The sequence below is a fragment of the Equus caballus genome, chromosome 8 (assembly GCF_041296265.1).
Source record: "Equus caballus isolate H_3958 breed thoroughbred chromosome 8, TB-T2T, whole genome shotgun sequence".
NCBI classification, from domain to species: Eukaryota; Metazoa; Chordata; class Mammalia; order Perissodactyla; family Equidae; genus Equus; species Equus caballus.
In genome coordinates, this window is record NC_091691.1 from 97,290,690 (window position 1) to 97,347,043 (window position 56,354).

Below are 56,354 nucleotides of genomic sequence, written 5' to 3' on the forward strand. Positions count from 1 at the left end.
CCGTGTTGGCATGTCAGATCTGCCAGCTCTCAAGTTTGTTACCGAGACCCCGCTTTGTGCCAGACTGCATCCAAAGTAGCATTGTTCCCTTTAGGACTGTGTCTGGGCCAATTCTCAAAAGTAGTTATAGTACATATTGCTTTTTTAGAAGTTGTAATAATAATCATAAACATAATCCTAAATAGCTAAACTTTTCAGTGTGTTTTCTAGGGGCTAGACATTGTTCTTGACACTAGAGAAAGTGTTCTTTCAGTAGTAGACTGAAAAGATGAGAGAAAAACTGCCTTTCAAGAGTTAAAAAGAAAAAGGGCCGGTCCCATGGCTGAGTGGTTAAGTTCACACGCTCCACTTTGGTGGCCCAGGGTTTTGCCGGTTCAGATCCTGAGAGTGGACATGGCACCGCTCATCAGGCCATGCTGAGGTGGCGTCCCACATGCTACAATTGGAAGGACCCATAACTAAAATATACAACTATGTACTGGGGGGATTTGGGGAGAAAAGTAGGGGAAGAAAAAGAAGAAGATTGGCAACAGTTGTTAGCTCAGGTGCCAATCTGAAAAAAGGGTTAAAACACTAACAAGTAGAGATGCTTTCTATGCCTATCAACGAAAGCCTCTCCCAGCTCTGCTCTAGCCAGCCCCATAAAGGGCCACATCCAGCAGACCCCCAGGCCCCCAGACTTTCTGCTCTGTTCCTGCTCTCCGGGGAGCCCCCCTTGGCAGCGTGGGCCAGAAGGGGGCTGACTTAAATGTTAATGTGGATTAAAATGCATATACTTTAGAGGGAAACGTTTGCATCTGTGCATTAATCTCCTGCCAAGATCCCAGACTCTTTCACCTACTTTATCTCATTCAGTTCCCTGAAGAACATTTATACCACATTTTGCAGGTGAGAAAAACGAGGCAGAAGGTAATTGCCTCATCTAAAGTTACACAACTAGCTAACCTGAGAACCAAAACCTTAACCAGAAGAGCTTCTGGCTCCAAGTTCAGGAGCCTTCCATAAGCACCCAGCTGACTTAAATTCAAATGCCAGGTCAGGTTGTGTGTCCTGACACACAGCTATAAAATAAAGTTGGGACTAAAGAGGGAAAATAATTAAAGTGAAAAAGTTCAAACCTCCTGTGAAAATCTACCCATTTGGTAGATTTGGAACCACATAAAAATGAAGACTGGGGTGTTTCTTATGGTGCTTTTCCCCAGAAAGTTCTCTAAATGTGTTTTTATTTCATTGTTATCCAGCAGTGTGCTGACCAGTCACCTTGCATTTGCCAAGGCAGTTGGAATTCCCAGTAAGTGTATTCCTTTCCATAAAATGACTCTGTGAATGCTTTGATTGTGTACTTTTCGTGTTAATACATTTTAAAAATCAGAACTGATCATTTGTCCTGACTCTTGCTTGAGAACTACAGTGTGCAGCATTCTGCTCCCCTCAGGTCTGTATTAGGGGAAAATAAAGGCAAAGAAACCCAGGGTGGGGGTCTAGCCAGCCCAAATGCCCCAACCGAGGTTCTTAACCACAGCTACGTGCCGGGAGCATCTCCCTGACCCCTGCCCACGGCCCTGGCTGAAATGGCTTTTTGTAGCTCTAACAAGCTCAATGCATCCAGAGCAATGGCTGTTCCAGGAGCGCAGCTTCCCAGGAAGCACAGACACCCGGACCTGTGCAGGGTCAGAGCCTTCCCACCCGCAGCGGTGTGGACGATAACTGGGAGTCGCACGCCGTCTTCCTGGGGAAACACAGGATGCGGGGCCAACGAGGTGATGGGGAGAACACCCCTGCAGGCAAACCCTGCCTCTGCACTCAGATTTCCTGGGAGCAGCCGGCTGTTTTCTTCACGGCCAGTGACATTTACAGCAAGCAAGTCGCTGCCGCCTCTGCTCAGGAGGCACATCGTCGGCTGCTCTGGGTTCACTGGGAGTCGGTGACTCTGGCGGCTCCAGCCTTGCTGCGTTCACCCCTGGGGGCCCTCTGCCATGCGCACCTGCACTGCTGAGCCCACAGCTCTTGGGCGCGGAAGCCTCCTAGTCGGCTCAGGCGGCTATAACCTAATACCAGACAGGGTGGCTTACGAACCATAGACACTTCCTTCTCACAGTTCTGGAGGCTAAAGGTCAAGGTCAAGGTGCCACCCAGTTTGGTTCCTGGGGAGGGCTTTCCTCTTAGTTTGCACGGAGGGACACAAGAGACAGGAGAGAGGGGGCGGGGCACTGGCCCTCTGTGTCTGTTCTTATCAGGCACTAATCCCACGATTTAGGCCCCACCTTCCCGACCTAACCACCTCTCAAAGGCCCCACCTCCTAAGACCATCAGCCTGGGGGTTACAATTTTGACCAGGAGTTCTGGGGGGACACAAACATGCAGCCTCTAACAGGAGCTCTCGACCGGCTTCCAGACCTGTGATGAGCATCAGAAGCCCCCGTGGAACTTTACAAAGAGCCACACACCTGGGCCCTGTGGTTCTGCCTCTGCTGGACGCGGGTGGGTCCAGGACCCCAGCTGAGCAGCCCTGTGTCAGGATTCACCCTCGTGACATGGCCCCAGGTGGGACGGGGCTGGGGACTGCCGTCACAGCGTTAGATCACTAGGCAAAGTGGGAAGGAGCCTATGCTGAGAAGGAGTTTGGGGGCAGTGGGGAGGGGAAGAGAAGCCGCAGAGATGATCCCCTGGCCACACAGCCAGCCTGGGGCTTGAAGCCGCCCACGTCACACAGCCAAAGAGCCCTCGCGGGCCCCAGACTTCCACGCACTGCCCCATCTAATCCTCACCAGGACCCCTGAGAGAAGGAATTACAAGCATAGATGCTTTTACAGATGGGGAAACCAAGGCACGGAAGGGTTAAGTGACGTGCCCCCTGTGACAAAACCAATAAATGGTGTTAGCGAGATGGAACTTCAGACGTCTGATCTCAGATTCGGGCCTGGAGCCCCCGGACCAGGGGAAGCACAGCGGACGCTGGTGGCTTTGGGAAAGGCTGAGCCTGGCGCACCTTGAGGAAGAGCACAGAGAAGGCGGGGTGTGTTTCTGAAGCCTGGAGACTCCTCCCAAAGACAGGAGGAAAAACTAGACCTCCCACCACAGCGGTGGCCCACCAGGAAACTCCGAGTGGGCCCGGCAGACGCGTTTGCTCTGCTCTTAACGTGCTTCCGTAGGATTGCCCATGAGGCTCAGCCTCAGCAATTTCTACAAGGAATGAGACACACTACACTGCAAAAGCACAAGGAGCAGGATTGAGGCCATGTTGGGTACCAGAGGCTTCAACACAGGTTTCAGAACCCAAAATGTAGGACAAATTGCACATGTTACGAGCCAGATGGCACTTGTTTACCAACTGCAGAGCGGCAGCACAGTAACCATCATGGTTTATATGGCCATTGGTTTCAGAAATTTCCAGCTAAACTCCCCCACCCACAGCTGCTCAAAGAACAGTTTCCAAATCAAGTTTTAAAAATAGCTGCTCTTCCAATAACTTAACATCCTGGGCCTCCATTCTGAGCATCCCCAGATGGCTGGGCAGGCTGGTGCTTAGCATGGGGCAGCACCCATGGGAGGCAAGCCTAGAGGACTTCTTGGAGGAGGTGCATCTGTAAACTACTTACTACTCATTTCCTATGAAGAGGTGAGAATGGAGAGTTTAGAAACATTTGCAGCCATGTGACATTGCCGGGACGTCCAACTCCTGGCTGACCAGTTCCAGTATCCCATGGCCATTAGCACGCGGCCTGAGCCGCCTAAAATTTCTGTGTAGTTGACGTTTGTCAACTGTAATCCAAAACGGCAGAAATCTGGAATTGTCTCCTCAAAACATAATTTTAACTATAATTTATCACGATCGATTGTGAAGATTGACTTCTGATGAGGGATTGGAGAGGAATGAAGCATGGCTTGCTTCAACTTGGACAAAACTTAAAGACCAGCCTGCGCTTGCTGAGTCGACTTCACAGGCTCCTCCCGGATCCCCGTCCACACGTCTCTGCGGTGTTTGTCTAGCACGAGTGTTCTTACAACGAAACACACAAATCATTTAGGTAGACACGTCTCCCTACGGGGAGGGTGGGTACTCAATCAGACAAGGAAGAAATAATCTCACTTGTCACATTAAAAATGTCAAATACTGAATCAACAGTGTTCATTTATTGTATTATATGAAAGTATTATTTTGTAAGGGTTTGAAAATTTCAAAAAAACAAAGACTGAACTTTACCACAGATAGTTTGAGAGACATGGCCCTAAAGGGAACTCTCCTGGCAGGATGGGAAAGTGGCGAGTGTGTGTGTGTGCATGTGTGTGCGTGTGACGGGGTGGTCAAACACAAGGGCAGAGGGATAAAACCGCTCCTTTTCAGCAATAGAAACACTCCTGCGTTGGGTAATCACATACTGCATAGTCCCTATGATAAACAAAAACATTTGTTTCCATTCTGGTGGAAACAAAAATAGACCTCTTCCCTTTCCGGAGCCAGCTCTGCGACAGGCCAGGCAGCACAGGGCCAACATCACGGAGGGCTGCAATCTCGGGGTCGACCCGCGGGGGTCCGATATGCCCTCACAATGCAAAAGCCAACTGTTCTGGAGGTACAAGCCGCAAAGGCCCTGCCGCCCGCCCCCTCCACCCTCCCTTGCCCCCTGTCTCACCCCGGTCTTTGGAAACCTGACCGGAGGGTCCTGAGCTTCAGTGAGACCCTCGCCACGGCAGAAAACGACAGGGCCTCCGCCAGTAAACAGAAGCCAACTCTCTTTTCTTTTAGAATCTAGAAGTCCAGGACCAGCCCCGTGGCCGAGTGGTTAAGTTTGAGCGCTCCACCTTTGGCAGCCCAGGGTTTCTCTGGTTCGGATCCTGGGCGAGGACATGGCACTGCTCATCAGGCCACGTTGAGGTGGCGTCCCACATGCCACAACTAGGAGGACCCACAACTAAAAGTATACAACCATGTACTGGGGGGGTTGGGGGAGAAAAAAAGTGGGGCAGGGGGAGAAGAAACAGCAATAGCTTGCCAATGACATTCTGGTCATGTCCTGGATATGTCATTTGTTTCTTCAGTTTAAAAAAAAAAAAAGAATCCAGAAGTCTGAGGCCAGCGCACCGAACTTTAGTTTTAATTTACTTCTACCACAAGAGTGACTGACGTGGATTTTTTTTCTTCCTGCCAAAGAACACAAATGCAAAGTGAGTGGTTCATATATATGATTAGAGGGGCCCCTTTGGGAAACTCAGAGTCATGTGGAAAAATGCCAGCGGTGATGCGTGAAGGGGTGGGAAGAGCAGGCCGCTGTGGGCCTTCAAACGACAGTGCTCAGGGGTCACAGAATTGAGATCATTCCGTCCCTCACCATGCTCCCTCAGCGTGAGCCAAGGGCAGACCCCCTGCGAGGCCTGGAGAAATGCAGCCAAACGAACTTAAGAAGGCAGCTCCCCTTGTCTGGATCAGAACGGGGTTGGGCAAGAAAAGAGAAATTGCTTGGAATTTGTCGATTTGTGATTTTTTAAAACTTCAGACTAACTTGTCTTCTCCGATCTGTAAACTATCAACGTCATGTCCTCAGCCTCTCTCGGCATCCTTCTTTCTCTCCCCTTGAGTGTGATTCTGAAAAGGTGGCCGTGGTGATCCCGTGAGCACTCACTGTGTCCCGGAGGTGGAGCAGAGGTGACTTGCCTCCAAGGGGATGCCTGGTGGGTGCGGTTTCACCTGCCTGTCCGGGGCCACGAGAAGGTCATTTCCTTCAGGATTCGTCCCTTGCAGAAAGGCTTCCTCGGGAACTCCACTGATACGCCAATCTGCCCAAGTGACTGGGTCTTCACTCAGTGACAGAGGCACCAGCCTCCGATCCTGCCTGTATCACTGCCGACCTTGGCGCTTGCTCGACTGTGAATCCTTCAGTGGCAAGACGACCCGGCGGTGCCAAACCGACAATTTCCCGCTGGAAGGAAGATGTGCCATGGTAAGTGGTGACATGCGCCTAGAGCACAATCCATCCAATCAACGGGTTCCTCAAAATGAAAAACCCTACGAGCTGTCCTTACAGGTGCTCTCGGGTAAAAATTATACTCCCGAAAGATGCAACTTTCCTTTTTTCTTGTATTCAACTCCAAAAGAAAGGGAACTCCTCTTGGCTGGCTAGGCCAGGCTGGAAAATCCACCTTCCCCCACCCCGAGCCCATGCACGCCTCACACACTCGCTCGCTCACACCCACAGGCTCACTTAGGCATGCATGCTCACACACGCACAACTCTCAGTCTTGCATACAGTCTCTTGTGTGCACACTCAGTCATGGGCACACACTCAATCACACGTGTGAGCAGACACACTCACTCATGTGCACACACTCACATGCACGTTCTTTAACGTGGTAACGATTTGCAGGGAGAACAACTGGAACTTTCTTATCTGACAGGCGAGCACACACGCTTTCTTCAGAGAGTAACTGCATGTTGGGATTTGTGCTGTTTACTGACGGAGGGTCCCCAAAAGTAAAACGCTCTGTACCCCCTCCCTCGTGTCATTTTAAAAGGGGTGACAGGTCAGAGGCCACGATGGTATCTTCAAACCAGAACAAATCACACCGGAAGGGGAGAGAGGGAGGCTCGCCATCAAGGATCCCACACTCAGGAGACCCTAAGTCTCAGTGATCGGTCCTGAGCACCGTGAACACATCTCTGCTGTAAAACGCTGAGGGGGAAATTGATCCAGGTCGCTTCTCCCTGCCAGCATTTGGGAGGCCAGGAGCAGCTACTTCCCCGCCTCCTGCAGTTCCCTCAGTGAGGCCTGGAGGAGGCGCTGAAGCTTCCAGAACACCTTGGGGGCCGCTCTCTGGGGGTCCCCAGCCGGGCCCCCCGGGTCTGCGCATTCCCGCACCGCCTCCCGCAGCTGCCGCTGAAGCTGGAAGGAAATGGCAGAGCTCTTGAGGGTCGAGGAAAACCAATGGCGGAATATTTTGTCACAGACGACCTGAGGGGAAGGAAGGTGAGTGGTTAGTGCAGGGCAGCAGGTCATCCTGGAAAGCTTCCGGAGCAACAGGGTCTTACACAGACCCTCGTGCTTCTCCCACCGCCCTGGGTTCCTGCAGGGGGGAACCACAGAGCTCCTTTGGTTCTAAAAGGCGCCTTCCCTTCTGGGACCTAAACTGCTCAGCGCCATGAAGAAACCGCCTCAGAGAGGAGAAGGCCACCTCCGTATGAGGTAGAAAATTCCATTTCTAGCCTCAGAGCATATGGGGAAAGTGCTGGGTGACATTTCAGAAAGGACTGAAGACGTTTCTGAAGAGAAAAGGGAGCAGAAAGTCACAGGCAGCCGCGGCTGCATAAGGAGTGGGCCCCTGGGCAGGCCTGAGGGCAGCCAGCCTGGCTCTGCCACCACACTGCTGAGGCCGGGCTTTCCTACCCATCCGCTGGTCACAGTGACAGTGACAGCCGCCTGACAGGGGTGTCCTGAGGGTCAAAGGATGCTGTGGTGAGAAGCAGTATGCAAACGTGACAGCACTTTGGGGTCAGGAGAAAGGGATATTGGAAGGGAAAGGCTCTGTTAAGGAGCCTTTGAAATGTTGTATTTTAGGAGCAGAAGTAAAAATTAAGCCACGATCTCACAGCCTTTAATTCTAATAAGGTATGAAATTCACTAATGGTGAAAATCTCCTTAAACGCTCAGTTTAAACATGTTGTTTGTTTTATATCTTTCATAGTTTCCCCCCTGTTGAGAGAATTGTACTGGGAGCTGCATAATTAAAGAGCTTCATTTTTCTGCATCCCACTTTATATTAGACTCATTTAGCAAACGCCTCCGTTCTCAGAGCCACTGTTTCATAGAGGACACATAACTTTAATTTCCATTTCCCAGTCCCCGCAAAGGCGAGGATTCTTTTGAAAAACAAATTCTCTTATTTCATTTTTGAATTGATAATGTATTTTCACGTGCAAAAATTTAAAATATCCGGAAAGACAGACGGTAATCTTAGTCTCTACCCAACTCCTGACAGGCAGACACTCAGCTCCCAGCTCTGAGAGGCAACCACTTCCTTGCATATCTTTCTAGGGAGAGTCTACCCGCACAAGAGCCTACGTGCACATTTCCTTTTCCTTTTACGTTACACAAATGGCAGCGTATCACACACACTGGTCCAGGGCTGCTGTTCCCTTTTAACCAAACATCAGGCAGAGCCTTCCACACCAGTTGGTACAAGGATACTCCATTTGTTTTCATGACTGCACCTCAAAGGCGTGAAGGTATCATAAGTCATTTAACTAGTTTCCTACTGATGGAAATTTAGGTTCTTTACTAACTTTTGCTATTATGAACAATGCTACAATAAATATTTTGCATATGGGGCTGGCCCCATGGCCAAGTGGTTAAGTTCTCGTGCTCTGCTTTGGGGTCCCGGGGCTCACCCATTTGGATCCTGGATGTGGACCCACACACCACTCATCAAGCCATGCTGTGGTGGCATCCCACACAGGAGAACTAGAGTGACCGACAACTAGGATATACAACTATGTACTGGGGCTTTGGGGAGAAAAAAAGAAAGAAAGAGGAAGATTGGCAACAGATGTTAGCTCAGGGCCAATCTTCCTCACCAAAAATAATAATAATAATTAATTAACAAATAAATATTTACATATATGTCATTTTTATTTTGCACGTGTGACTAAATTTCCAGAAATGGAAGTTCTGGGCCAACAGGTTTGCGTCTTTTTTGTTTTGATAGATATTGCCAAATTCACCCCATAAAAGTGGTACTGAGTTACACCTTCCTGGCAACGTTCAACAAGAATGTTTATTTCCCCCATGCCCTCACCAACTTGAGTTCTCTTTCATTTTTGCCAACCGATGGGTAAAAATGGTTTAATTTCCATTTTTCTTCTCATCAGTCAGGTTGAAAGCTATTTGTGCTTCTTTTTCAGTGAATGGTCAAGTTCACATCCTTTGCCCATATTACTATCAGATTGTCAGCCTTTTGCATATTAATTTGTAGATGCTCTTTATATCTTAAGGATGTTAGCCCCTTGCTTAGGTTGGTTTCCTGGGGAGCAGACTCTAAGATGGTGGTTTGCATGCAGGATTTATTGAGGGAGGTTCTGGAGGCCCACACCTCCGTGGAACTTCAGGAGAAGGCAAGCTTCTGGTGCTGGGATGGCCTACAGAGCTGTTCCTCATCGAGGCCAGTGGGCTGGGCTTTGCATATCCCCCACTCCCACTGACCAATCACTAGATGCTGCCCCTGGGATGAGGGGTAACCATGGTGAAGAAGCTCTGGTGGGCCCAGGACAATCCTGGGGGACCCTCTCTGAGCCTCAGCCTCTGGAGGTAAGGGCCCCCTCTGTCCTCTACTCTCCTGGTCTGTAAGAGCAACTGCAAATATTTTGCCAATTTTCTCATTTAACTTTTTAAAATTTTCTCGTATTTTTGGTAATTTTGTTTTAGCCATGTGGATTTTTTTTAAGGTAATTAAATTTGTCATTTGTTCCTCTTATGGCCTCTGAGCTTCATTCCATACTTAGAAAGACCTTTCTCACTCTGGGATAGTTTAGATTCTCCCAGGTTTTTTCTGGTACATTAAGGGTTTCATTTTTCACGTATTTGAGCCACCTGGAATTTAGTTTGATGTAAGGAGTGAAACAGGAGTTAATTTGATCATTTGTGCCTGGCTACCCAGTTTACAAGCACCATCCACTATATAACCCAGCTTTCCCCTCACTGGTCTGAATGCAACTCTGTCACATACTAAATGTCCATATGTCATTAGATCTATTTCTGAAATTTTAAAAATTCTATTCCTTTGATCTGTCAGTTAGTTTATGAAGGCAGGGACTTTTTTTGAGTAGAATTTTAAGTTAGAAAAGTAATATATAACCACTGTAGAAAATTTACAAAATATAGAAAAGATGAAGAAAATAAAAATTATCTGTAATCCTATCACCCATAAATAATTGCTTTGGACATTTTGTCGTCTATCTTTCCAATTACACACTCTTTAACAAAAATGGAATCATATGGTGAATACTGATTTGAAACCTGCATTTTTTCACTAAATGAATGTTTCATATTTTCTCATATCCTTAAAGAAAGTATAATTTCATTTCTAGGGCTTTATTCAAAGGCAATAATCAAAATATGCACAAATGAAATTGCTCAGCTAAACAGCGTGAATATTTCTGAGTCACACTCCAGAGAAACGCAGAAATTTACAATCACGGTAACAATATGGACTCATCTACTTCCCTGAGGCCTCATCTGTTAATTAATAGCATTTTAACAACTATTCCCAATAGTCAAAAATGAAAAATTATTATCATTGGGTTTTAATTTGCATGTCTTTTAATAGTAAGATTAAATAATTTTCCAGGTTCTTCGGTCACTGGATTTCATCTCTTGTGTATTCGTTATACATTCTTCTCTTGCCAATTTTGTGTGAGTGGCCCCCTGGCCTCTTAACGGATCTGTAAGAGCCCTTTATATATTGAGGATAGTAACCTCAGTCTCTCATTATGCTGCAAAGGGCAGGTGTTAGTGCTTCCCCCTTGTGGGATGAGGTCACAAGGTGAGCGATGCTCTAGTGAAAAAATCACCTTGTTCCCACAGCTGAAAAAGAATGATTTTATTGCAGACCCACCGAGGGTGGGATTTCCCTAACTCTAGACTCAGTCTGAAAGCCTGGACCCAGGATCCATTCCTATTTGTCGCTGATCTCCTGGACTCGTGACACATGTTTCCTTCTCCCTCTGTTAACCACCCACTGGCCCCACCCCTCCCTGCCTCAGCTGTAGTATCTGTGCAGCCTCTCTAGTTTGGCCAGTTTCTCAGGACTGCTTTGCACTCCTTTCAGTCTTATCCTTGATGGATAGGCCTCTGGGTGCTCATTCTTTGTGTGCGTGTGTGTGTGTAGACGCGGAGACTAGACCCAGAGAGAACAGCTATCCACGCCCCCATAGCTGGGGGGAAGCCCAAGAATGGGCTTTGCTGGGATCTCCAGCCATTAGACCCCGTAGGGTCACTTGGCCAACAACCTCATGGGGTTGACAACGAAGAACAAATGCCCACCCCATCTGCACCATCCCTGACCTTACTGAGCCCATGGAGCCCAGGTGACACAGAAGGGGTGACCTTCAGGTACATTAACAGGACGCTACAGGGCTAGCAGGCAGAGGCAGCCAGAGGGAACATGGTCCGCCCCAGCCCGTGCAGCCGCTGTTACTCACCTGCAGGTTGCTGTTGACTCGCTGTGCTCCGCACTTGTTGACTCGCAAATCACACTTTGAAAAACAGTCAAAGAAATTGCAGTCTTCATCTCCTGTGCAATTCTGCTCAAGAATTTCCCTCATTTTAGGTTCAAAAAACGCCATGTCCACATCAATAGCCACCACCTGTAGCCAAAACAGCAGAGGGTTATCCAAAGGACACCCTGGGTGCTTAGCACAGAGGGAGCCTGTGCAGACCCTGGGTTCCCATGTTGGGGTGCAGGAGGTACAGACTGCGGGCACCCCAGAGCTCTGCCAGCAGGAGAAGGAGTTCAGGCCATGTGGGGAGCTGCTTGTTTCATCTACACAAGCAACTGGCATAAATTCTATCGCAAGAGTTTAACTGAAAAAAGGACCTTTGCTGTCACTAGTGAAAGCCTAGGATTTGGGACTATAACTAGAAGTGTTACTTTTCATTTTAAACCTTTTCTCGGCTTTAAAAGTAGAATCTCTGAAATGTCTTAAAAATGAATTAATTCCCCCTCCATTGCTTTACCACTGTGGTCTTTTGACCTTCAAGAGTCAGGAATATAAAAGCTGTGAGATACAGAGAATCTACCCCCATGACTATAGGCAACGAAAGGAAACGACACTCAAGGGGCAGGTGTGTGGGCGTGATGGTGAGGATGAGGTGGATGGCACCTAAGTTATCTGTTTATAGCATGTCTGTTTCCTGAGTCAACTAACTTCCAACCCACTGGTTAGATTGAAACGTGGGGGCAAATGGCAGCGTCCAAGTTCTCAAATTAGGGTTGAGAACATGGGGACCCTGATCCAACAGCATCAGATACTAAATCCCATCGTCAGCATGAGAATACGATGACCCCAGGGAATCGCAGATTTATCTTCGTGGCTTCAAACCAACTAAGCTTCAAAACCAGAAAAAGAATAACATCTAAATTATGCAGATATTCCTCCACCACCTGAATAAAAAAAAAAAAAAAGAGGAGCTCAAACCTGAGAAAACCTGGAGTCTGCCCAAATCAAGCAGTTGTAGCTTCGAGCTATTAAAAAGCTACTAGAAGTCTTGATGAATCTGGTGGCGTCGGAGGCATTACACAAGCCTTCACAGGTCAGTCTCAAAATATCAGCCCTCCCTTCTCCCTTTGGTAGCATCTCAAAAGAGGGTTCGTTTGTCCGTGTCCATTTCCTCCTCAGTTCTATGCGATGTTGGGAGGCACGTTCCTGGGTTTGGGTTTTTGTTTTTCATTCAGGATTGACGCCGGAAGGCAGTAAATTTTCTTGGGGATTAGTCAGGACAACAGAGGAGGGAAAATAATTTATTTCAGAAAATAAAGAAAGGGGAAATTTTCCCGATTTTAAGAGCTTTGCCTAATTACTAATTCAGGCAGAGCAAACAGAAATTATCCTTTTAATCAATTTTTCCTAACTCATTCTTTAGCCATAAGCAATAGCTCATTTCATTATTTACACTGGTTAATGCAGTAAAAATGTGTGAAGCTATGCTAATGAATCTATTGTCTTTACAATTTATTATTGGGGCCACAAGACCCGTCTGGTCTTTCTATAGTTTCTGGCAATCTCCCCAGCTTCCCCTAGGCCCACAGATGGAATTGCAGCTCCTTGCAACTTCTCTCTCCCATTTCTGATGGTTCCCTTCTCATTTCCCAGGGAAAGCGAGATTTATCTTTTAATTTTTCATGTATGGCGCAGAATGGCTGCAGCTATTGTAAGCCTGACTTTCTGCACCTGAAATAAGAACAGTAACAACACAGACAGAAATCCCGCATGAGGCTTCTTAAATAGTATCAGCAGAATCGTAACATTCTTCTTGTGTGAAATTACCTAACTTGCATCGTCTTCTTCAAATTTCATCCTGGCATCAGACTACAAAGGATGGATGAGCATTATTTCATTCTCCACTGAAAAGTGTGGCTCTAGAGTAGGAAACACGGCATCTATCTGGAAGGAGTACTACTGGCAATAGTTTGGGAGCACGAAGTAATGATGTTTCCTAGTGGTTCGTTTGCAACCACTGGATAAATTGTCAAGACCTGCAGTGGGGACCTGGAGAAAGCGAATGGCTTTGCATCATCAATTCTTCCATGTCATCTGAGGGACACCACCTGCTTCCACCCAGGCAACACCACCACAGGGGCGAAAGAGAGGACCCACCTGCTGGTCCCTTAGCTCCCTAGGGCTCAAACTTGACCACGAATCAGAATCACCTGGAGGCTTGTTCCTAAAACAGTAGGTCTGTAGGTCTGGGGTGGAATCGGAGAATTCGAATTTCTAACAAGGCCTCAGGTGATGCTGATACTGCTGGTTTTCACTTAAGAGTTGCAAACTCATAAACTTCTTGAACCTCAGTGTCTGTAAGGAAGGCTTAGCCAAGAGGAATTCTCCGTCCTCCCTTCCGACTCTCACCCGAGTAAGTGCTCAGGCAGAGGTAAGGCCTGTGTGCTCTGGCGCCGGTCCACAGGACAGAGTTTGGGTCTAGGTCAAAGAGTGTGGTCATGATTTCATTGAACAAATATTTCGTGCCTATCGTGCGAAAGATGCTGGAAAGCACAGCTCAGATAGACCACACAAGCGAGGAACATCCCACACTGCCCACTCCCCAGGGAAGACCCACCAGCCCCACCTCCCCCGTAAAGCCTTTCTTTCCCGGGAGCCCAGCCCATAACTCCCTCAACTTTGGTGGCACCTGTTGAGTTCCCTCATTGACACTTCCTAATGTTTGCTGGATGGAAAAACAAGTGATCCAACGATGAGAAGAGCTGGCCCCGAAACTGCCCAAAGCCAGCAGTTGTGTGTGGACGCTCCACACCTCCTCTCCCAAGGCCTCAGGGTGGCTGCATCCCTGGGACTTCTCTGAGGAGCATAACAATGGGCCCTCATGTCCATTACATAATCTTCCTGCTCATGAAGCTGGGAAGCCTGGCTCAGGAGCTCAGCTCTAAGAAGGAAGCTGGATTAATCTGGGATGTCCCTCCCCTTCACAACTCGTCTAGAGGGGTCTCCTGGAGCTCAGGGTCTTGCAGACAGGGATGAGCTCCTCCAGAGCCCACTGCCCAGTGTGCAGATCCTCCTAGAACTTCCCAGAACCTGCTGGAACCTCTCAGCTCTTTCCCTTCCACACTTCAAGCCACCCCTGGCTTATCAGCCCCTCTGGGGCAGCCAGGGCCAGGGCATTAGGACAAAGTTTAGGCAAGATGCTACCACACCCTTCACAGTGACAAAAACTTGATTGGAAAAGGGATTTATACTGTTGGCAAATTTAGTTTTCTAGATTTCAGGCTGTTTTAAGAAGGCATTCCTGTGCCACCCGCCATGGAAGCCCATGGCTGGCAGTAGTAGTACCTTCTTTTTGTCCCTTTATGTTTTTAACCCAGATGAAGAGCATTGTTCCACCATGAGCTGGCCCCTACAATGACCAGCCCCCTGAGGTGGCCGGAGTTAAGCTGGCCTGACCATTCACCTGCTAGCATTTGCAGTGTAACAGCAAACTCCTTGCGGCAGGAGGAGTGACCCCAGACAATGACACAGTCACACCTGCGGCACCCCAGATCATTGCGGCATTAATCTGACACTGGGGTCTAGCGTAGCTGGGAGGGAGCGGAAGGAGGTTATCTTATAATAAAACACAGGAGCCCCTCCTGCTGCTGCCTCTCCACCTCATGTAGCTCTTGTACACCTGCACTGCCCAGAGAGGGAGGGAATATTCACCTGCCCTCTACAGAGCAGTGCAGAGGCAGATATTTCCACCTGGCAGGATTTTCCCTTGCAGATGGCACCAAAACTCCAGTGGACGTTCCAGAAGTCTTACCCACAGAAGGGAAAGTAACAAGAACCTCTCCAGGAAGAAAGTACTAGAAAGAGTTGCACATTATCATAAAGCATGGGCAGTTTGAAAACAGCGTCCCCCACCTGGGACATTGTACAAATGCCCCCCAAAGGCCATCGCTCCTCATCACCCCCCTGGCTCGTCATCTCCTGAAGATTGTTTCTGTGCTCAGCAAACGCCTGCTTCCAAATAAGCTCTAAGAGGCTTCAGAGCAACCAGAACAGCCCTGAGTGAGGACACATCTCCCCTTGCTGGCCTTCTACCTCAGGCCCTAGAGGCTGTCCCTTACAGCGCCCACTCCTGTAGGGCATAAGGTGCACTTGTTCTGCAAGTTCTCCCATTAAAACCCCGAAAGGAGGTGCTGCGGCAGGTCGGGGTTGTCCAGGCTAGACGGTTGCATAACGTTACAATGTTTTCCTGGGATTCCAGAAATCCTCTCATCTACAACCACCTAGACCCAAAAGTTCTGTCCTCCCCGGCAGAAATACAGCCCCCCAGAGCCACTCACCGTGAAGTCACTCCTGATGGCAAAGTTTTCGGGCTTGACGTCGCAGAGGTGGAGGCGGTGGGAGAAGTCGTTGTCAAAATGGCTCACCATGTCCAAGAAGCTGAGCGCCATGTCGCTGATGGCCTTGGCCTGGCCCCGGCCACCCGGGGAGCCACCCGCGGCCCCGTCAAGCGGGAAGAGGGCCCTGTGGCGGGGGCTGCCGGCCGCCAGGTACTCCACGGCGTAGAAGTGGCCGCAGGAGCCCAGCACGGGCAGGGCGTGCCGGCTGAGGTCCCGCAGCAGGCTCAGGAGGACGAACTCCTCCTGCTGCAGCAGGGCCCACAGGCTGGCGAGCTGGCGGCGCCAGCGCGGGCCACGGCCCCGCGGCCACAGCGCGCCCAGGCGGCTGCGGGACAGCTCCAGGCCCAGGGCGCTCCTGACCTCCCCGGCCACCAGCAGGAGCAGCTCGGCCTCCAGGACGTCCTGGCCGCCCTCCTCGGCCGGGCCCTCCAGCAGGCTGAGCGGCGGGAAGCTGGCGAAGGCCTCCTCTTTGGACTTGAGGATGACGGGCCGGCCGCGCCAGTCGGCCTGCAGCACCTTCTTGCCCCTCTCGTAGTACAGGCAGCGCCGGTACCGCAGGCGGCCCGCCGCGCACAGGTCCTCGCAGAGGTCCCCCGCCAGCGCGCCGCCCTCGTAGTCCTGGCACTGGAAGGAAGGGGACAGTGGGTCACAACCCGCAAGGGGTGGAGGACAGGGATGGAGCTGGTCCCTGCACTCAGGACGCTTCTAATCAGCTGTTGAGAGAAACCTCATGAATGTGACCCCCACAGGCTTTCAGGTCAGTGAGTAACGCAGTGAAAGACTTAAAGGAGAGTCTCAGATTTATGATGTTACTCCAGCGGGCCCAGGGCCAGGTCTGCAGAATCAGGACATCCGGAGGCCAGCAGGTCTGCCGCCAGCCGCTGTGTGATGCTGGGAAGAGGCTTTCTGCCACCTCAGCTTCAGTGTCTTCAACTGGCAGTGAAAGGGCAGGGCCAGGCCAGCAGTTCTCAACTCCGGCCACTCCTTAGGGTCATCAGAGAGTTTTAACCCCATCCAAGAACAGCTGAGTGGGACCTCGGGAGGTGGGGCCGTGGCGACCACAGTAAGGACCCTTCCTGCAGCAACGTTCGCTGAGCCCGCTGCTTTCCCGCTGCTATAAGGCCAGCAGCCTCTGGGAGGATTAGGGGGTTCCCAGAAGCCCCTGCAGGGAACAGGGTTTGATACAGGCCTGGGGGCTGGTAGCATCAGTGGGACTAGAGGCGGAGGGCCCCAGGGACGCCTGTCAGAACAAAGGACCCGCACAGATAGATTCTGGGAGTGTAGGGGCATCTGGTGCCTGGCGGAGGTGAGGAACCCTCACGTGGGGGCGTTTCTCCTATATTTCAGGGGCTCTTGGAACGGGTGCCACATGAGGGGACCCAGTGACCCCACCACCACACTACAAACATCTCTAAGAAGATGGTCCAGCCAGACCCTGCCCGAAGGACCTGCTAGAGGGGGTCATAGGGAGGCTGGTGTGGAACAGGGGGAAATTGAGGATTCTTATTCTTTCTCTTTCATTTTTTAGGAAACCTAAACCTCTAGACTCAGCGTATTTTCTAACTCCACCTGTTTCCCCCACAGATGAATCTTCCCCCCACATCAGCAGATGCAGGCCTCTCTTCCTTCCTAGAACTCCTGCAGCACATGAGACAAGAGCATCACCCTAGCTCCGTAAGGTAATGAGACACATGGAAAACCACAACGTGTTTTTTCACTCTACTTCGTTTATTACAAAGTGCCTTGAGTGGCCAGCTGGGGCAATGCTCAGGGCACTGTGTGCAGAGAAGAAAGGATTGTACTGAGAGCCAGAAGGCTAGGATCTGGCCCTGGCTGTGCTGTGACATCCTGAGCAGGCCACCTGACCCCTCTGAGTCACAAAATTCCTCCCCTGTGTCACACCTAATTGGCCTCCTTTGCACAGTTTTTGGACAGGCTGAGTGAGAAAAGTGTGTGGAAGCCATTGACTTTACTCAAGTGCAAGGCATCGTGAGTGCCCTTGCATAACCCAGGCGTGTAACTCTATGCTGTTCAGAGACTGGTTGTTTCATGCTGGTCAGCTTCATTAAGCCCAAGTACATTATAAGCAGCTCCTTAAAGTCAGACTATGTACCTCCAATGCCTGGACATATGAATAATTCCAAAATCCACAAAACTCTGAAAACTGCAAGTTTTTCATGACTTATTTGGCCTCGTGTGGAGTCAAACCCAACTGAAAGGATGTGAGGCTATTTATAGTCGGAATGTATTCAACTTGGTGTAAATTTGCATACATTTTGCTGCAAAATTATTAATTTGTTTGATAGTGGTGCTGCCTCATACGAAAAATATAAGGCATATGCTCCATATTATCTAACACCCAAAAAACTGCGAATTCTAAAACACGCCTGGCCCCAAAGTGCTAGATAAGCAATTGTGGGTCTTTATAGATACTGGAGGCTAATTGTTGAAATTCTATTACCAAAGTGCTTATTGGAAAGATATACTTCCAGTTCTTAAAACAAGTATCCTGGATTTTCAGGGCCATTTCGGGCAGTAGCTGGACAACACCCCCAAAAACCCAAGCCATCTGACCTGACCCCTCGGGCCTCCTGCTGAGGGGTCTCCTAAAAGCCCCTTCTCCTTTGGGGGCTTTCGATCTCAGTATATTGTATTAGGGGGAGGGGTCACGCTGGCCAAGCACAAAGGCACAAGCGATGAGACCTGTAGATAAAGTCAAGAACTGGATCCTGGGGCTTGGGAATGCCACCCTGTCTGCTGGGGCTGGCTTTTTTTTGGAAAAATACAGCCATAATGAAGCTATATTAAACACGCACAAACTGTTCTAAATACACTTCATCGTACAATTTAACTTAGCAAAATTTTGGTAAAATGCCATCATTTTACTTTTAATCCTGGGACCTCTTTCCAAGGTTGGGAGTCATGAAATGAACGTCCAAAGGATCAGGACCCTGTAAGTCGCTCTCTCTTTGCCTAGAACTGCTTCCATATTGTTGCTCGTAAGAAAGTAGCAGCTGATTCGAGCTCCTTTGAGACCTTTCAGGATAATCTTGGAGGTAAAGGGGGGATGAAGGGGTTAAGTGGCTGATACAACCAGGAGTAAAGAGACGTGAATGATAGAAATAATATGGGGTGTTCGTTTTATGTGTTGCCTTTTTTCCTACTTTATCTGGTATTTACATAGCCTCACACCTCTATAATAAAACTCATAAGAAAGTGCAACAATTTTTTCTTGATTTCCTTATAAAGCCCAAAATCCTTCTAAGTATGATGTCCAAAATGGTTTGATTCAATTCCATAAACATTTTTAGAGTGTTGTTACATTTGTAATTTAATCAAAAGTGCTTTTGTATGAAGTATAGAACAGAACTGAAACACAGAGACAAGCAGGTGATAGGACCTCACCGAACGGGAGGAGGCAGACCCCAAGCTGAGAGCTGCAGAGCCCAGCCCTGAGGAGAGAAAGGGAATGGCACCCGAGAGGCGAGGCCAGGAGAGCAGTGCAGAAGGCAAGACAGGAGCCGTGGGCCCGGGCCTGTCCGCTGCACGGAGCGGGGGCAGAGAGGGCACCAACTGTGACTGCCCAGGGCCTTTACTCTCCTCATCTGGAACTGCAGCTGAAATGGCCGCTGGCCAGGAGTGACACCTGCGGGCCAAGAAGCCCACTCCATTCCACCAGGATGGAGAATGGCCATGGGCAAGGCCTTGCTTCAGCCACACCCACACCGGGCCATCATCAAATTAACAATGTCACTTTCTGAACTTAACTCAGCTGTGTGTGAGCTGAGCCACAATCCAACTACAGGTACCAGGAGTTCACAGAAACGGCTGCCTTGGAAATGACAGCAGGGTGTGACATGGGCAAGACAGGAACACAGCCAGGCTTGGCCTCGGGGAAGACTGGGTCTGCCTCTGGGCTCTGCCCCTCACTAGCTGTGTGGCTTGTTTCCAAGTCTGTAACACTGGATGAGGATATCGTGTCACAGGAGACCTGTGAAGGTCAACCAAGGTCACAGGTGAGGAGGACCTGCGTGTCTCAGTGAACGCTCCTTCCCCCCACCCTCTTTAGCCCTGGTCATCAGGAGGCGGGAGGTGAGGGGAGCTTCTTCCCTCTTCCTGGAGAGATGCGTCTGAGCTCAATTTTGAAAGACAAATTGCAGGTCTGCCTAGCAGACAAGAAGGGAGAAGGCAATTCTGTCGCAGAGAATAACCTGCGCAAAGACCCAGAGTTGCAAAGTAGCGCGGTGTGTTCAGAGAACCAGACACGGTTCAGGGGAGTGGAGACCAACTGAGGGCTAGCAGCAGGGTGAGACGGCTGGGGGTATCCTATGGAAAATGCCATTTCCTGGGTCTCCACCTGAAAAAAGTGCTCCCTACCCTCAAGGGTCAAGTCAGCCTTCCCCTGGGGCAGCCCCGCCTGCTGGTGGGGATCCTTGTCTCCCTCCTGCGCCCTCAACTCTCACTAAACAATCCACGTGAGTCACCTATGCATTCCCCTCCCGGTGGCTCCCACAATAGTATTTTCTACAAAACTGTGTCATTGAAATCTATATGAGATTTGCCTCTGCAAATTTGAAAGGCAGTTCCAAGCAGGAGTTCCAAGACATTTTGAACAATGGTATAATCATCAAATTTGGCATATAACCTATTGATTTTGGAGGGAGGGCTACATTAATTTTGGCTGTTTTTCTGGAGATCAGCACCCGGAGGTATAAGAGTGCCTCCACTTGCTGGCAGCCTGCGGGATGCAGTGTTTCACACCGGAAAAAGCAGGGAGTGGAGCCAGCCGCCCAGAACCCCGGCCGGGCCTGCCAGCTGCCACAGGGGAGTCAGGTTTATGACCTCATGTTCAGTGCCCCCATTACCTCGCCTGTCACAGGAGACAGTTTACATTAAGCTATATTTAGTGCGCTAAAAAAGACGTACAAGTGTAGTTCTTACAGACCTGCTCTTTGTTATCATCCTTTATGATGAAGTATTTTTGGCATTTGGGTCCATCTCTTCTTATGTAGAAGGTAAATCCATCCACTGTGGCTATTCTGGTCACCAGTGTGAGATGGGTCTGCAGGGTCTTTTTAGTAATCTAAAGTCTTTTAGTTGATCTTTTTGGTTAGTAGTCTGTGCCTACTAAACATAGAGAAACACTTAATCTAGCGTTTAAAAAAAATGAAGTTAAAGTACAAATTACCAGTTTACAAGCTAATTAAAAACTGTCGTCATGTTAGACACAATAGTGAAACTATTTTATTAGGTGCATGTCCCATTAAAATAGCTATTTTTTTAGCTCCATAAAAGCGATTTATTTACTTTAACTCTGTTTTTAAAATCAGACTTTAGCAGACTTTTCTCTGAATATGGGGAGGACCTACCTGCCAGCTTGAAGACAGGTACATTTCTGTACCCAAATGTATGTGCACACAAAATCTACAGGTATCAGGTTTTAAAATAAACTGAAAAAAACACACGTTAATCAAGTCTCATTGTAGTTAACTGGCATTTTTTAATCAATTACCGTCACAGCCGCCTCATGTTTCTTATAGATTGTGTACCCACGTGGAAACACACATTGTCAGCCTCCCCAGTTCTCGTAGGAAGCCTTCTTAGAGGTTACTTAGAATCTCTCCAGTTTGTCTCATGGTTCTCAGGCAAAAACAAAACCTGTCCACTCTAGTCTGGGAAACTGTTGACGGGGTCTCAGGGGTCATGCCTAAGGGCTGGGTTTTCCTTTGTGTGTTCGTTTTCGTTTTTAAGGAGCATTAAGCTCCTATGCAGTTAGCAACATTCATATCACACGATGGAATGCCTCTCCCGAGCAGTTACCCTGTGTCCTGTGGAATCTCAGAGCGATTAGCCAGCCCACCATGCAGGCCCTCTTGACCCCTGGATGGCTTAGAAGATACACATTCCAAACACAGCGGAAGCACTCAGGAACAGAGAGTCATTCACTGCTGTAAAATCTTTCTGGGTATGTGCCCTGGATGCTGTGGTCCCATTAAGGCCTTGGGTTTCTACCACAGCAAAGAAAGATAAGCCTGCCCTATTAAAAATGAATCCCTAATGTAGGCAACTGAATTAAATCTCATCAAGACCTAACTAGTCAAAAGGGAATTAAGGCTTCTGAACAACAGGGTCTGTGGGAATGTTTTTGAGATGCTTTGAACACGATACACTATGGTAGGGTTAAGTAGAATGAGTTGTTACTTACGGTTTTCAACATTGAAAAAACCACTTACTGTCAGGGTCTCAACTATCAGAGCGCACAGGGTCACATCCTGACCCCACAACACACTAACTGTGTGAATCGGGGCAAGTTACTTGACTTCTCTGGGGCTCCCTTTTGTCATCTGCAAATTGGGGCGAGTAAAAGCACACACCTCATAGAGGTCGTTGAGGGGATTAAGCGAAATGACAGGTGTAAACTCGGGAGCACTGTGCCTTCCCACAGTGAGCATCAACAGGCGCCCAGAGCGCACATCTCTGCCACTGCGTGAAGTGCTCTGCCTGCAGAACAGACGCCAGGCTTATAAATTATGAAGCGCAGAGTCACCTCGTCAGGCTGGCACAGCCTCCTGACACAGTTCCCTGGAAAAGTAAGGCTCCAGAAACCTCATAGAGAAGCCGAGCAGGGCGTTCGGATGTCTTGATTACGGGATGTCCTGAAAAGCCACAGCAAAACCCTAAGCTCAAAGACCCAGGGCTTGACTCTTTGCAACAATTCCAGTTGGCTCCTCCAGGGTCGCGGAGTGTGGCGGCCTCCCTCAGGAGGTGGGGTGGAGCCTGGGCGGACCAGCAGGCCTGACTCCCAGCTCCTAACCTGCTCCCCAGCTTTCTCCACAGGCTCCCCCACAGGCCAGCGATGCCACCTGCCGTGCTGGGGGGTCTGGGAACACACGCAGGCGTTCACCACCCCTTGGTAGGCTCTGCCAGGGAGAAAGAGGGCTCCCTTTGGCTCAGCTGCAGTCCTCCTTCTGTGCTCTGGCGTTGAGACTGAAAGCTAATGAGAGTCTGGAGGCCAGTCAGAAAAATAACAGCCCGTTTTATTATTAAGGATAAAAGCCAGGCAGAATGAATTGAAAGTGTTTGGGGAGCCGAGAGACAGAGGCGCAATTGAGCCAGTGTCCTGGGAGGCCACAATGCCGGCCTCTGGTGGAAGCCAGGGCCCAGCAGAGTCTGGGTTGCCGAGACTGGGGTCGTGTTCAAAGCTCGTTCTAGCTGAGAGCGTCCTGGGAGAAAGTGAGCCGGGGGTCTGCGTGGGACTCACATCAACACATCCAGAATGGAGAGGGTAGCAGGGGTGACAAGGCCAGTCCTGAGCACATGTGAGAAATGATGGCCCCCAACAGAGCGTCCGAATGATGCTCCTCAAAAATCAGCTCATTAGTTCAGTGAGACCACGTCAGAGAACTTTAGGGAGACAGACAGACGTGGTATTTCAAACCGTCCTCCTGGCAGTGGGAAAGGCTGAGAGCCATACTGTCGCTTCAGCCTCACGTCAGACTGAAACCAACCCCACAGGGCTGCCAAGGAGATTTACTGGTAGGGCCTCTAATCAGAATTGGTTTTAATTTATGAGGCGGAATGCTGGGAAAGTTGTGATTGGCAATTACTTAAATTATATTAGGCTATTTGATTTCCATTAGGCCTTTTCCCACTTAACCAAAGATAAATAAATGAAAAGTGGCATTGGTTTTTCATTTTAATCTAAAAGATTATTACGTTATTTTTTTAAACAGGTATTTTATCCTGGCCATTCTATTAATTTTTGTTCACTGTAATTAGTCAGTCAGCCCCTGCAAAACAGAGGGGAAAAAATCTTTATAAGTGAAAGGAATTTTTAGACGGGTTACTGAGAAAATCAGCGAGCTCTTGCAACTTAATGAAAACTTGGCAGAACTTCATAGTAACCGTGGGTAGATGATAGATAGATAGATAGATAAATGATTGAGCAGTAGTAAGGAGGGGATCAAGGATGTGTGTCTCACCTGCATTATGATCAATTCATGATGTCACAAGTCAGACAATTAAGGAATATGATTTTGTTTTAGCTTGTATGCTTCACTCATTATTTCTTTAATTTTTCCAATCTCACTCTTTTTTCAAAAAAATCATTTACTTTAAAACTTGTAGGGGCTGCCCCATGGCAAGTGGTTAAGCTGGCGTGCTCTGCTTCGGCAGCCCAGGGTTCAGATCCTGGGCGCAGACATGGCACCACTGGTTAGGCCATGTTGAGGTGGCATCCCACATGACGCAACTAGAAGGACCCACAACTAGAATATACAACTATGTACGGGGGTGGGGGTTGGGGAGAAAAAAGCAGGAAAAGGAAAAGAAAAAAAGATTGGCAACAGTTGTTAGCTCAGCTGCCAATCTTTAGAAAAAAAAAAAACTTGTATGCTATCACGTTTTGAAAACATACAATCTCAAAAGGCCCACCCACACGTAAGCAGTTAGAATGAAAACTTCCCATAGGTTCCTTGAAGATTTCTTAGAAAATAGATCACTTTTCACAACAAATGCTTAGATGGTCCCTGTTTTAGGAAGTGAATAATCAGTCCATGTTACAGTAGTTGCCGCTATCTTCCCTGTCGTCTTGGCTTTCCTTTGGGGCATTCCTGCCTTTATTCAAGTCTCCTGATGCACATAATTTCCCGAACCAACCCGAGAGACTAAGGAGCAGCCTCGTTTGGAATCAACTAATGAGCATCTGGGCCCAGGGCGCGCAGCAGCCCGCAAGCCCAGGCGTTTCTCTCCCTACCTGCCCGGCCCAGCTAGGAGCACTCAGGCCCTCCCCTGTTGGGACACTGCTGTCATCACGCCAGGACAGGGGTCCTCCGAGGTCCGAGCCGCCTCCGCGGCGAACTCCGCTCCCCTGAGCGCGCTCTGCCTTGGGTCCCGCAGACCGCGCCCGCGGGGAGAGCCGCAGTTTGGGGGCGCAGAGAAGCAGGGGCCCGACTAGCCCTCTGCATCGGGCTCAGCGAGGTGTAGTCCAGGCTGGAATCACAGAACCGCGACCCGAGAGGCAAAGGCATGGCCCCCGCCAGCCCGGAGACCCGCGCCCGCCCGCGCCCTGGCCAGCGCCCCAAGCCCCGCCGCCGGACACGAGACGCGGGCACCGAGGGGCTGCCCGGCTACTCGGAGCAGACCTGCAAAGTTTCTTTAGGAGCGCGGGCTCAGGGGGTGGTGGGAGGGCAGTCGGGCAGGAAGACTGTCTTGGGACAAAGGACCAATTTTGGAGAAGCGGGGAGAGACACTCCTGCGCGCCCTCAGGGAACTCCCGGGCAAAGTCCGCATTCGCGAGACTGGGTCTTGCGCGTCGGGCATTCCACGCAGCACCTCAGGACCCCTCCCCCCGTGGGAGCCACGTCCGCGCCCGAGTCCCAAGCTCCCCGGGCCCGCGGAGGGTTTCCCATCCCATGTGCCCCGGGGCGCGCGGCGCGGGGCGGTGCGGCGGCGGGACCTACCAACGCAGCCAGGATGCGCCGGCTCTTCTCGTCTGTGCAGCGCTCGGAGAGGACGCCTGGGTGCGCGCGGAGCAGCAGCGCGGCCGCCAGCACCCAGCCCGCGGTCCAGGCGGCGCAGGCCAGCAACGCACCCCGCCCGCACCTCCCGCACCGCCCGCGCCACCGGGTCCTGCCCCGCGCGCCCGCCGCCCGCGCCATGGCCAGCCCGGCAGTACCCCGATCCGCCGCCGCGCCCCGCGCTCGCCTCGCGGCTCCGCGCTCTGCCCGGCTCGGCGGGGGAGGGGCAGCGCGAGGGGAGCGCAGGCTCGGCGCGGGATCGCTGGCGCCCGGCGGGTCCTGGGGGTGGAGGGTGTCGGCGGCCGCATCCGGCGCGCCAGCCCCAGCACCCGGGGAAGGGGGTGTGGGCTCGCCGCTCCCGGGTACCCCCGCTGGACGCCCTGCTCCCCACGCCGCACCCGCCACCTTTTCCACTTTTTCTTCTTTTGCACCTTTTTCCCAAGAAGACCAGCTCCCCTCTTAAACAATCCGCGTAGATTCAAACTCCCCCGGGTTTAGACTGGCTCCTCTGCCAACACATCTTTAATTGAGACAGGATCTCACCCCTTCTCTGGGCGGCGCTCAGTGCCCCGCACTCGATCTTTTCACAGAACGCCCCCCTCCATTAGACCTCTGGTTACTCTCGGCGCAGCTCCGGCCCCCCCACCCCACATTTACCTCTCTACCAGACGCCCTCCCTCCTCTGGGTCTGCCCGGACCTGAGTTTCCTCCGGGCCCTCCCCAGGGTGAGATCCCGAGCGTGCGTGGAGTCGGGGATCCGGAACAGTCTGCGGGCGTCGTGGCGACCCCTGGCCGCCGTTCCCAGGAAGCCTCCTGAATCCACCTGGTCTTTGGCTCCCAGGTTGGCAAAAACTCCAGGGCGTCCTTTTCAGGGGTAAAAAACGCCGCACTCTTTAAACATTTCCGCTTACGCCTGGCCAGGAGAAAGCGCTCGCTAGATGTGTCTCAATCTGTGTTTATGTGTATTTGTACCATCATCTGGGGGAGCACGCTTCAATGTTCAAATCGCAGCCCTCATAAAAAACGGGCGGGCGCCTGGGCCCACAGTGCTGTCCTGGTTCTTGCCAACTCTCCCCTCCCCACCCTGGCTGCTCCTCCGCTCCCTAAAAGCCTTTCTGCCTTGGAGAGTCCTCGGTGGGTGGTACGCCAGGAGGGGAACTGTCACAGCTGAACGCCTCTGAAAGCTCCCCGCCCTGGTGGCTCATGCATTCACTCTGCAAAAGCTTATTCAACTGCTGTTTCGTGCCAGCCGATCGGGGCTTGCGCTCCCGCCTGCGCTGCGCCTGAATTTCACACATGCGTCCCGAGAGTAGGGATAACAGGAGATGCCCCCGCCCTGATAATGGCTCGGTAGTTATCCCTCAGGAGCTAGCGTTTTAACCTTGTCTCTTCTGCAACTCGCCGGTTAACGGTCCATGGCTCAGTGGTAGAAGTCTCCAGGGATTATAAAACACCCGATTAACAAATGGCCACCCCTAGGGAGCCCTTTGGGTGCACCGCAGATATCCCCTAATGCAATAAGGATTGGGACCCTCGGGACCTGGGGTCACTCAGCCGACAGCAATAACGCCTGTTGGAGTTCCTTCTGTCTCACCAGCTCCCCCCCTCACCCGACCCCCCAGGGCACGCCAGCCAGAAGCACTACTGGGAATGTTTCCCAGGCTGGCTGTATCAAAACTTGGTCGTCTCATTACAAAATAGTTGTGAAGCACAGAGACATCCTAGGACGCTGCTGTAAAATCTTGACTTGGTGCAAAGTTGATTCCCTTTCCCCAGAATTTTTTGGGGTGTGGGGGAGTGTGGTCGTCCGCAGGATAGGCAGGAATAGGAAGGAGAATGAGATAAAAGAAGTGTGAACATAGTCGTGTAAAACCTAGGGATAAAAACTGCAGGGGGAAAGCAGAACTTAAAATCAAAATGAACAACACTAGGATTTGCAAAGTAGCTTTTACTTTTGTAAGTTTTAAAAATATGTTGATAATCACACTTCTTTTGGCATTTTATAAAGAAAAGTATACAGAAGAAAAAATATTATAATCCCACAGTAAAGAGGTCCTTTAAACATTCAGCATTGCTTTAATACAGAAGTTATAGTACTCTCTGGAGCCAAAACGAAATCCTTAGACTGCAGGGCTGCCATCCCATGGTGTGGCTGGCACGGCAGCACAAAGCCCTGGAGAGGTGATGGGGCTGAAGTCCACCAGCTCTCCACCCACCAAGCCCTTTTCCATCAGGGGGAACGCCTTTTGAAATTATCTGTCCACAGGGGCCTTTTCTGGGTGTTCACATGAAGGTGCCTTACAGGCCAGCTGGATGGCTAAAGATACTCCTCTAGAGCAGCAAAAAAATAACAAATAAATAATTACATTAACAACAAAATGTGAAGCTTTGGCTTGACGACCAAGAAGAAATGAGTTTGGTCTCATCTCCCAGGGATCCTGCTTGCTGCACATTGCTGCCACCAGCACAATTCTGCGATTCTGCTGTGTAATTCCGAATGACTGGCAGCCTTCATGGGGCCTCGCAGGGAGCCCGCAGGTCAGGAGCAAGGGAATGGGCAGAGCTGGGGGAGTGGCGTGGCCCTGTGCCAGCTTCGCGTCCTGATTTGAACAGGTATGACTCCTTAAAAGAATTGTATGAAATCCAGTAACTCTTTTCTCTCCTTCTTTTCCCAAACTATGAAAATTGAAGTCGTAATATTAGAAATGGCTGAGTACAGTGATCCCTCCAATCATACTTAATTTACACAGAAGTTCACCAGGAAGTTTTCCTTTGTCTTGAAGGAGACGGAAATTTAGCTCTGTATAACCACATGGCGCAGAAATCCTGGCAGCAGATGAAAGGCACCGGTGTTCTAGAGTCCAGGACCAGTGCCCCATGCCAGGGCTCAGGCACCCCCCACATCAGAGCAGAGGGAACGTCGATGTAATCAAGTTTGTATGTTTCATTAAGCACTCAGACCAGACTGTGCCTCTTCATTTATTTTTTCCATCAGACTAGAGGCTGTGTGAGGGCAAGGACCGTGTCTTATTTTCTGTTGTAATCCCAGCATCTAATCTGGCACCTACTACGAAGGGCGTCCTTAAATATCTGCTGAAGAAATGGGTGGAATACATATTTCTAGCACATCGTCTAAAAGATCAGAAAACTTTGAGCACCCTGTGGAATTTTTCTTGAGAAAGTGCTTTTATAAGATAAATATTTCTTTCTGATTTCCTGAGGCAAATTGAACAATCCGGACACATCGCAGGGTTAAGAATACGTTTGAACATATCCTTTGGGTTCTGAACTCATCTATTGGCAGTTGAACTTGTCACTGAGAACAGAATATGAATATTTTGCTTATAGGCCTTTATTGGAATAAAAAGTAAAATTCTATAGTTTTTATTCTGACTATACCGGACAACTAGGGTTATTAGTGCTCAATTCTGCTACATTTTTACATACATAGAGCTTATAAAAATATTTTTCTTCCTAAAAGGACTTTAACAACAATAAATATACCTATGTTCGTGTCGTTCTTGATATATTCCTGTACATTATCCCAGCGACCTGGCAGGGCAGATTGAACGAATGTCACCAGCTAATACTTCACGGCCAAGGGCATGGCCTTTTTATATACTCTGTTAGTGGGAGTGACAGGGTGAGAGGCCCACTCGCCTGCTTCTAGGTTTGATATTCTAATTCTTATTTCGACGTTGGAATTGCTCGCTCTATAAGTGAGACTGTAAAATGTTTAACCGTGTCACAACCATTTACTGAAGTATCCTGCCCCATGCCAAGAAAGTTTCAAACATTCGTCAGCTTTACCAGCCATTTGCAAAAGTTATCATCAGAACAAGATTTTAACTCACGCTTAGCTTTGTTACAATCTCTCTTGCCCATCCGGCGGTGGCCACCACATTTGTGCAATGGCGAAAGTCCAGAAAAGGGGAGGCTGCCTTTCAGAAGCGGGCAGGTTTCCGATCACCTGTGGGGTTATGGGTGAGGGAGGGCAAGCCTGAAGAAAACAAGTGGTAGCCAAACTCCCCTCCCCACTCAAAAAAAGTCACTGCTCAAACACATGCCACCTTTCTGAAGAAAGGTCAACTACACCATCATTTGGGGTTACTTTATCCAGATCCTTCTCTTACTTTTCTCTTACGTGAGATTAGCCCTATTTTCTTTTTTTTTTTTTGAGGAAGGTTAGCCCTGAGCTAACTGCTGCCAATCCTCCTCTTTTTGCTGAGGAAGCCTGGCCCTGAGCTAACATCCATGACCATCTTCCTCTACTTTATACGTGGGACGCCTACCACAGCACGGCGTGCCAAGCGGTGCCATGTCTGCACCCGGAATCCGAACCGGTGAACCCCGGGCCGCCGAAGCAGAACGTGTGAACTTAACCACTGTGCCACCGGGCCGGCCCCAGCCCTATTTTTAAATGAGAGTTTTGTTTGGAGTGGAAGGAGAAGTTATTTCACAGTTTGGTTCTAGGCTGGGTGGGGGATCCGGGTATGGGTCTCTCTGGGAGTCCTTTACAATCAGAGACCGGAGTTCCAAGAGGTGAGGAGACAGGAGCTTAGAATGGTGAAAGGAAGCGTGGCTTCTAGCAAAATTTTACTGAGAGTCCCAAAATCATCTAGTTTATAAAGCTCAATAACTGTTTTACCCTGATTCAGGAGAATTAAGGATTCTTGAAGGACACAGGCAAAGATGTAGTGTCAGGATACTCTTTACAACACAGTTTATAACAGCAACAAGTTGGAATTAACCTAAATGTGTGTAATAGGGATTGGTTCAATAAACTTCAGTCATCCACACATGGAAAAATGTATACTGTCACCAAAAATTGTGACATGAAGTCTACGTTGATAGGAATGGGATCATAGGAGAAGTTGTCATTATTCTTTGCCCTGCACCCTTCCCTTCTCATGGCACACCCCATGTTTCCTTGGGGAATCACATCCTTTCATGCTCAGTCCCTGTGGCTTGTCCCCATCAGCAGTGGGGGTGGGCTTGTGAGACAGCCTGTTGAGGAGAGTGTCAATTTTCCCAGCCGTGGGGCTGGTTAGGGGCCAACCAAGCTCCAGGGGGCCAATGGGACAACGAGAGCCAAAGGGACTCAGTTCTCAGCCTGTGTTGGAACAACTGAGAAAGAGAAGACTTCTTTGCCCTGCGGCTGCCAGGGTATGCAGATGTGGTGCCAGGGGCCACAACAGGGAGAGTCTGCTGGAGAGTAAGACCAGCCTCCAGGAGGGAGGGGGATGGACAGCGGGATTCCTGAGGACTTCATTGGAGAGCTGACTTTTCAGTTACCCAATGGATAAATTCCCTGTGTGGCTAAGGCAGTTTGGGCTGGCTTTCTGTCATTTACAGTGGAAAGAGTCTTGACCAGTTCTGACATTCATGATATGGCAATGGGTGAAAAAGCAGGTTTCAAAACATAATATTCCACCTTAGTTTTTTTAAGTGTATCATATATTTATGTATATACACAAAAAATTCTCGAAAGAGACATCAAAATGTTTATAGCGTTAACCTGTAGGTGGAGGAATGACAGGCAATTTTTATTTTATTCTTAAGACAAGCATGAATTATTTGTGTAATGAAAAACCATTGTTATTTACAGAGATGAATTACTGGAAGAGAAGCAGACATCAGAGCTCTGGCATCGGTAGCTTCTGGTCTCAAGAGCTGCTGTGACACCGGATGTCCGAGAGATGCAGCCCTTGGCCATGCTGAACCACTTCGAACGTGCTCTTGCCTCGTCTTCTGTGGTCTCCCAGCCTCGTTCATTTTTCGTAATAATACTTAACATGGTAGGAGTTCATTCATTCTATAAAGATGTAGAGATGAATGAAGCAGGGTCTCAGCCCTCCTTTAGTGGGAACAGATACTCTACAATTTGGAATTCTCTGTAGAAGGATATGCTGTATCTCCTTTCCTCTCTGTTCTCTCCTGTGACCCCTGCCCCCCGAGGGACCCTGCAAAAAGACAGGTCTGCAGCTGCTGCTGCCAAACCTGTGCTGGTCCCAGGACCACCTGCTAGGTCTTGCACGCCAAACGTACACAGGGATCCCAAATGGACTCCAGTGGGGGACATTATAGTGGAAGGGTTGTGGGCCAAGCCATAGGATTATATAATTTTTCCTCCCTTTCATCTTTGTCATCTTCTAAGGGCCAGAGAAAGCCTCTCGTCATCTGCCCAGAAACTCGGGACAATGGCTCTTGCCTCTCACAACTCTTGCATGGCAAACGAACACAATTTCCTCCTTTCTAAGGACAAGTGGCCTCCTTGATCAGAGATCCTCCACACTGTGGGTTCTCAGATTGCTGGGTTATAGTCATCATCATTATTTTTTAAACAGATTTATTGAAGTATAACTTACATACCCTAAAATTTTCTCTGTTTTAAGTACATAATTCAGTGATGTTTAGTAAATTTACAGAGTTGTGCAACCATTACCACCATCCAGTTTGGGAACATTTCTATCACCCCATAAAGATCTCTCTTGTCCATTTGCATTCACTTCCTGTTCCTACGCTCAGCCCCAGGCAGCCACTAATCTGTCTCTATAGATTTGCTCTTTTCTGGACATTTCATATAAATAGAATCATATAATAGGTGTTTTTTGCACCTAGCTACTTTCACTTAATATTTTTGAGGTTCATCTAAGTTGTAAATGTATCAATACTTCATTCCTCTTGTATTATTGGACAGTAATCCATTGTATAGATATGTGACGTATTGTTTATCTATTCAGTTGATGGACATTTGAGTTGTTTCCACTTTTTGGCTATTGTGAATAATGCTGTTATGAATATTTATGCACATGTCTTTATGTGGACATATGTTTTTATTTTTCTTGAATTCCTAGGAACAGAATTGCTGGGTCTTACAGTAAATTTATGTTTAGCTTAAGAAACCGCCAAACTGTTTTCCAAAGTGGTTGGACCATTTTACATTCTCAATAGCAATGTACAAGGATTCCAATTTCTCTACATCCTCTCCAACACTCGTTGTATTGCTTATAGCCATTGCAGTGGATGTAAAGTGGCATTTCGTTGTGATTTTAAAGTGCATTTCCCTAATGAAGAGCCACCATTTTTATTTTCAATGGCTCCACAAGTCATGTAATCCTTCTTTTGTTGTCTTGAGATCAGGTCCTTTTATGGTGGAACCACATTTTAGGACCGTTAGTCCAGGTTCTGTCCCCTTTGTGGCACTGCTTGGTTTGAGAAAGTGAAGGAGCTTGCGTGAGAAATAAGGAAACCATGGCTTGTCATGGATCTGTCAGTGGAGCTGAAACTCAAGAAAGTAGAGCGCCTGTTTCCTTTGTGGGTACTATGGAAACTCAGCTCACAGAACACACACGAGCAGTGTTTTCCTTTGATCTTAGAACACCAGCGATATTGGTTAAGGGCTATGATTGAAATCCTGCAGGCACTCAACATTATTTCCCATACTGTTTTGGATGTAATACATCTAGAACCACCCACTGCAGTCTTTGCTGTGCTGTTCTGCTGATGCCTTTGTTGTTTCTTGAAGTTTGCCAGAAATCTTCGCACAAAATGAATCACTGTGTTCCTCACAGGGCTTGCCTCGGACTTATAAGCGTCTGAGGTTTCCTAACCACCCACAGTTGTACCACATTGTTTGAGACAAACTTTAGGAAATGTCTAGCCTTTTTTGGCCTCCCTTCTCATATTTTCATTTCCACTCAAGACACAGCTGCTTGTTGGGATTTCCCTCCAGTGCAGGAGGAGAGATGGGAGTAACCACGCTGATGCTAATCCTTCTCGCTCTCACCCTGAATCCTTTTTCCAGCCCACACTTTACACACAGTGCTGTCTTCATGTGAGCACATGTGAAAGATCCATACCACACCCATACTATTCACGTGAAAGCACCTCACAGGGAAAAAACGCATCATGCCACTTGGCCTTGAGATGCCTACACAAGGGTCTTTAGGAAAGGACGACTTCCCAGAATTTGTTATTTCCTTTTTGGCAAATAACATGCAACGCTGCACAGTAAAGCATGCCTGAAATGGTCCGCAGCTGTAACTGCTCACCTAACACCGAACTGGGTCCAATGAAGTGGATCTTTTTCACCAGCAAATCAAAGGCCCTCAGCTCGCTGATGGGTCTAAGCTGTTAGCATCGGAAAAGACTAAATGCCTTGGCTGCAACTACTTTGCCATATAAACATCCTGAAGATACTAATCATTCTGGAATTAGATTCTACTTACCAAGGAATTAGGTGGTTATTAAATGTCAGCGTATGAGAAGCCATAGTGTCAAATCACCCCCACACTCCCTCAGCCCTGTTAATCTTGGCTCTCCAAACATTGTTGAGAGACAGCAGTGGCTTTGTTAATGACGAGATTGTATTATTACATAGAAGAGGTTGTGCCACCTCAACCCTGCTTCCCAGAATGCGCGTCTTGACCTTCTTTAGCCTCAGATGTCTTTCACCTTTTCTGCTCAAATACACTCCTTCTGAGAGCCCTTACACCCACCAATGACGTCATCATTCACCTAGCAACCTCCTAGGCCAGAAACCCAGGATGATCCTTGGTCCTACCCCTCTCTCACACCCAACACTGGACTTTATTAACTAGACTTTATTTTCCAGTTTTAGGTTCACAGCAAAATTGAGCAGAAAGTACAGAGATTCCCCCAGCTCCTACATGTACACAGTCTCCCCACTATCAACATCCCCCACAAAGTGGTACATTAGTTATAATTGATAAACCTACATTGACATGTCGTTATCACCCAGAGTTCACAGTTTATATTAGGACCCACTCTTGGTGTTGTACATTCTATGGGTTTGGAAAAATTTATAATGACATCTGTCCACCAGTATAGGATCATACAAAGCCGTTCCAATGCCTTAAAAACCCTCTGCGCTCCACTTATTCTTCCCTCGCTCTCTCTCACCCCTGGCGACCACTGCTCTTTTATGTCTCCGTAGTTTCGCTTTTTCCAGAACGTCATGTAGTTGGAATCATATAGTATGCAGCGTTTTCAGATTGGCTTCTTTCACTTAATAATTTGCATTTAAGCTTCCTCCATGTCTTCTCATGGTTTGATACTCGTGTTTTTTTGGTTTGATAGCTCATTTCTTTTTTGTCGATAGCTCATTCCTTTTTTGCACTGAACACTACTCCACTGTCTGGCTGAACCACAGTTTATTTATCCACTCACCTACTGAAGGACATCTTAGCGGCTTCTAAGTGTTGGCAATCGTGAATGAAGCTGCTATAAACCTCCATGTGAGGATTTTTGTGTGGACATAACTCCTTTGGGTAAGTACCAAGGAGCACTACTGCCGGGTCACATGGTAAGAGTATGTTTAGTTTTGCAAGAAACTGCCAGCTGTCTGGCAACGTGGCTGTACCATCTTGCCTTCCCATCAGCAATGGACGAGAGTTCTTGTTGCTCCACATTCTTGCCAGCATTTGGTGTCGCCAGTGTTTTAGATTTTGGCCATTCCGGTAGGTGCGTAGTGGTATTTCATTGTTGTTTTAATTTGCATTTCCCTGATGACATATGAGTGGATTTTTACAGTGGGGATTGTAAGCACATGCCTAGGGCACAAGAGCAGCACAAAACCTCAAAATACTTGCTGAAAGGACTTAATTTTATTTTGGATATATCATGCAAAGCAAATAAATAATTATCATGGGGAAAGCTAACTCTGTTAGACTTCTATGCATTCAATTTACATTTGAGAGTTATTTTTATGCTGACTTAGTTATGGGGGAGTGCCAAAATCCTTTCAGTGCTTTGGGCCACTAACGGTCTTAACCAGCCCCTCAGCCCTCACATTCAGTCCAAAGTCCTGTCCAGGCCTCCACGACAACATCCCGTCCCCTCCTGAGCTATGAGTTATTTTCCTGGACAAGGAAGCCGACTTCCATGCTCCAGCTCAAGGGTCACTTGAATGCTCTGTGAAATGATCTCTGCTCGTGCCATTCCCTCCCTCTCCTGCACAAGCGGCTCGCTGTGGAGCCCCTGGGTCCTCCTTCATTCCTGGTGGCCCCTGCTCATCCCTCAAGACCCCCCTCCAATCCCACATCCTCAGGGTCTCACCTGACCCCCCTCCCCTCTCCCCACCCCATCACTGTTTAAACACCCTCCCACAGTGCTTACCTGATTGTGTGTGTGTGTTACAAACCTAGTTCTCCCACTGAACGGGGCGCATCTTGGGAGAAAAGCAGGGTCTCACTCATCGTGAATTCCTCGGCATCCAGCCCCCTGTTCTGCCAGCCCTTCTCATTTACCCCAGCCTTGAGACTCAGAATCAGTAGAAAGTCCTTCGGAATACTTTACAGACAGGAAACTTGGGGCAGACAGCATCCCAAAAGATGATAAAAGGAAATGAAGCAGCTTGGGGAGAAGTTGGCTAAAGAATTACCACATTGTTTCTACAACGTCTCCATGGCTACTTCTGCTGCAAACACACAGAAACGAGAAACATTCTCATTTCTTAAGGCCTCCTCCTCAGATCCCACCACCAGCTATGACTTTTACAGAACTAAATGGAACTTCATACAGAGCAGGAAAGGGAGTCACAGGATGACTTCCTAAATCATTATGCACTTTGATAAGTTTTCTACAAAATTTTGGCACTGGAACAATGAGCAAAGGACAAAGATAGTTAAGGATAAACTATGAAAGTGGTCCATAAATAGGTTAATGGTATTATATATTTTTCTTTATTGATACTAATTTTTAATAATAAAACAAGTGGCTGAAAGATATATAATTTCCCATTAGAAAACATGATTTTTTAAAAATTGTGGTAAAATATACATAACATAAAATTTACCATTTTAACCATTTAATACCTTTTTACCTAGTGATATTAATTATATTCACAATGTGATGCAACCATCACCACTATCCATCTTCATAACTTTTTATCTTCCTAAACTGAAACTCTGTACCTATTAAACAATAAAAACAATCAAACACTCAACTTCCCATTCCTCCCTCCTACCAGCCCCTGGCAACCACCGTTGTGCATTCTGTCTCTCTGAGTGTGACTACTCCAGGTACCTCACACGTGGAGTCATACAGTATTCATCTTTTTGTATCTAGCTTATTTCACTTAGCATAATGTCCTGAAGGTTCACCAATATTGTAGCATGTGTCAGAATTTCCTGCCTTTTTAGGGCTGAATAATATTCTGTTGTATGGATATACCACATTTTGCTTATCCACCAATCTGTCAATAGACGTTTGGGTTGATTTCACCTTTTGGCTATTGTGAATAATGCTACTATGAACATGGATGTACAAAAATCTGTTTGAGTCCCAGCTAGAAAACATGATTTTTTTTTTAAGGAAGATTAGCCCTGGGCTAACATGTGCTGCCAATCCTCCTCTTTTTTGCTGAGGAAGATTGGCCCTGAGCTAACATCTGTGCCCATCTTCCTCAACTTTATATGTGGGATGCCTGCCACAGCATAGCTTGCCAAGTGGTGCCATGTCCACATCCAGGATCCGAACCAGCGAACCTCAGATTGCCCAAGCAGAACGTGCATACTTAACCACTGCACCACTGGGCTGGCCCCAATTTTTTTTTTTTAAGGTATGCTTTTTCGTGAGGAATATTGGCCCTGAGCTAACATCTGTTGCCAATCTTCCTCTTTTTTTTTTCTCTCTTTCTCCCCAAAGCCCAAGCACATAGCTGTATATCCCAGTTGTAAGTCATTCTAGTTCTCCTATGTGGGACGCTGCCACAGCATGGCTTGATGATTGTTACGTAGCTCCACACCCAGGATCCGAACCAGTTAACCCTAGGCCACTGAAGTGGAGCCTGCAAACTTAACCACTCGGCCACGGGGCTGGCCCCCATGATGGTTAATAAAGGAAAATATCAAGTGAGAATGAAAGTGAGCCCTCTGATAAAGCGTCGTTGCCTCTGTGAAATCAGAAAACAGATTCTCTGTGAAGCACTGATTATAGCTGTTCTGATTACAACTAACCTATGCCAGCAATGTTTTTAAAAAGTTACAAAAACTATATTCTATGTGCTTGCCAAGGTACAGGATTACTCAGGAAGAAAATCCCATACAACAAATGCCAGTCAATGCAGGTAATCAAGTAACGCTAGCCAAAAAACAAACAAACAAAAAGTTCATCTGTGCAGACCCATAAACTCAACCCTTCTTCACTTAATTCCCCACTGCCAGCCTTCCCCAGCACTCAGTGTCTCCAGTCTCACTGCCAAGTTCTTTTCATCTTATCGTGTAATTTTTTCCCTTCTTCACTCACTCCTTCTGCCAAATGCACACCCTTTTCTTTTCCAGATTGCTGTTTTAATGGGAAAGATTTGCCGAGTTGTCTACAAGCGGTGCACGCCCCTTCCCATCATCCTTGTCTTGGATTGTAAATCCCAGGAGGGCAAGGACGGTACCAGTTTTACTTACTTTGAGTTGGGAAGTTTTCCTGCTCCTCCCAGCATGAGTGGGTGTGTGGGCGTGGCGAAGGGAGCCAGGGTGAGGGTCTCTGACCTGGGCCTGATCTCCATGGGTTTGTTGCTTCTACTCCATCAGAGAGTAAACATCTCTTCAGCGTAGTGAATTAGCTTGTCTGGCTATGGTGCAATCAGAAAGCAGATTTCCGGGTGTTTTTTTTTTTTTCCCCGCAACATATAGTGTTTTCAGTATTCTTGGCGCCTGACATTTTTGGCAACTCTCCCAGCTTAGTCACTTTCAGTGCTAAACAATAGCCTCTTTTCTAGGTAGTAAAGGGGCTAGTCCGGTTAAACATTAGAGCCCCAGAGTTCATTTACAAGTTCTCTCCTTTCCTGGCCCGGGTCAGCCTCAGACCAGAAGATCTGAGCTGGCGAGCGGGTGCATCTCTTTTCTCTTCATTCTTAGACCCCTCCTCCCTACTTGCAAGCAGTAATGGTTAGATTTCCTCCCTTCCAGTCCTCATGTCTTTATTTTTTTGAACCTAAAGTCCATGTTGTTTAGAAGTAGTAGTAGTAGGCATCCAGGTCTTCTTCCTACAGTATTTTTTTCCTGTGACTAAAATATTTTATTTGTGTAACTGAAGAAGTATGCAACTGGTGTTGGGAGCTTTAAGAATTTCTGCCATAATACAGGCCTTGCTGACACCCATCGTTTAAAGCGCATGATAATAATTCAAGTGCCAAAGAAGGAGTGTATTTGAACATTAGGAAGACAAAAATCATGACTACAGAAAAACTACACAACTTTAGTGTAGACAATGAAGACACTGAAATTTTTAAAGATTTTGTTTACCTTGGTTCAGTCATCAGTTTAGACAGAGACCACAGCCAAAAAGTCAAGAGAAGACTGAGACTCAGAAGGGCAGCAATGAAAGAATTAGGAAAGATCGTCAAGTGTAAGGAAGCGTCATTAGAGACCAAGGCCAAGATTATCCACACCCTCGAATTCCCAATTACTATGTACAGGTACAAAAGCTGGACAGTGAAGAAGGCTGACAGAAAATAAATGGACTCATCTGGAATATGGCAGTGGAGGAGAGCTCTGTGGATGCCCTGGGCTGCCAGAGAGAAGAATAAGTGGGTCCTAGGGCAAATTAAGGCTCAGCTATTGATGGAGGCAAAAATGATAAAACTGAAGCTGTCCTACTTTGGACACATCACGAGAGGGCAAGATTCTTTGGAAAAGGCAATAATGGCTGGGAGAAGTAGAAGGCAGCAGGAAAAGAGGAGGACCAAATATGAGTCTACAAGAGTTAAGCAGGGCTGTTGAGGGCTGGACATTGTGGACATCGCTCACTCATAGGATCACCAGGAGTCAGAGCTGACTTCATGGTACGTAACAAGACAACAAACTGTAGCTGGTATTGGTTTATAGAGTCTTATTTTTAGTTTAACATACAGTAGAATTGACTTGTGTGTGAATAAGTGTACCGATCGTGAATTTTGACACGTATACATTCACGTAACCACCATCACAATCAGGATACAGAATAGTTCCATCGTCCAAAAGTCTCCCTCATGCTGCCCTTTTATATTCACTCTCCCTCCACCCGTATCCGCAGCTAATCACAGACATGCTGCCAATCACTAGAGTTTTGTCCTTTGGAGAATGTCATAGAGATGGAGTCATACGTTTTTGAGACTAGCTTCTTTCACTCAATGTAATGGTTTCGAGATTCATGAAAGTTATTAGATGTATCAATAATTCCTTCCTTTATATTATTGAGTCATATTCCATTGTATGGATGAACCACAGTTTGTTTATCCATTCACTTGTCGAAGAACATTTGAGTCATTTCCAGTCTTGGGTGAATATGAATAGAGCTGCTGTGGATATTCATGTGCAGATTTTGAGTGAACGTGCATTTTAATTTCTCTAGGAATTTTATACCTAGGAGCGGGATTGTTTAACTTTATAAGAAACTGCCAGACTGTCTTCCAAAGTGGCTGCACCATTTTATGTCCCCACCAGCAGTGCTGAGAGTTCCAGTGGCTCGGCATCTTCACGAGGACTTCTCTTGGAAGTATTCTTTTGTTCTAGACACTCTAACAGGGGTTAAATTCCCTGACATCTTGAATTTTACGTCTAAGACAACACTGATGTGAAGGAACACATAAGGCTTATGGACAGCACATTGTGGTTTTAATTTGCATTTCCCTAACATCTAACGATGAACATCTTTTTAAATACTTATTTGCCATCTATCCAACCTCTTTAGTGAAGTGTCTGTTCAATGCTTTCGCCCATTTTTTAATTGAGTTTTCTTACTGTTGAAGTTGAGAGTTCTTTATATATTCTGGATAAAAGTCCAGATATGTGGTGTGTAAATATTTTCTCCCAGTAAGGGACTCATCTTCTCATTCTCCAACAACTGATTTCACTCTTTGAGTTAATTTGTTAATAAAGCCAGAGAATGAGGCTTTTTCTGCATATGGACATCCAATTGTTCTAACACCATTTGTTAAAAAGAAAATCCTGTTTCTATTGAATTGCTTTTCTACCATTGTCACAAATTCATTCGGCCATATTGCATGGGTCTATTTCTAGACTCTATCCTGCTCCATTGGTCTGTACGCCTGTCCGTGTGCCAGCATACACCGTTCTTATTACTGTCGTCTTAGTAAGCCATGAAGTAGGGTTGTGGGATTCCTCCAGCTTTATTCTTCTTTTTCAAAATTGTCTTGACTGTTCTAATTCTTTTGCCTTTCCATATAAATTTTAAAATTAGATTGTCTATATCTGCAAAATAATCCTGCTGGGATCTTGTTTGGAATTGCATGAAATCTGCAGATCATTTTGGGAAGAATTGACCCCTTTACTATTTTGAGTCTGCCAATCCATGACCACAATATGTTTCACCATTTATTTAGGCATTCTTTGATTTCTTTCATCACATTTTTAGTTTTCAGCATACAGATTCTGTATTTTCAGCACACAGATCCTGTTGTTTCTACCTTTAAAAGGAATAATTCTATTCATTTCCCATTTACGATGATATATCTTATAAATTTTTTATAGATATCCTTTATCAAGTGCTTTTCTTTTTTATCGTGAATGGATGTTGCATTTTATCAAACGCTTTTTTCTGCATCTATTGATATGATCATTTAGTTTATCTCATTTGTTCTCTAAATGTAGTAAATCAAATGTATAGATATGCAAATATTAAAGAATCTTTGAACTTCTGTGAATTCAACTTGCTCACAGCCTATAATCTTTTTTATACACAGGTTGATTCAGTTTGTTAATATTTTATAATTTTTCATCTATATTCACGAGTAAAATAGGACTCTAATTTCCCTTTTGTATACTGCTTTTATCTAATATTGGTATCAGAAGCATACTGGCCTGTTAGAAGCACTTGGAGAGCACTTCCTCTGGAAGAGGCTGTGTAAGAGTGGAATGCGCTGCTTCTTGGGAATTTGGGAGAAGACTTCCGCACAGTCTCTTGAACCGGGTGCTCTCTTGTGGGGAGATTTTTAATTACTCCTACATCTCCGTGATAGTTACGAGACTCCTTGGGCTTTCTGTTTCTTCTTGAGCCGTATGTGCTAAGCTACAGTTTCTAATGTTTCCTCTATCTAGTCATGTCCTCTTTTTCATTTATAACATTATTTGTTTGTACCTGTTCTTCCTTTTCTTTAAGCAATCTGCCAGAAGTTTTAAAGGACCAACTTTTGGCTTGATCAGCCTTCTTTTTTTTTTTTTTCTGCTTTTATCTCCCCAAAACCCCCCACCCCCCCCCCCCCCCCCCCCCGTACATAGTTGTATATCTTAGTTGCAGGTCCTTCTAGTTGTGGGATGTGGGACACCACCTCAACGTGGCCTGACGAGCGGTGCCATGTCCGCAGCGGAGCGCGCGAACTTAACCATGCCGCCACGGAGCCGGCCCCATTAATCAGCCTTCCTATAGTTTTGTTTTCTATCTGGCAATATATGATCTTTGGTTTATTATCTCCTTTTTTAGACTTTTTGGAGCTCTCTTGTTCTTTTTCTAACTTCTTAAGTTGGAAACAGCTCTTTGATTTTTTACCTTCTTCTTTTTAAAAGATATAAGGATTTAAGGCAATAAATATATAAATATTTATATAAATACATAATATAAATATAAAGGCTCCGAACATCCTGTTCATTCCACCCACAGCCTTGCTGGGCTAGATCCCCCTGGTTATGTTATGTAGTTCTTTTTATATCTTGCTGGATTCAGTCAGCTGGTATATTGAAGATTTTTGTCTTAATATATCACAAGGTATATTGGTCTGTAGTTTTGTCTTGTGATCTTTGACTGGTTTTGGTATCAGGGTAATGAGGGCTTCATGGAATGATACTGGAACTATTTCCTCCTCTTCTATTTTTTTGCAGAATTGTGAAGGATTTGTGTTAATTTTTCTTTTCACATAGTTGAAAAAACTAATGAAGCCAACTGGGCCTGGGCTTTTCCTTGTGAGAAGTTTTAAAATTACTGATTCAATCTCTTTACTTGTTATAGGTATATTCACATCTTCTGTCTCTTCTAGAGTCATTTTCAGTGGTTTCTGTCTGTTTAGGAATCTATTCATCTAATCTGGGTTATCTAATTTGTTGGTATACCATTGTTCATAGTATTCCCTTATCGTCCTTTGTATTTCTGTAGAGTTGGTAGTGGTGTCCCCTCTTTTATTCCTAATTTTAGTAATTTATATCATTTCTCTTTTCATCGTGGTCAGTCTAGCTAAAGATTTGTTGATTTTACTGATCTTCCTAAAGAACTAACTTTTGGTTTTGTTAATTCTTTATTGTTGTTCTATTCTTTATTTCACTTATTATGCTCTAATCTCTATTATTTCCCTTCTTCTGCTTGCTTTGGATTTTGTTTACTTTTATTTTTCTTATTTATTAAGTTTTATTTTTCTTATTTATTAAGAAGACTAGGTTATTGATTTGGGACCTTTCTTCTTTTTTAAGATAGGCATTTACAGCTATAAATTTCTCTCTAATCACTGCTTTAGTTGCATACTGTAAGTTTTAGCATGTGGTGTTTTATTTTTAATTCATCTCAAAGTATTTTCTAACTCTCTTATGATTTCTTCTTTGGCTAATTGATTACTTAGGAGAGTATTATTTATTTTTTTTTTAAGATTGGCACCTGCACTAACGTCTGTTGCCAATCTTCTTTTCTTTTCTTTTCTTCTCCCCAAAGCCCCCTGGTACATAGTTGTGTATTCTAGTTGTGACTCTGGTTCTGCTATGTGGGACACCACCCCAGCATGGCCTGATGAGCAGTACCATGTCTGTGCCCAGGATCTGAACCAGCAAAACCCCAGGCTGCCAAAGCAGAGCACGTGAACTTAACCACTCGGCCATGGGGCCAGCCCCAGGAGAGTGTTATTTAATTTCCACGTATTTGTGAATTTCCCAAATCATCTTCATTTATTGATTTCTTATTTCAGTCCATTGTGGTCAGAGAACATATTTAGTATAATTTCAGTCCTTTTAAATTTACTGAGGCTTGCTTTATGGTCTAACATATCATATCCTGGACAATGTCCCATGTGCAATTGAGAAGAATATGTTTTCCACTGTTGATGGAGAGAGTGTTTTATATATGTCTGTTTGCTGTAGTTGGTTTTTAGTGATGTTCAAATCTTATATTTCTTTATTGATCCTCTGTCTAGCTGTTCATCCATTATTGAAAGTGGAGTATTTAAGTCTCCAACTATTACTATTGAATTGTCTATTTCTCCCTTCAATTTTGTCAGTTGTTGCTTCATGTGTTTTGGGGCTCTGTTGTTAGGTACAAATATGTTTATAATTGTAATGTCTTCCTGATCATTTACCTTCTTGTCATTATAAATGTCCTTCTTTGTCTCTAGTAAAATTTAGTCTTAAAACCTATTTTGTTTGATTTTGGTATAGCTACTCCATCTCTCTTGTGGGTATTGTTTGCATGGTATATCTTTTCCAATTATCTTACTTTCAACCTATTTATGTCTTTGAATCTAAAATGCATCTCTTGTAGACAGCACATAGCTTGATGGTATTCATATATCCATTCTGCCAATCTCTGCCTTTTGATTAGAGTAGTTAGTTCATTTACCTCAGTCCTTGGACTTCCCATTTCTGTCTACACTGACTCTCTGGCAATTTCATCCATTCTTGTCACTTTCAATACCTTCTATGTGCTGATAACTCACCTAGTTTGTATCAGCAGCCCTGACCTGTGACTTGAACTCATAACCTGTTTATCTGTCTCCAACAGAATAACTGATAGGCATCTCAAACCTAACCTGTCAAAAACTAAGCTCCTAATATGCCCTAACTATTCCTTCTGCATGTCTCTCGAACTCAGTTAACAGCAACTTCATTCTTGCCATTGCTCAGGCTAAAATCCTGGGTGTCATCCTTGACTTGTCTTTCTCTTACCCCCAAATCTAATCCATTATCAAATCTTGTTGTCTCTACCTCAACATATAGCCAAGATTCAGTCATTTACCACCACTCTATCTCCACCCCCAGGTCCATCCACATCTTAACCTGCAACACCCTAACTGTTCACCTAGCCTCTCCCTTGCCCTCTTGCAGTTCATTCTCAAGAACAGATAGATAGTCCTCTCCCGGGAGCCTCCCATGGCTTTCCATCTTGCTTACACTAAAAGCTAGTGCCTTACCATATTCTACATGATCTGCCCTTAGTTACTTCTCTGACCCCATCTCCTGATTCTCTTCCCTTCATTCTCCATGGTAGCCCCACTGGCTTCTTGCCGTTCTTTGGAAACATCAAGCACACCTCCCCTCAGGGCCTTTGCACTTGCTGCTCCCGCTCATGAGTGCAGGGATTTGTTTTGTTTTGTTTTGTTTTGTCATTGCTATATCCAGTGTTCAGATTAGTGCTTGGCACATGGGAGGCACCTGGTAAATATTTGTTGAGTAAATGGATGAATGAATTGACTCTTCACTCAGCACGGATTTTATTCCCATGGACACCTACATCATTGGTCTTTGGCAATGATTATCCCAAGGCAATGACTAGGAGAGGCAAGAGCAGAACTTAAATTGCTTTTCCCTTCACTTATCCTCCCACTGCCACCACCAGCTACTCTCTGTCCCAGCTGCAGCCACTCTCATCCCACTCCACTCTCACACCAGCCTTCAGTCTTCCAGGGGATTCTCATGTGTTTGTTTGCCGTTTCTTTAATTCCATGTTTTTCTCTATAATCCAAAGTTGATTTGTGGAAAGAGAGCTGGGAGCCCATGCTAAGTCTCCATTTCAGCAGGAACCGGAAACCCGTCCTCGACTTGCTTGCTGGTCTGGACCTCACAGTTGGGGAATACGGGATGGAAGAGAGGTAAGAAATAGTGCCATAGGTTGGGCACTGCACACTTATGGGGTGACTTTCACATGTATATGGCAGCCTTGGGAGGAAAGGGTCTTACGTGATGAGGACAATTATAATTTGACATCGGGGTCCTTGAGATACCGCATATTTCAAATGCTGATTTCTTTCCTCAAGAGATGCTGTTATGAGCTCTTCAGAGATAACTCTCCCAGGGCTGGGGGTCTCTAGCCTACAATTCCCTTGCTTGTCTGATGCTTCCTCTGGACACTTTATCCTCTGCTTCTCCTCCAGTTTTCTCTTGGGTAGATTCCCTCTCAAGACAACCCAGTCTGGTTCCCTACTGCAGGGTCCACATCTGGCCCACAGAAAATTCTGGAGACAGACCATTCCCATCCCAGCCTCTTCCTCTAGTTTTCCCAGGGCAGCCAGTGGCCACAGTCACTCAGCTGGAGGCTTTTCCAGCATAAATCAGACACTCATGTCAGTAGACTCAAGTCAAGCTTTTCAAGTGGCTCGAGGTTTGTCAAGCACCTCTCCTCCCCTGTGGGGAGCAGAGAGCAAACATTCAGCACCCCAACATCTTACTCCAAGGAGCTTCTCATCAACTGCCTCTGCAGCCTCTCTGAATGCTCTTGGCTTTGCTTATAGCCCAGAGTTGGAGAGAGGAGAAGGGTAATCCTGGCAGGACCACTGTGGACACCTCCTGTGCAAGTCCTGCTTGGCTGGGGTGGCCCCTCACACTAGGATGTCAGAAAATCTGGACCTGTTGTACTGTTCTCATCTTAGAAGTTTCCTTCACAACTCCAAGACTACAGGAAGAGTCACGTTTAACATCTGGTCACACACATAAAACAAAAGGAGGAAGGGAGGGAGGAATGGAAAAGAAAAGCTGAGCATTTCTATTGAGGCGAGCAAAGTAAAAAGGAGGCCCAAGGCCAAGCTGGAACTCACTGGGCAGGAACACGAGACCCCCGGTGGTCATCGGGGACGCTGCAAAGTTGGACTTCAAGATGGGTCGTTGACCTGAGTTTGTTCATTTCCTGGGAGATGCTCTAATACCTCACGTGTGACGGGAGGCTGAATAATAACCCCTGCCCCAAAAAAGGTGTCTACATCCTAGTCCCTGGAACCTGTGATACGTCACCGTATATGGTAAAGGGGACTTTGCAGGTGCGATTAAGGGCAGGATCTTGAGATGGGGAGATCATCCTGGATAGTCCTGTGGCCCAATGCAATCACAACAGTTGTTGTAAAAGGAGGCAAGAGGAAAAGAAGATGTGATGGTAGAACTAGGTGCTGGAGTGACACACCCTGAAGGAGGAAAGGGCCGTGAACCAAGGAGTACGGGTGGCCTCTAGAAGCTGGAAAACTAAAGACACAGATTCACCCTGAAAATCCCAGAAGGAACCAGCCCTACCGACATCTTGATTTCAGATTTCTGAACTGAAGACCTATAAGAGAAGGAATTGCTATTGTCTTAGGTCACTAAGTTTGTCTTAGCTACAGTAGCTACAGGAAACTAATACACGTATCTTTTACCTGCCTGAAGGAAGGAATATTCTCCAGATATTCCAGGCAGTGAGAGAATGTAGTGTGCATTTATGATGCTCCTTAAATGCAGGTGCTAAATCCAAACGGGCTTTCAGCTGTCTCTTCACCATTATGGGCTAATTTAAGGGTGAGTGCCTTATATCCATAAAACCAAGTTCCAGTCTCTTATTTTTCTTTTTAGGACCACAATGAATAATGACACCTGAATTGTGAGTGACAACTGTTTACAGTTTGAAAATCTGCCAAATAACCATGAGCAGATTACATCTTTGAATTCAACTCCTCACTTATCTTGCCTATGTTCGCCCAACGGGAAACAAATGTTTTCAGGGGAATAAAACTTTGTGCAGGGTTCCGGGCAGCATGTAACAACTGAACCCCACCTGTTCGATAAACGTTTTCATTGGAAATTTGTTGTCTTTGATTGTATTGAGGGAATTCTTTAATTTACCAAACTGAAAGAGAAGTTCATATTAACATTGCCCGGTGTCCCAGGTCTTAGCAGACTATGACTACAAATCAAGGACACACTTCCTCTGTTATGGTGACACATTCCCCCGTCTGCTTGATGCTACACCTTTGCCCACCTCATGGAACCCCCAGTTACTTCTCAGTGTCTCCAATTGTGTGACCTAGGGTCCCACACTGTGCACTGACTGAGGGCAGCATCCTGGGCCCCCTGGTTCTTCCCTTGGCTCCAGCACCTACAGAGTCCTCAGCAAAGCCTCACTCATCACGAGGACACCAACGTCCCCTCTGAAAGCTGACATGAGGTGCTTGGGCACCTGGGTGCTGCTGGCCTTGGGGTGCAGGCAGGAGAATGGCTCCTCTACCAGCTCCAGAGCAAGGCCTGTGGAAAAGCGATTCCTCAGGGTCTGGTCCTTGCTCAGCTCCCCACAGGTGCTCAGACCTCATCCTCAGTCCTCCCTCCCAGCACTTCCCATGTCTCTAATTCCTCCCCCGACTCACAGTTCCTGAGGAAGGACAGCCTTCCATAGGAATCTTGTGAACAGATTCCCAAGGAAGAGTGGCAGAGACAAGAAACCTCCCACCGCCTATCTCTGCCAGCTGTGTTTCTGGCTCCTTCATGGCCCAATGCCCCAAATCATCACCTTCCCTGAGCGGACAGAGATCACCTCACTTCTTCCCCAGGTGGCACCTCCTTACGACACAACCTCACCAGATAAACAAACCTGGATTTATACCAGCGGCAGCCCTCAACCTGGGAGCCCTGGGGGCTTTGAGGATCTCCATGCTCAGGCCACATCCCAGACCGGTTACAGTGGAACCGCTAGAAACCTGCAGGGAGACGACAGTATTTTATAAAGCTTCCCGGGGGATTTTCCATGGACTGAGATAGTTCTCGCAGAAAATCAAGAGCCCAAGCTAAAAGTAATAGTGGAACTGCTGATACAGATGGTTTCTTCAATTTTATTTTCTGTAAAATTAAGTACAGTGAAAAGCCAAATGGATTTTTAAAAATAGCACAACCTAAATCACAAGGAGACGGCAGAAGCTTCTGGAACGAAGCCCACATGTCATCCCAAATGACGATTCGAGGCAGCAGCTGGGACCCAGGGCTGGCAGGCCTTGAACATTGTGCCTGGTGGTCCAGGCTGCTCCCCCATCCTTCACTAGCCCAGGCTGGACCCAGGTTTGTGGGACCTTAAGGTTTTAGAATTCAGAGCATCCTCTTTAAGAAAAGGAATACAAAACTGTCAATAAAAATTAGGTACAAGATGCGTACTTATTTAGAAGGGACCTGTAGGAGATGAGCCCCAAACCTTAAATTTCGTTAATTTCGTGGTAAATAACTTCTCTGAATTAGCCCCAATATTCCATCACAGGCTGGCTCTGTATGGTGCCAATCAACCAGGTACGTGCTGAAATGTTCTGCCACCTGCCCCCTCGTCTGTGGATAGCTGGTATGGTGGGCGTAATCGCTCTGACGGTTCGCTTGGGTCTCGAATACGGCAGTGAAAGCCCTGGCTTCAGCTTTACCCACTCACAGGGCTCTTCCCAGGAGGGGCTGCTCTTGACACACGTGGGCGAATGGTGCGCCTGTGCTGTGTACCCTCCTGAACAAATATTCTACATACAATTCCATTTGAGTAAAATCACTGGGAAACTCCATCTCTGGCATCATTCTACCCACACTTTTGTGCTTTGAAGGTGCACCCAAGACCCGTGGATGGGCAAGCTGTGCCATTTCTTACTCTCATGGCCAGGCTGCACTGTGTCGCTGAGCTCCCCACCCCCACAGCCAGGAGCTTGCTTTGTCCTCTCCTGCCTCACCGTCTCATCTCCTTTTCTTAGACATTCTTTTTTCCCCTTTTTTTTTTCCTCTTTCTATTTCTCTTCTTTCTTCTGGAAGTACCAGTAGATGCCAGAAACTGCTCTGGACACTGGTTATTGGAGTGTCTGTTTGGCCAACTCAGTGGACTGAGAATTGGCAGTGATGGGAGCTGTTGGGCAGGAAGTCAACTGCAGCTTCCTTGAGGACAGGGACACGTAATGTGGGTTTTTGTACTGTGCACACAGTAGGTGATTGTGGAATACGTGTTTACTGTGTGGAGTAGTGTCCCCCAAAGTTCATGGCCGCCTAGACTCTCAGAGTGGGGCCTTATTTGGAAATTGGGGGTTTGCAGATGTAATGAATTAAGATGAGATCTTACTGAATTGGGGGGAGGGGGGACTCTAAATCCAATGGCTGGTGTCCTCATGAGAAAGGAGAGGACACACAGAGGTACACACAGGGGAGAGGCCAAGTGAAGACAGAGGCAGAGGTTGGAGAGGTGCAGCTGCAAGCTGAGGAATGCCGGGGGCTGCCGAGGACCGCCTGGAGCTACCAGAAGCTGGAAGAGCCAGGGAAGGGTCCTCCCCAGAGGCCTCAGAAGGAGCACAGCCTTGCCTGCTGATGCCTTGATTTCAGACCTCTAGCCGCAGGAACTGCGAGACAATACACTTCGATTGTTTGTCAGCCCCCCGGTTTGTGGTAATTTGTTACAGAGCCTGGGAACCTAATGTACAAGTAAATAAATTACTTTGAAAAAAACAGTCTCAAGTGTGTGGCTGAGTATATATACGGTAAGGAAGGAGAAAAACCCTCAATTGGCATGTTGATGCCCAAGTTTTTGGCATGGCTTTTATTTCACATTTAGAGGTAAGACCTAAAAGCAAGTGGGCCCAGAAGAGGTAATAATTAATTTCACTGAGACCAACTGAAAAAGACTCTTCGGAGCCAACCACCATTTTGAAAACATTACTTGGGGCGGTGAAGGTGTCAAATATCCGGATGCCAGCAGAAAATTCAGTCACGTCACTGGGCATTTCTCGGTGTGTGTGGCTATTTTGCTATGCCCACAGCAGAACTGAAACCTTCAGGCTGTGTCTGCAGAGCTCGTGCGGCAAATACAGCGCGCAGAGCTGTGCGGTGCGCTCTCCCCGGTTCTCCGATGCCGCCAGCCTTGGGACAGATGCTATCACCTCAAACACACAGAACTCTTGATATTTGCTGAACGTTAGACTGTTTCAATTTCCCTTTGCTCATCCAAGGATTTTAAAGCTCTTTATACTCTGAAACAGGAAAGGTTTTTCCCTCTCTCACATGAAAAGCAAGCTGGGAAAATAGCTTCAAACTGACAATGAAAGGAAAACAAATGATGAATTTTTTAAAATCCCCGAATACCCATTTCCCTTCTCAAATAAGAAAGTGAAAGGTTAACTGGAGAGTCAGTCAATCACAAAAGGAAAATTGAAACCCTTATCTCCTGACCATCCTTAGGTGCATAAAAATAAACTGGGCTGGCTTAGAAATAGGTGAAAATATGAAAAATCATGGGCCACTAAATACAGCATGTGAGTTGTTTTGGCAGAAATCTGTGAGTTATTGGTACTGGGTATAATTTTTGGTGAGCACACATGTTTCTATTATGTTTTATTCCCTTTATTTTAAATCTGAAGTAAGAGCCAACAACAGTATGTTTTTAATTAAACTCAGCATTTGGATCCTTTCTAAATAATTACCACAAGATGGGGAGCAGGAAGCAGGCTTAAACATAAAAAAGTTGTGTCTTTATTAATTAATAAATATAATCCTTACATATTTGGGTATTTTTTTAATATGTTGAGAAATGAATAATGGTATTCCCACAAGAAAGAGAGATGATATAAACCCAGAAGTCTCATCACCCGCTCACAGGTGAGTCTTGACAATTTGTCACCCTACAAAAGAGGACAAATTCCCATTAGCATCATGAGTTGCAAAGCTCCAAAATCAGTTTGAAATTTTTAGAACAGTGTGGAAATTCACACATATTATTAGAGTGGAATAGACACAAAAGGCTAAAATGAAAAACAAGTCATTTTGATTCAAGTTAGTGTCATAAAAAGGTGTACATGTAAGCAGAACCCCAGCGGGTAAACTCGATGATCAATCTCCTTTGGCCCGTATTCCAGACCTTTCTATGGGGCACAATGTGAGGAAGAGCTACACTCTCCCTGTGTGTTGGCATGTGGGATGGGCTGGCCCTGCTTAGGGTGCCTCCTTTAGATCTCTAAGTGTTCTAGAAAATTTCCCTTCAGAGGATGGGACACAACATGACTTCAATACCCTTTTCGTTTCTCAGAAATCTGCTGTACTTACAAATGCAGTTCCAGTTTCTCTTTCCTGAGCAAGAAGTTAACGTCTTTCTCTGAAGTATAAAGACGAAAGGGAAATTGTGAAGTCTGTACTTAAAAATGTCAAATGGTAATTTAAAAGCCTTTTGGATTGTTTCCACATCTTGGCTATTGTGAATAGTGCTGCAATGAACACGTGAGCACTAATATCTCTTCAAGATCCTGATTTCAATGCTTTTGGATAAATACCCAGAAGTGGGGTTGCTCCATCATATGGTAGATCTACTTTTAATTTTTTGAAACAACCTAAATATTCATTGACAGACGAATGGATAAAGAAAATGTGGTACATACCTAGAGTGGAATATTATTCAGCCTTAAAAAACAAGGAAATCCTATCGTAGGCAACAACATGGATGAAACTTGAGGTCATATGCTAAGGGAAAGAAACTAGACACAGAAGGACAAATACTGCATGATTCCGCTTATATTTTAGTTAGAGGCATCTAAAATATCAAACTCAGAGAAACAGAGAGTAGAACGGTGATGGCCAGGGGCTGGAGGAGGGGGAAATGAAGAGTTGTCACTCAAAGGGTATAAAGTTTCAGTTATACATGATGAATAAGTTCTGGAGATCTGCTGTACAACAGGGTGCCTATAGTCAACCATACTGTCTGTGCACCTAAAAATCTGTTCCGAGGGTAGATCTCATGTTAAATATTCTTACCACAATAAAAAAGAAATTTTTCGGAAATTCTGCCAAAGTCAACTTTTTTGTATATTGAGAGTCATGCTTTTTTTTTCTTCCAAAAAAAGGCAAAAATTCATGGATTCCATTGTCTTTCAGGGTTTTGGTAAGAATCAAGGGGACGCTGTCACAACTGTAGACAGGAGACATCCCTCTTTGTTCCCCACACCCCATCTCAGCTGATCGCATGATACAGGTGGAATAAAAATAAAGAGAAAGCTGGCAGGACAGAGGGAAATACTGCCTCAGCGTCGGGTCAGATGAAATAAAGAATGGAAACATGCTCTGTCGACACTACGCGTTACAAGTTTGGAGATAGTACTTGTTAACGAGGGTTTCTGCATTTTCCCTGGAGTTAATTAACGCAAGAAACCTAGAGAGAAATTACTTCAATTCAATTCCAGACTAAAACTAAAGGATACCTGAGAACGTAAAGCCATTTGGAGGCTATTTACACGGCTGTCACACACACAGCTGGTAACTAGCCAGAGCATCTCAGAACCCATAAAGAACTGAGGACAGGCTTTTCCCCCTCTGTCCAAGGACTGTGCGTAGGGTAGAAATTTTGGTTTGTGTTGAAATTTTGCCAGGGAGTGTGGAGAGCTTGGGCTTTTTTTGCCTTGGATGCACTTGCCAAGGTGTTTGATTGCCTATGGACATTTATAACTTACAAAAGTAGAACTTCATGCACATATTCAGAGGTCCGGCCTCAGATGACGAGTGAGTAACTATGAGGGTGAGTCTCAAGCCGTCTCAGTACACAGTATGCACAATTTTGCTTGCCAATTCTGGAAGGCTGGGGGGGAGGGAGAGAATTTTAGCTCTTCTTCCAAATCACTACGTCTATAAAATACACCTGTTTGAGAGGACTTTCCGAGGCACGGAGGAAAGAACAAAAGAAAGAATAGGTTTATCCATCCTTTGATTTGTCCTTTCACTTTTCAAGTTCCTGATAAGCACCTACTGTGCACCAGGTGCCGGACTAGTGCAGTACTTGTGGTCCAAGTTCGATGTCCTTAGTTACAGCTTTGGTTGGTAAGACACAACCGCGACTTTCAGAACACTCTTTCCAAAGGGTTACATTGCGAAGATCTATGTGTCTGTCATTGTAGCACACCAACGAAAATGTATCTCTGAAAAGTCAAACGTTACAAAGCGAGATTCAGCATTAAACTGCCTACAGGCCCCTATTCCGACACATGGCAGCCAAACTCTCTCTCTAGTAAAAAATACACACGGCTAAGAACACCTGCAGTAAAGCAGAGAACAGACTGTCCGTAACGCCCAGACATGACGACACAAGACAAAAAGCCACAACCACAGAATCTAAATGCTAACCATTGGCACACTGATGTTTACTCCAATTCCATGATGCTTTTATTAACCTTTGTAAAAAGCCCATAAATATTAGTGGAAACAGCAATGTCTTACATGTTGAAGCTCTTCCAAGCTCTTTGAACTCAAAAATCCTTGGCGTAGTCAAGGCAGACTTTATTGACTTAGAGAAAACTGCAGCAGGTTTTTGCTAAATTGACTTTCTTTAACATACTTAGAGTTAAGGCATCGTATAATTGTTCCAGACCACAAAGCAGGAAACGCTAAATAAAAAGTGAAGAGGAGGTTTCGTTACAACTGCTGCTATTGTGCGTGTTGTTGTTTATTTGAGGGGGGGAGGAAGTCACTGGAATAACTGGAGATTTCTTCACAGTAAAGATGTAAAACACTTCAAGGGCTAAATTCTACACACTTGTTTCCATCTCTCTTAACTGCCTCCTCCAATTTTTCTGCCCAGGTTGGCACCATCCAGCTTTCACCTTGGATGAAAATGCCACCTTGGAAACCGTTAAGTCAAGAAGTAGGCACTGAGTCCAGGGGTAGCTTTTGTCTTGAAGATAAAGTAGTTCGGTCTCTACAAATGCAGGGCTAGAGTCCCAATCTGACCCCAAAACGGTGGTGAAAGAAGGAAGGGAAAACTGCTGCCGCTTGCTCATCGTTGCTTTCTGACTCTATCACTAGTGAGCCAGTGCCAACCAGTGAACCAGTGCCAACTGCCACCGAGAGTCCCACCTGCTAAATGACTCTCCTCTTACATGTCCAGAACACTGGGACGAAGGACAGGCCAGGGAGGGCCTGCCGGTTATGCCGCTCCCATCCGAGGACAAGCCCAGAGGCCTGCCGTGCCCACAGCCCTGTTCTCTGGGGCTCCTCAAGCACAGAGCACCATGCTGTGAGCCCTGTGACTTTGCCTCCTAGGGGCTGGAGCAGGTGGAGTGCCCGACCCAGAGGCGGCCACGAGCATGGGGGCCAGCGGCCTGGAGGGAATCTGCAGCAGGAGTTCGGCCCAGCTGGGGAACTCGATTCCCAATGGTGACTGGCTAAAGCAATCATGTCTCTCTTTTAAGAAATTTCAACCTGAGACGTAGAAAATGAACCTTTCAGTATCCAAGTAAGTGGAAGCAGAATCATGGAAGCAGGAGACGAAGGCATGAGAGACGTGGACTCCTCGGGTAACCACTGGGTCATCCGAGTGGATGCTGACCATGCGTGGAAAGCTGTCTCCAGGGAGCCCCCTTCAGTCTTAGCACCTGCCTGGGAACAAAGGCCTAACCCAGGGGCCTCAGAAGATGTGGTCCTTCCCTGGAGCAATGTGTAACAGGTGAAGGGCTGGGTGGTGGATGAACAGTCAGAAAGAAGGAAGATTGGGCTCAGTGGAAAAGCTGTGCTACCTCTCCCAACTCATTTTCGGTCTTATTTTTGAAATATCTTCCTGGGTTGGGAATAGGAATGCACGAAGCTATTTGTTCAGCGCAAAAGCCATTGCCCACAGAGCACCGCACCGCACTGCGTGCAGGAGCCACTGCTCTAGAGAAACGGATTCTGGGCAGAGACCTGATCCCCACCTCCTAGGGAGCACAGAGGACACCATGGCTCGCAGATGCTCTACTTAAGGACACACAGCCGGAGGGGGTTATGGCCGGGTGAAATGTGAAATATGAACCCGCGGTTACTTAGAGCCACAGGCCCTACATCCATGCTGTTGCTCTCACTCTGGACCAAACCTTATGCTCCCCTGGGATCAGGGACAGTGAGACCGCAGCTGAAATATGAGAGAAACTAAAAAGTTCACTCTCAGCCTTTGAGTCTCCAAGGGCCCCACAGTTCCTGTCATAAACAATGGGGTGTGGTATATGACAGACACACTGATCTTGAAAGTCCTGCAGAGAAAATAGAAGCATTTGGGGCTGGAGAAATAGATTAACTGATGCCATGGGAATGAAAGCAGGGTGAGAGAGAGACTCGTAGAGACCAACCGTGGAGTAAACAGGAATTCACCAGCCGATTAAGGCTAAAGAAATGTGGAGACATGCAGGCCAGGTGCAGCTATTCCCTCCTAGCTGCCAGACATTCTGCTTTCTTCATTATGCCATCCTACTCGGCAGGCACTCTTTAATGTAGTGACCTGCCGCTTCTCTGCATCTGGGTTTCTGGAAAATAATTAAGCTCTCCAAAGTGGCCTCTGTGCCCAGGAAAATTCTCAGTTTTCCAGGGTGATGGGTGCTCTCCTGGTCTGTGTGTTTAGTTAAGCTTGGTTTAACAGAACCTACTGGGATTCTGGAGACTAAGCTCTGTGACACGCTGGGAACTGGAAATCGTGGTAATTGGAAGTACAATCTAATGTATTACGAGTGGATCTGTTATCAACAGTAGTAACTTTCATAATGCATATATTCCCTAAATTCTCAGAATAAATCACATCATTTCTCTTTCTGGTCACCTGTCCACATACTTCTTTCCTTGTTTTGTCTCCTAGTGTCCCTGTTCCCCAAAAATCCAGTAGAGAAACCTATTAACTTAGCTCCTTAAGCTCAGATCAGATTTGTGGATACCCAGCCATCTGCAAAGCAACCTTCACCCAAGAAGAAATGGATTGCAGCGCCACCTGCTGGAGATTTCGAGCTGTGCACGCAGGTTTAAATATTAGCTCACCTGCTCGATAGCTGTATAAGGCAGCGGTCTTCAGACCGAGATACCTGGAGGCACGAGAAGACTTTAAAAGGGGGACTCAAAGATTTTTTTTCTTCTTCTCCCCGAAGCCCCCCTCTCCCCCCGAGTATATAGTTGTATGTTCTAGTTGCAGGTCCTTCTGGTGGTGCTATGTGGGACACTGCCTCATCAGGGCCTGATGAGTGATGCCATGTCTGCATTTGGGATCCGAACTGGTGAAACCCTGGGCTGCCCAAGAGGAGCGCGTGAACTTAACCGCTCCACCACAGGACGGCCCCTGAAAGATTTTTAAAGGCACCGATTTCCAGCTGCTCAGATTTCATGTGTACTCTCTCCTAGAGTGGATAGGCCTGGGAGTATGCAGGCAGTGGAGCTACCTGCTGTCCTCCTTCCTGCTCTCTTTACAAGACACTCAGTGCTATAGACTGAATGCTTGTGTCTCCCCAAAATTCATATGCTGAGACCTAATCCCCAAGGTGATGATATTTGGAGGGGGGGCGTTGGGAGCTGATTTGGTCAT

The 56,354-nt window shown here is 46.8% G+C and overlaps 1 protein-coding gene and 3 long non-coding RNA genes across 5 annotated transcripts in view; 2 read left to right on the forward strand and 2 right to left on the reverse strand.

Moving 5' to 3' along the window:
• LOC138925443 (uncharacterized) overlaps positions 1 to 1,376 on the forward strand; it is a 3,441-nt gene extending 2,065 nt beyond the window's left edge. The window contains exon 2 of the long non-coding RNA XR_011441623.1: positions 1 to 1,376. This exon is cut by the window's left edge and continues 184 nt beyond it. This is a non-coding gene — a long non-coding RNA (uncharacterized lncRNA).
• A 2,731-nt stretch (positions 1,377 to 4,107) lies between these two features.
• DIPK1C (divergent protein kinase domain 1C) lies at positions 4,108 to 25,530 on the reverse strand. Of its 2 annotated transcripts, XR_002810018.2 has the most exons (5): positions 25,065 to 25,383; positions 15,544 to 16,227; positions 11,189 to 11,353; positions 6,330 to 6,947; positions 4,108 to 5,918 (listed from the first exon to the last, which is right to left on the reverse strand). XR_002810018.2 is itself a non-coding variant. In XM_023647988.2 (4 exons), the coding sequence occupies exons 1-4, from the start codon at positions 25,260 to 25,262 to the stop codon at positions 6,729 to 6,731; spliced, it is 1,266 nt and encodes a 421-aa protein (XP_023503756.1). In that variant the 5' UTR covers positions 25,263 to 25,530; the 3' UTR covers positions 4,108 to 6,728. The 2 variants fall into 2 exon arrangements, 1 of the variants encoding a protein (XP_023503756.1); XM_023647988.2 differs by having other exon boundaries at positions 4,108 to 6,947; positions 25,065 to 25,530.
• Positions 25,531 to 25,815: 285 nt separating this feature from the next.
• Positions 25,816 to 28,086, forward strand: LOC138925444 (uncharacterized). The gene is made up of 3 exons (XR_011441624.1): positions 25,816 to 25,995; positions 27,555 to 27,659; positions 27,813 to 28,086. It is a non-coding gene; the product is annotated as an uncharacterized lncRNA (long non-coding RNA).
• On the reverse strand, positions 27,058 to 37,742 carry LOC138925445 (uncharacterized). The gene is made up of 3 exons (XR_011441625.1): positions 37,547 to 37,742; positions 28,976 to 29,091; positions 27,058 to 28,214 (listed from the first exon to the last, which is right to left on the reverse strand). It is a non-coding gene; the product is annotated as an uncharacterized lncRNA (long non-coding RNA).
• Between the last annotated feature and the right edge of the window lie 18,612 nt (positions 37,743 to 56,354).

Bases quoted from the DNA above. Each gene is read 5' to 3' on its own strand.
- DIPK1C (XM_023647988.2), bottom strand. From the start codon at position 25,262: ATGGCGCGGGCGGCGGGCGCGCGGGGCAGGACCCGGTGGCGCGGGCGG. The intron at 16,228-25,064 runs GTAGGTCCCGCC...CCTTCCTTCCAG, and splicing joins GGCGCATCCTGGCTGCGTTG to TGCCAGGACTACGAGGGCGG. The intron at 6,948-11,188 runs GTGAGTAACAGC...CCTTCCCCTCAG, and splicing joins GAGTCAACAGCAACCTGCAG to GTCGTCTGTGACAAAATATT.